This window comes from Saccopteryx leptura, chromosome 2, assembly GCF_036850995.1.
Source record: "Saccopteryx leptura isolate mSacLep1 chromosome 2, mSacLep1_pri_phased_curated, whole genome shotgun sequence".
Lineage (NCBI taxonomy): Eukaryota > Metazoa > Chordata > Mammalia > Chiroptera > Emballonuridae > Saccopteryx > Saccopteryx leptura.
In genome coordinates, this window is record NC_089504.1 from 225,699,577 (window position 1) to 225,760,083 (window position 60,507).

Below are 60,507 nucleotides of genomic sequence, written 5' to 3' on the forward strand. Positions count from 1 at the left end.
AGCAAGACAAAGGCCATCTATGAACAAAGAAGCCAGCCCTCACCAGACACCGAGTTTACCAGCACCTTGATCTTGAACTTCCAACCTCCATAACTGTGGGAAATAAATTCCTATTGTTTATAATCCCCCAGTCTGTAGGATTTTTGTTATAGCAGCTCAAATGAACTAAGACAACCTAAATGAAACATACAAACCTGCAACTCCCCTCCCCCCCCACACACAAACCAGCCTGGGCAGCTGGACTGGTGGCTGAGGCGCACACCCAACATCCTCTGCATTCCCTGTTGGGACCTGGGGGACTGACGTCCTTTCACCCGTGTCCGTCATTGCACAGGTTCCTGTTGGGGCAGCTAGTACTTCCTGATTGCCTCCCAGGAAGTCAATTCTGGCACTTTCCATCGTGTGACCTGGGCCCCCAAACTTAACCTGCCAGCTTTCACGGCCTCATCTACACACACCTGCTTGCAGGGTTGGTGTGGTGATGAAGTACGGTGAGGCAGGAGAGCATGTTGGGAGAGGGCACAGGGCATAGGTACAGTACCCTCATTTCTATGTCTCCCAGCCACCAGGCATGCCAGTGCTCCCATTGGGCATCTCAGCTTTCTCAACTCCTTTTTTTTTTGCTCCCTTCCCTTTCCCCCACCCCCCATTTTTTGCAATGATGTGAAGGTAACTCCACCTGATCCCTGTCCACAGAACTAGGTAATGTGGTAGATTGCATTTACCATGAGACGCACTGCAATCTTAACCTTGACACTAGGAATTGGCGACCTTTTTTTCTATAAAGGGCAAGACAGTAAATATTTTAGGCATAAAGAAGAATAACATGTGACATATGAAAACGAATTCAAACGTCCCTGTGTCTAAATACAGTTTGGTTGACATTCAGTCACATTCCTTCATTACGGATTAGCTATGTTTTTGCACTACAATGGCAGAGTTGAGTCGCCATGGCATGACGCAGAACATCTAACACTTTTATTATCTTGCCATTTAAGAAAAATGGTGCCGCTCCCCCCATTCTAATCAAATAATGTTAGTGATTAAAATCCAGAGGCAGTGACCACGTGGTGAACGCATGCTTGCTGTCCTGCGTTAAGGCAGTTCTTTTGTTGGACATACCGGGACTTCTGGTTGCTCACTTATAAAACGGGGGAGCCAACATTGTCTCACGAGGCAGTGAGGAGTAAATGACTTAATAAATGAGAAGCGGTGGGGACAGTGCCTGGTGTTGTCAGCGCTCAGTAAATGTAAACTGTGAGTATGTTGATGTAGTGACAGGAATTTGAGTAAGTACAGAATACAAAGACGTCTTCCCTCCTTACTTTATTTTGAAGAGTGCTGTAAACAGTGAAACAGTGAGACGTCCCTTTTGCAGCTTTCTGGCTTCACCAGCCTTGGGTGACGTGGCAGATTCTCCTTCACAGAAGGAACAAGTGAGACAGAACCCGGGAAGGGGGGACACGGGGGGACGCTCCCCTGCTCAGTTGTGTGGTCGCATCAGGTGCGTCCAGGGTTCAGCAGAAGGGGCCCGGGCTCCTCGGCAGAGACAGTGATGTATCCAAGCCGCTGTTCATCCATATCTCCTGGATGATCTGCTCCCTGCGCTCAATCCTCTCCGCCAGCTCTGCAGCCTCAACGGATGTGTAGGTGGGGTATGGAGTCCTACAGAACCCTGACGGCTCCCCTCGGAAATCTGAGTCAGAGGAGTCCCCCTCCTCCTCTGCATCCTCACTGTCCTCCTCGGCCTTGTCACTCCCAGGCACCAGACGCGCCCTCGCCAGCTGCAGCTCCCGCAAGTCTTTGGCACAGGACACTCGGATGACCAAGGCGCACAGTGTGAGGGCCAGACCGACGCAGACGCTGGACACGAACAGCAGGGCGGCTCTCTCAGGGTGGGCTGTGGAAGGGGGAAGAGGACAGGTCAGGAGCTGGGAGGAGCAGTTGGGGCTTCAACAGCATCCCAGAGACAAATGTCTCCCCAGGCAGGAAGCTAATGCCACGTAGAACGCCAGCTCTGGATAGCATCTTGGAGAACACCCTCACCTCTCTGACTACATACCCTCATTGGTTTAAAAAAAAAAAAAGGTTTAGAGCACACATAGTCAATACATGTATGTATGTATATAATGTATGTATATAAGAGGATACATAGCAGAGGGACTTGGAAGGTGGTCCCCCTGAGTTCAAACTCAGATCTGCCACTCATTAGCTATGTGACTTTCAGCAAGTTACATAACCTCTCTGTGACTCAGGTTCCTTGTCTGTAAAATGGGGCTAACAGCACCTTCCCACTACAGAGTTGTTACAATGAAATGAAGTAATTCCTGTGAAGCTATCAGAACATTCAGTGATATACAGTAATCTTTAATGAACAGTTAGCTATTAGTAGTAGTAAACTATGAAAAATTAATGTATATACAAAGTTTAAGTATCAACATAGTAGATGGAAGCAAAGCTGAATTCTTCTAGATTAAAAAGTAAATATAAATGAAAGCTCTGGTAGTTTTTCCTACATCCAAATGGTGGCACAATAATAACAGAAATAGAAACAGGTGTGTTCTAAATAAAACTTTATTTTCGAGGTTGGCTCATGGGCTGCAGTCCACCAAAGTGGAGGCCAGGAAAGCCCGCTGGCCTCTTCAGGTGGAACCGGGGCTGGATCCAGATCCTCAGCTGTGGGCCACCTGTGGTGTGCATCCAGAACCATCAATGCTCAGTGCAGCTGTGTGGACCCCGCGGTGGGCACAGCACCTCCCACTGTACTCCATGCGCGGATGGTGAGGACTGCCCTGCACCGCCTCCTCTTCCTCAGGGGTCCAGACTGGAGCTGGAGAACCAGGGGGTTGGTGAGTTTCCTGGTCACTCAAAGGATCCAGTCTCTGTGACCTGACAGGAAAGATCTAAGTGAGGCGCAGTATCTTCTTGGAACTCGAAACCGCTCCCTCGGCTTCCTTCACTTGTGGCTGGCGTCACTGCCTCAGATGTGATCTCCTTTTCTTGCCGTGGCCCTGACCAACCAGCACCACGGCCTCCTTCCCCTCTCTGCGACACAGGAGTCTTAGTCCAAAGTGGCTGTTGGCTGGGGCAGGGCAGCAAGTTGCATCTGCACTGCTGTGAATAACAACGTTTTTCCCAAAGTGCCAAGGTATTTTGAAGAGTTGGTCCAAGACAGTCCTACACCACTTGGGAGAGAAGGGAGGGAGCGTTCATCTCTGGGAGTGGTGGTAGAATGAGCCTCAGGAGGTGCTGGGGATGTTGTCGGACAACCACACACCAAATGATGCCGACGCCTGACGCGTGGGTGGGAGACCCTGACAGCACCCGTGTGCAAGTGGGGGCTTCCTCCTCCCCCAGCTCCTCCATCAAGCAAGGTAACTCCCACCTGAATCCTATGGTCATTACTACCCTGCTTGCCTTTTAATATAGCTTACTGCACCTCTGTGGGTTCCTCAAACCATGTGAAAAGAGTGTAACTTGCCGGTGGTGGTTGTTTTTACTGGACGTGACATTGCTATCTCCTCTTCCACTGGCTGGACTACAGTGTTGATTCACTCATCCCGCCCCCCGCTGGGGAGCATCTGGGTTGGTGCCAGGCTTCTGTTTTGTTTTGTGGGCACTGTAGCCGTGGACATTCTCATCAATGCCCCGGGTGTACATGAGCAAGCCTTTCCCTTGGGTATTGACCCAGGAGCATACTTGGATGAGTTCTGAGGTACGTGAATTTTAGGAAACACTGCCCAACTGGCTTCCAAAGCGGCTACCATGTGGGCACTGGAGGGAGTGTCTGTCCCTCCAGCTCCTGGCACAGAGAGGCTTTCAAGTTCCTTCCTAGTCACAAGGGTATAAAGTGGTACCTTACTATGGTCCTGGTCTGCGTTTCCCTGACCCCCAAATCCTGTACATCACTCCAGTGACTATGCTTCCCTCCTCTCTAAATGCCGGCTCATGTCGCATGCCCACAGTTGTTTCTGTTGGGGACGTGTGCTTTTCCTCTCATGTGTAAAGAACATAGAAGTTTCTATATTCTTTTTCTTCTTTAGGAGAGGGAGAGAGACAGACAGGAGGGGAGAGAGATGAGAAGCATCAACTCATAGTTGCGGCACCTTAGTTGTTCACGGATTGCTTTCTCATATGTGCCTTGACTGGGGGGCTACAGCAGATTGAGTGACCCCTTGCTCAAGCCAGCAACCTTTGGGCTTAAGCCGGCAACCAGGGGGTCATGTCTACGATCCCACGCACAAGCTGACGACTTCGGGGTTTTGAAACTGGCCTCAATGTCCCAGGCCAACGCTCTATCCATTGTGCCGCTGCCTGGTCAGGCTATATATTCTCAACAATAATCCTCTACGAGCCCACATAGTGTGAACACCCCCTGGTAAGTGGCTTTTACTCTCACTTGCACAGGTGTCTCTTGATCTAGTGACTTTGTCTGGAAAGCAGGGAAGACGTCACCACTCGTCCACGTCTCCCTGTCCTTAGCTGCCCTGCTGTCTCCTTTCTGGCCCCCCACTGTGGCCATCGCCATCTTTTTAAAAATGCATATCAGGTCACATCCCTGCCCTGCTCTGTAAATGGTCACTCCCCTCTCATAAGCTAAAACTCAAATCCTGGCTGCAGCCTATGAAGCCTGCTATGGCCAGGCCCCCTGCCACCCTCCCCAAGTTCAAGTCAAAGACTGGTCCCTCCACTCTCTGCTCTTTCTGTACACTGGCCTCTTCCCCGCCTCACAGGAGCCACACGCTTTCTACATGGCGTTCTTTCCACCTGCAATGTTTTCTCCCCTCTTCATCTAGCCTTCTGTGCCCCACCCCAGTCTGGGCCAGGTCCCCTTGTCATTGCTCTTATAGCATCTTGAATGTCACTAAACTGCCCACCCTTTCTTGCCCCATAGAATGCAGGCTCCATGAAAGCAGGACCAAACTCTCTTGTTCTTTGCCAGATCCCCCGTGCTCAGCAGGGATCCCACAATGCCTACTGACTGCACAGAGGAGCGGCCACAGAGCTCCAAGCACTCTGAGCGGGGCCCTGCGGGTGGGACTCTGTCATGTTCGTTGCCTTCCTTCCTTCTCTCCCTCTTCTCTTAGGAGATGAGTCTGGATTCCATTGCCGGAGAGCATCTCACTCTTAGTGCCTCTTGGCTCTGTTACGCCTCTGGCCAAGTGGTCACCATCTGGGCTGTGTCCATACCAAGTCTGCTGAGATACAGTGATCAAAGATGGAGAACGTGGGCAGCTCTTGGCAAGCCTGTTGGAGCAATGCTTCCTAGTCATCTGCAGCTATGAGCTCGAAGTTCCAGACTCATCAGATGTTGAGGGAACTAGGCGAGTGCACTGGCCCAGCTAATCCTGTGGTCCAAAGCCATCCCTTGGCTGGGACCGGGGAGCTCAGGCCAGGGCTCTCTCCACAGCCCCAACCTTAACACTAACGGCATGTTTTCTAGAAACAATTGGATTTTGGGCTTTTGTGACCAACCCTCTTTCTTATCCTATATTCAGGAAATATAAAGGCATTCGTCTCCTGTGGTCAGACCATCTTCACACTGTTATTGTTGGCACTGTTTTCCACTTGGCCTCATTCTCCACAGGCTCGAGTGAGTGACGTTCATCAGCCCCTGTGAATCTCACAATGGTGGCTATGGCCTTGGAGACCCCTTGACCCTTACATCCCTGGTCTGGAGCCAACACAAACTCCAGCTCAAGTTTATTTGTGTCCAAATAAGACACCAAGAGGACTGAGCGAGGGTTCCAGCTCCCAGGCCTGCAGCCATCAGTGAAAGCACAGCGTAGGCTGGGCCTTCGTCCGCCGGCACTCAGCAATGTGATAACAACATTCTGTCATGGAACCGAGATTAGGGACTGTGGGAACAAACCGGAGTCCACACCTATGCGACAAGGCAGCGCTGATTTCCAGTTGCCTTCCCCAACGGGGGATCGTGTAACTCCAACATTGGAATGTGTTATTATACTTCTGTTGTTTCAGCATGGGTTTCTCTGATATCCTGGAGTTCCTCTTGTATGAAACAATGGTGCCTTCAACTTCAGGGGGACCTCTGCTCTCTCCCCGTGGCCCCAGCTACCTCAAGAGTCCACAGCAGCTCTGCCTGAGGCTGGGCACACACACAGTCCCACGCCATGGGGCAGGGACAGGATTTTTTTTTTTTTTTTTTACAGAGACAGAGAGAGAGAGTCAGAGAGAGGGATAGACAGAGAGAGACAGACAGGAATGGAGAGATGAGAAGCATCAATCATTAGTTTTTCATTGCGCATTGCAACACCTTAGTTGTTCATTGATTGCTTTCTCATATGTGCCTTGACCGTGGGCCTTCAGCAGACCGAGTAACCCCTTGCTCGAGCCAGCAACCTTGGGTCCAAGCTGGTGAGCTTTTTTTTTGCTCAAGCCAGATGAGCCCACGCTCAAGCTGGCGACCTCGGGATCTCGAACCTGGGTCCTTGGCATCCCAGTCCAACGCTCTATTCACTGCGCCACCACCTGGTCAGGCGGAACAAGATTATTAAGGCCACAGAAGGCATGCTTGTGTGAGGTAAACACGCAAAGCAGATGTCAATAAAGCAACTATTATATGTGATGGGGTGTCACGTTTGAGCAAGACCCTCTTTGAGTCTTTTTAGGCACAATATGCCAGGGGACAGGGCAGAGTCAGCTTAGCAACTGCCTTCCAAACCCTCCCCCCCCCCCCCTCTCTCACACACACACACACACACACACACACACACACACACACGACTCATAGAGACAGACACACATACAGACACAGAGACACACACTTACATACATACACACACCACTTTACATTTCTGTAATTTCAAAATTTTTCCATGAGCTTCTTCAATCCTGTGATCTAAGTTCGAGAACAAGTTCAAGGAGCAGGTATAGACATGAGATGAGGATAAATTCAAACACTCCAAGGAGATGTCCTTCAGACCACCAAATGGCAGAGAGAGAAACCATTCCTCAGGGACCTCTGGACGTCCTCCTGTCTGTCCTACCAACCTCCGCATTTCAGCATCTCAAGATAAGCCCCCGATTCTGGTTTCTAGTCCGCTTGTCCCCCAGGGCACCAGAGCTGCCTGCAGCTCTGCGGAAATGCCCTCCTGGACTCCCTCAGTCTACCAACTCTTTGGCTGTTTTGCCAGAACCTCCTTGGCTCACTTGGCTCCTAGCTGCTCCTGCAGGTGGGCCTCCCCGCTTGGGAGTGCCAAGCACTGTCCTACACATTGGGATGTGACAATAACTGTGATTACAAGATCTGCCCTTGAAACATTTAACATTGAGTGGACAGATGGGCACTAAATAGCTCTCTCCTGTGATTTCCGGGAGGAATGAGCATGGAGAATCATAGAGGCAGACGGAGGGCAGCTGAGTAGGATAATGCGAGGTCACGAGGTTTCCTTGTGTCTGATTCTGAAGGGCACAGTTCTTGCTTGGGGAAGCCAGAGCACAGGCCTTGAACCTGCTGAGTCTGAATCCTAGCCCTGCCAATGTCCACACTGTGACCTCAGGCAAATGGCTCACCTCCTCTGACCCTCGGCTTTCTTATGTGCAGAATGGGGTGTCAGAGTCCCCTCTCGCAGGGTCAATGCTATGGACTGAATTGTGTCCCCCTCCAATTCATGTGTCAGAGCCTTAACCCCCAATGTGACTGTATTTGGAGACAGAACCTATAGGGTGGGAGTGGTGAATAAGGTTAAATGAGGTCACAAGGTGGGGCCCAGATCCAATAGAATTTGTGTCCTTCTAAGAAGAGACACCAGAGAGCTCTCTACCTCTATCTCTCTCCCTGTGAGGACACAGCAAGACAGTGGACATCTACAAGCCAGGAGGAGAACTCTCACCAGACACCAAATCTACCACTACCTTGATCTAGGACTTCCAGACTCCAAAGCAGTGAAAAATTAAATTTCTGTTGTTTAAGCTACCCAGTGTGTGGTTTCTTGTTACAGTGGCCTGAGTGGACCAAGGCAGATGTGGAGAAGGACCAACAAGGGGGTGTCATCATGACTTCTCTGCAATTGTCATTCTTTGTTTGAAGGATTTTCATGATGACTTTCCCTCCAAGGGGCTGTCCAGGGACTTTTGAAAATATGGAGCTATTTCTGACAAGAAAAATCCTGACATCTCTTAACTTTGACAATGATTGAGAACACCAAGAAATGGGGGGGGGGGAGTGTGGTTAGAAAAGAGATGTTTCTCAGAGGAAACCAAGGACCAGGCAGCAAACTCAGGAGGGATACTGACACAGGAGGATGGCGGGACCGCGGAGGACCACAGGACTGCTGCGTCTCTCTGTTAATACGGCTCCTTGTGCCTTTATTTTCTTCTGAGGAAGGCTCACCTGAAACAGCCCCCCATCTAATCCCTCTACCCCAGGCAGGCCTTGGGCAGTAATAGGGTAATGCATTATAGTCACATGCATTCTACAAAAGGCCTCAGAGGGCTTGGCTTCTGGAACAGAGTCAGGCAGGTATTGCCGAAACTTGCAGAGTCAACATTCCAAACCACGGTCTGTGCTCAGGTGGGCACTCAGGGGCCATGGAGTGCACTGTGCCCTCACCGGGTAGCAAGCCTGGCTGCTCATTAGCAAGAGCTGCCAGTCATCGATCTTCGAGGGGGAGATTATCGAGGGGAACCTTGGCAACCGCAAGAAGGAACACTGGTGACTCAGAAAGGGGCTCTGTCTTTACAGGGAATAACCTGTTGTGTTTACTAAGTGATCTTCTGGCTCAGTTTTCTTCCTAACCAAGGGTGGAATTCGCTAATCCTAGGCCCTTCCCAAGTTTCTGAGCTGGGAAAATGCATTCCTCCAGTTCCTACTTTTCAAAGCAGAAAATACCTCACGGGGCCAAACTCCTCCATCGGTGACTTTGTTTGGTGACTTTGTGCCTCCCTGTTTGGTTCTCCTGTGGGTAACCCGGTTGGAACTGCCCCCGAATTTGGGCCTCTGGGTGTCCAGGTCTTATAAGACTACAGTTGCCACGTATAAACTTGGTCATATTTCTTTAGCTATTGGAATGTTGTAATTACACAGCACCTTTGTCGGGAAGACTTTAAGTAACCCCATTAGCACCCTGAGAATCCTCGATCCATTGACCTACCTCTGATGTAAGCAAAGGCAGCCAGGGAGTTGCTGACAATGACCCCGTCTTTCTGCAGCACCCTCGATTCGCTAGGGTCAAAGCTGACACCTGTTTCATAAAACATGTGAGACCTATGATTAATCACAGCTGTCTACAGGACACTTTATCATCATAAATAAAAAGTCATAGAAATCCAACAAAGAATGAGCCAGGAAGAGCATTTAGGAAGCAGTCCCTGAGGAAGCAGTCCCTGAGTATAGTAAATGGTAAAAGGAATTTAGAAATCCTAAAACATGGTGGCTCCAACTCATCTAGGTGCCACTTACGTACTCCGCTGCAGAAGGGAGTACATTTTTTCCCCACCTGCCGGGCAACGACTCTCATGGTGTCTAACAACATCTTACATAGCCACAGAGATGCTGTCGGCTCTGCTGAGTGTAGACAAGACCAACCTCAAGTTATGGAGGGGCCTGTGTTGGGGGTACTTAGTTTTGAAACAGCAGTGGAATGCAGGGCTGCTCTGGCGTCAGGTACCTGGTTAAACATCAGTGGTGGTTTGGGAGCTCCTGGGAAGGTCAGACTGGTTCAAGGCCTCTGAGGAGGGACGGTGCAGAGCTCTGAGAGACCCTCTGCAGCCGGGGAACCAGGATATTCATGGGATCAGAGGGAGCGGGGCTGTGGGACGGGGAGCCTGGCGGAAAGCTGTAGAACATGGAGAAGTGTGACCTCTGAGCTCTGAGGCTGGGGCCGTTTCTATTTCCTGCTTCTTTCCTGTGCTTTCCACATCAGGCATCCTTTTTATATTTAGGGGGGAAAGACCTCGTATTTGTTATGAAAACAACACAGACAACACTTCACCACCCAAAGCTCAGTATCTCAGATCAGTGGTTTACAACCGGTATGCCGTGAGAATTTGTAAAACCTGACTACTTAGTCAGGGGACACTGACTTCTTTTCCCTCAGACTAAGGAAAAAAATGAGAACGGCTTATATACCAATAGCTTTCTGGTGTGAATAAATCAAAATTATACATATATAATATATATATATATATTTGTGTGTGTGTGTGTGTGTGTGTGAGTGTGTGTGTGTGTGTGTGTCAGATCGGCCAACAATATATTTTTGGGGGTGACACAGAATTGTAGCAATTAGTGTAAGTGCTAAGAGATGAGAAAGGTTGGTCGCTTAGACAGATGCTCGACAGCTTCTCTCAGGAGCTCTCAGGGTCAGAACTCATTCTATTTTTTATTTTTATTTTTATTTATTTATTTTCAGAAACAGAGAGAGAGTCAGAGAGAGGGACAGATAGGGACAGACAGGCAGGAACGGAGAGAGATGGGAAGCATCAATCATCAGTTTTTTGTTGCGACACCTTAGTTGTTCAGTGATTGCTTTCTCATATGTGCCTTGACCGTGGGCCTTCAGCAGACTGAGTAACCCCTTGCTCGAGCCAGCGACCTTGAGTCCAAGCTGGTGAGCTTTGCTCATACCAGATGAGCCTGCGCTCAAACTGGCGACCTCGGGGTCTCGAACCTGGGTCTTCTGCATCCCAGTCCGACGCTCTATCCACTGTGCCACCGCCTGGTCAGGCCAGAACTCATTCTAGATTTGATAAGATGACCCAAATGTTCACCCACTGTATACAGAAGAACAGGGAAGACCTCAGGGAGAAGGTGGTACCAGGAGCCTAACCAATAATATTCCCAAGGAACCTGTTGCAGAATCCAAGTTGGTTTCTGTGCGGATGTCTTTTTTGATTTGACTTTTCTTTCAGGAAATAAGACGGGAATGGATGGAGGGTGGACGTATTCTATGTATAAGTTTAAAAACAAAATGAAATGTTGGCCACCAGTTACAGCCATTCACCACAGCAACTCTGATACCCTCACATTCGAACAGAGTGCCCCTGACGACAAACCCCCACCTCAAGAAAGGTGCTGGCAGTGAGCCAGAAATATTACCATAGTCGCCATCTTTCTGCTTCACCGAAGGCTTCAGGTTAGTGACGGCTGGATCAATTGCTGTGAGTATGTTCTTGGGAACTAAAAACCAAAAAGCAGTATTTTAGACTTTGTACACTTGATAGTTTTTCAATGCAACAAAGAGAAGGCTAAGAAATCCACTGGTAAATCAGGACGTTTATCCCTCCACTTGTCAGACTCAGTCACAAACACCCTCACTCCCAGCGGCACCTGCAGATGCTCACCCCTCCAGAATACTCTGGCTGGCTGTGTGACAAGGTCCTTTTGGAGACATGTGTTTCTATGGAAATGAGGGTCCCACAGCAAGACCTGCTAAACATTCATTACTTGTCCCTGATGGACCCTGCCCCCACCCACAGGGTGGTGGGGTTTCCCTTGGGTTTGCACAGCAAAGCTGCTGGGTAGAAGAGCTTAGCCTGGTAGGATGCTTGGTCAGAAGCAGGTGTTGGGACAAATACCTACTGGAGTTGATCAGTTCCAACCCTCTTATGTAAGACCATCTTGACATGCATAGGGGTCAGCTGGTCCCTTCTCCGATGGTCATTCTGAGCCAGAATGGGCACCATGCTGCCCAGAGCTCCTGGACAGGGGGTGGGGAATAAAGACCCAGAGGGCTGACACAATTGTGAGTCTATCCCCACATGTACACTTGGCTGCTATGATTTTGGGAATATGTTGATGTAGTTACTTCACTATGACAGCTTTTTTTAATTAAAAGAATTTTTTTTTTAAGGAGGGACAGGTAGGGAGAGAGATGAGAAGCATCAACTCATAGTTGTGACACCTTAGTTGTCCATTGATTGCTTTTTCATATGTGTCTTGACTGGGGGGCTCCAACCAAGCCAGCCAGTGACCCCTTGCTCAAGCCAGCGACCTTGGGCTCTTCAAGCTAGTGACATGGGATCATGTTTATGATTCCACACTCAAGCCAGCAGCCCTGTGCTCAAGCTGGATGAACCTGCTGCACTCATGCCAGCAACCTCAGGGTTTCAAACCTGGGTATTCAGCATCCCAAGTGGCACTCTATCCACTGCACCACTGCCCGGTCAGGGTCTATTATGGCTCTGATACTGCCAAGAGCAGCACTGTTAGCTCAGGACATAAAGGATGGGGATGCAATGGGATCCTAGTGTGTCATGAAAAGGGATGAAATGCTGACACACACCACCATACGCCAGGTAGAGACACTGGTCACAAAGAACCACATGTGGTATGACTCCGTTTATATGAAATGTCCGAAAGATGCAAACCCATAAAGACAGAAGGACATAAGCTGGTGGCTGCCTGGGGTTGGGGACAGGGCTGGATTGGGAGGTGACTGCTAAAGGACACAGGATTTCTTGTTGGAATGAGGAGAATGTCCTCAATTATGGTGACCATTGCACAATTCTGTGACCATAGTAAAACCATCCACTTCTCTGCTTAATAAATGAATTGCACAATCAGTGGATTATATCTCAATAAAACTGTTACCAAAATGTCTAGGGACATCCAGTAGGGAGAGGGGTTTCCATGAGCACAGGAGTAGGGCTCTTCGTGGTAGGCTCTTTGCTTCTATGCTCGCTAAAATAAATAAATAAATAAATAAATAAATAACATAGTTCTCGTGTCAGGATTACAACTGGAAAGCCACCTGACCCTCAGAAAAACAATATTAACTGCTGATTTCCTTTTAAGTCATTTTATAAAAGCTGGAATCTCATGAGCCAGGCGTTTCATTTTATTATTGAAGGACACCAGGAAAACGTCACGTAATAATTCACTGTTTTAGGGTGAGTGTCGGGTCTGTTGACTCAGCGCCGTGGGAATGTTGGCAGCACACAGAGGCCTAACAGCAGGGATGGAGGGACAGCTACACTCCTGTGAACTCGCATGACATCCCCATAAATCCTAGAGCCTCCCAAGAACCCAGATGAAAACTGCTCCCTCGGTGACATCCCTTTCACCCCCGTTTGTTTGTTTCTTCCCTACCCTTCCCATCTGCTGCCCATCTGATAGCTCAGAGAGCTCTGAAAACAAACGTGGACCCAAGAAAATCCTTCTGCTTATCTAATGTGAATGTTACCAGCAACAATGAAGGGTAGAAAAAGGGGCTCTTGACTCTCTGGTGTAACAAAGATTGGTTTCAGGAGTAGTCGTTGGGCCGGTTGCAAGCAAACAGCCTTTGTTGCCATGGTCACCATCTCTGGAGGAGGAGGCAGCCCTCCTTGGGGGTGTGTTCTTACCACATGCATAGGTGACAGTGAGGTACTTTTTCACTCCTGGCAGACAGGGGCTTCCGAAGTGGTGGTTGTTGACTAGGATTCTGCATCTCTGCCTCCCATAGCACCTCTGGGACAGGACTCGCAGAGCTGAGTACGACAAGCAGTCTGAAAGGCAGGGGACAGCGACCAGCCCATTATGTTGCGTCCCTACCGTATATGGCCACCACATCACCTGTTATTCCTAGGAACAAGGATACTGAGCTCGAGTCCGATCTCATGGAGACAGTTTTTCTGATGATTTTTTGTCTCATGAAAACACCCCGTGTGGGCTAAGGACTACGGAGGCCGAGCTGGTTTTGTGCTCATGAGCCAGAAGGCCCCACATCGGGTTCAATGCCCTGCTGTCGCCATCGTGACATTTGTATGTGGTTAGTACAAGAGGCCCTATATATCCATTTTGCACTGGGCTCCACCAATTACATAACTGGCTCACATATGGAACAGGCAAAGTTGTACAACATGGACATCTTCTAGGACAGGAGTCGGGAAACTTTTTGGCTGAAAGAGCCATGAACGCCACATTTTAAAATGTAATTCCGTGAAAGCCATACAATGATCCATGTATGTTAAGCATTATCCAATAAAAATTTGGTGTTGTCCCAGAGGACAGCTGTGATTGGCTCTAGCCACCTGCAACCATGAACATGAGTGGTAGGAAATGAATGACTTGTAATACATGAGAATGTTTTATATTTTTAACGTTATTATTATTTTTTTTATTAAAGATTTGTCTGCGAGCCAGATGCAGCCATCAAAAGAGCCACATCTGGCTTGCGAGCCATAGGTTCCCGGCCCCTGTGCTAGGACCCTTCCCACACTTTGAACTGTTTTACTTGTTTGTACTGAGAATCCACTTCCCTTACAGGAATGCCAGCTCCATGAGGATAGAGAAGATTTCTCCCTTGTTCAGTATCTAATTCCCACAGCCTGGCCCCCGGTAGAAATCCAATAACAACTGATGGATGGATGAATGAATAAAATAAACTACCGTACTTTCCCACGTATAAGACACGCCCATGTATAAGATGCAGCACCCTAATTTTGGGGCCCAAAATTTGAAAAAAAAAGTATTACGTAAAGTTATTTAACTCAAGTTTTATTCATCATAAAATTCATATAATTCATCATGACTGTCAAAACTCCCATCCATTAGCTTGTCCTCATCTGTGTCTGGTGACTATTCACTGTCTTCAACAATGAGTGCCAAATCAAGCGCAAAAGAAAAGCAGAAAATGCAAGTAAAAGAATCTACAATCACTGTATAAGAGACACCCAGTTTTTAGACCCCAAATTTTTCAGAAAAGGCTGTGTCTTACACATGGGGAAACACGGTAGTAAACACGAGGGCATGTTTCTTAGCACCTGGCACAATGTCTTAATGTTTAGTAAATATTAACTGAACACATACAGAAGAGGAAGCACTGTACTAGAGACTGTCAAAAAACAAGTCAGAGGAAGCCTGCCTCACATTCTCAGAATGTACCATGGCTCCACACATAAGACCCGAAGTCTCAGTGTGAAACAGGGGTTGTGTCAGCGGTGAGTGGTCCAGACAAGAGGTCTGGGGTCATCAGTGGAAGAGGCTGCTGTGGCCTGGAGTGGTCAAGACAGGATACGGAGGAGAAGGGCTTGGTCACCGGGGAAAGACCACAGAGTGGGTAGAGGCAGGCAAGAAAGAAGGTAGAGTACCAAGGCAATTGGGCCAGAAGCACTTAGAGGGAGGGAGTCAGGGGCTGACCATGACCTGGAATAGCAGGCGGAGGCAGGGAAGCCACAGAGGATGAGCTAGAAAAGTAAACAGAAGCTGGACGGAGACAGCCTCTGAATGCTCAGCTAAAGCAACAGGAAACCTAAAAAATGGCCTGATGCCAGTGCCCTCTGGGGATAGTGTCCAGGATGCACTGGGGGAGAAAAGGAACCAAAGGCAGCGAGACCAGTTTGGGAGCAATTGTAATAATTCTACTGGAAGAAGTGGAGGGCTGAGGAGCAGGGAGTGGAGGAGACAATTTCTGAAAACTCACAGAGTAATTACATATGTATCTATGTCATGTAGCTAAATGTATAAATGCATGGGAAATATATCTCAACGAATGGTGAGGGATATTATAAGAACACTCAATTTGAATATATGCCTGAAGTCTCTGGTTCATTTTGTCAAGTACAATTCCACAGTGCCTGATAATTGCGGTTCTGGGCAAACAGTAGGTACCTGGTGATGACGTATTCAATCAATGAATGAGTGGACTGAAATGGACACCAGGTGACGCAAGCAGCCCATCCCCCCGGCTAAGAATATGGACCCATCTCTTCTCTGAGGATGATTCTTGCTGGCCCTAATTTGGTCCTCACGAATGAAAAGAAAGTGAGCAGAGCACGTCAAGAAGCCGATAAAGCTGTACTGCAATGTTGTAAGTGTCCCCCGACAGCAAGTGCCCGAGCACCAGGTGAGGCTCTGTGAAGTGTGGTGAGGAATAGAAAGAGCAGTGGGCACCAGCAGGGTCCCGGCAGGCCACGCACACTCTCCAACTGGGCAATGTAAAGCAGGCTCCATAGAGACTGTTTACTCAGGTGTGAGAGGGATATGTAATCCCTCAAAGGATGAAGCAGGACACCAGGGCTAGGAAGAACAGAGGGATATGCCACACCCCCCAAGCCTAAAGGGGCAAGGGCAGTGGCTTCCAGAGCCAGGGGCTGGGGGGGGGGCTCTGCAGGGAGCTGGGTCCTGCAGTTGAGGGCTGTGACCTTTACAGTGTGTTGCATGGTGATATGTTAGCTGCTGTGTCTGCATCTCCCATTGGACCGAGAGTCCCTGGGGGGTGGGGGTAGGGACAAGGGTGTGTGCCCTTCTCTGCTGTTTGCCCAGAGCCTGGCACCCGTTCAGCTCACCAGACTGCTAATGGGATATATGATTTCTGTACAAGCTACCTGCATTGGGAAGAAGTAACTAGTAAGTCTAAATTATAAAATTATCTTTAAAAGTCTGATGCTTTCGGCCCTGGCCTGTTGGCTCAGTGGTAGAGCGTCGGCCTGGCATGTGGAAGTCCTAGTTTCGATTCCCAGCCAGGGCACATAGGAGAAGCGCCCATCTGCTTCTCCACCCCTCCCCCTCTCCTTCCTCTCTGTCTCTCTCTTCCCCTCCCACAGCCAAGGCTCCATTGGAGCAAAAGATGGCCCGGGTGCTGGGGATGGCTTCTTGGCTTCTGCCCCAGGCGCTAGAGTGGCTCTGGTTGCAATAGAGCAACACCCCGGATGGGCAGAGCATTGCCCCCTGGTGGGCGTGCCGGGTGGATCCAGGTTGGGCGCATGCGGGAGTCTGTCTGCCTCCCCGTTTCCAGCTTCAGAAAAATACAAAAAAAAAAAAAGTAAAAGTCTGATGCTTTAATACATAACTATTATTGTTCTATTTATTACAAAATAGAACAATACAAATTTCTAGTTGTAGTTGGAAATTTGAAAAGCACAGATAAGCCAAAACTAGGAAAATAAAAGTTCCTAGTAAATCCTACCAACAAGAAAAAAATTGCGAACCTTTAAAGAACATCCTTCTAAATCACTTTTCTAGGTGTAAACGTCCTTCCTCCTCAATGGGATTACATACATATTACTGTGTAAGCTACTCTTTTTCTGTTTATTCATATATTTGTGAAAATTTTAACATAACCGTCATTCTAAAGAGCTGCATAGCTTTTCATTGTATGAATGGACTGGCTCTGTTTACAACACCCTATTGGTAGATATTCAAATGATTTCTGTTCTTTTAATATTATAAACAATCCTATGGAGAACATCCTTCGGGCTAAATGTGTGCACTCAAGCATGATGGCCTCCACAAGAATTCTTGGTGGTTGACTGCTTTGTCAAAGGGCATGTCAACATATGAAGGCTTTTGATACTCAGTGCTAAATGTTACCCAGAAAAGATATCAATTCCCTGTTCTGGCCAGAATTGCATGAGAGTGCCTTACAAATATGCTACTTCCTTAGGACATATGCCTGGCCATATTCTTAAAGGCTAATATAGGAAGAAAGATAAAGGACTCCCATTGCTGCTAAGACCCCAGTCCTTTCTGCCCATTAGGTCTGTGAGCAGCATGATTTACGTGCTTTACAGAGCACACATCTGCACTCCTGTACGTGCTTTACAGAGCACACATCTGCACTCCTGTTACCCAGGGAGCCAAGGAAGTTATCCTGGGGAGAGTGAAAAGCCCCCCCAGTGTGTTTTCAGGAAGAGGCCCAAGGTAATTCAGGTCTGACTCAGGTTTGACTCAGGTCTGACCATATCCTGGCTAACACTGGGCTGGCTTTGAATCAGCTGTCAGGATATATACATTTTTAAAGCGGTTATTTCCCCTCCCCCACCCCATCCTGATTTTGTTTGCATCCTCTCTTCCTGGCCTACTGCCTTCCACCCCAATACATGTGATAACAAGATGTTCAACCATTTAATGTTTGTTCTTTTGGCTACTGTTCTCCATTGAAACCAAAGTTAATCACTCTTTATAACCTGTGTTTATTTAGATAATTGGGCTGGTTGCTCTTAAGTGGCTGCTTTGGCAGCGGGAACCCCTGGCATCTTGATCTTTGACTAAAAAGTCCAGGCCTGCCCGCACTGGCCTTGGGACACAACCTAAGCTCAGCCTTCGAGGCCCATTGGGTGGTTTCCTCCTTCTCTTATTAAGGAAATAGCAGAAAATGGAACTGCAGCAGGAAACGATGTGTCACAGTGGACACCCAGCCAGCAGACCTTTCTGCAGCCCTGCTGTCTGAAGTTCATGCTGGGTCTGCAGGAAGGTGCCCGCCCTCTGGGTTAAGAAGCCTTTTCACTGGTGTTCATTTGGGACCAACAGTGATCCATCACTCTACTGCTTTCCTGTCAGTTTCTCCTCCACTAGAGGAGACACAGGTTCTGATGGGTCTGCTTTGCTAGCTCTTGCAGAAATGTTTTTGAGTCAGTGCCCTCAAGGTAAGACATGGGGTCTGTCTTTGTCTGAACTTGCATAACAGCAGGATGTCACCTTTCAGAGACGGTCTCCAGCTGTCGCAGTCACCCATCTTGTGCATCCTCCCTGTTACTTCATAGCGGTGGTGGTGGTAGCCCTTGCATGTGTAAGCCAGGGCTGCAATAACAGGGACCACCGACTGGGGCTCAGACAACAGGAGTTTATTCTCTTCCAGTTCGGCTGAAGTCCAAGGTGTCTGCAGGGTTGGTTCCTTCCGAGGCCTTGCTCCTTGTCTTGCTGGTGGCTGACCTCTGCCAGTGTCTTCTCATGGTCCTCCTTCTGTGGTAATCTCTGTCCTAATTTTCTCATTTTATTAGGACACCAGTCATATTGGATTAACAACTATACAATATCAATTTAACTTAGCCACCTCTTTAAAGAGCCTCTCTTCAAGGACAGTCACTTGCTGAGGCACTAGGGGTTAGGATGTGAACATGAATGTTAGACCCAGTTCAGCCTATAACAGCCTTCAAGATGGCCATGGATGATGTTCACCACCTGAATTCTCACCCTTGTGGCGCCTCCTCCTACCGTGAGTCAGAGCCGGCCTGTGCGACCTACACAGTACGGCAGAGGGGACAGTGTGTAGCTTCCACCTGTTCTTTGGCATCACTTGCTTTGGGAAGAGCCAGCTGCCCGGTCATGAGCTCTGCAGAAGGAAAAGCTCACATGACCTTTCTGAGGACCGTGGTAAGACTGACCTCTTGGCCCTTAGGCAATTATCCTGCCAAGCTCATGCTTCTAAGATTAGGAATTGATAGCCTCATTCCCATCCTCAAAGCCATGGGGCTGGGCTGCAGTAATAATGGGAATTCAGAGCAGAGATCACCCAGGCTGGCAGCCTGTGGCCCGGATGTGGCCTGGAAACATGTTTTCTTTGGCTCACATGGTATTTTGAAAGTTGGAACATTTCACATGAAAATAAAACAAAAATGGATTTCCAGCATCTCATGAGGGGCGGGAAGCTGTGACGACACCAGGCCCACATTCTGGGCCAGCAACTATCCTCCGCAGGAGCCCAGCTGGGCGTCTCTCTCAGGAGGGGCTCTCATTCATCCATGTATCTGACATGCACGTGGGCACCTGCTCTGAGCCAGGCACTGATCTTGTTGCCAGGAAATCTGCAGAAAGGAAACCGATGCCATCTCTGCAGTGCTTACCTTCTCCTGGGGGAGATAAGCCATACACACAAAGGTGACTATTTCTATCTTATGAAGACAACTGAATGAGAGACAGACAGCTAGAGAGAGAAACTGTAGGCTTGAGGTACTGAGCTGGCAGGGTGTGAGGTCAGTTGGCAATGGGGGAAGGTCACGTGAGGAACCAGGCCCAGGAACTTTGGCTGGAACCGCCCACATCCATGAATGCCAAAAGAAACTTCCCAGGAGCCCTTTGAAAAAGAACGACTGTCAGCCAATGAAATTTTGCCACATCATATCAACCTAACCACCATACCAATGCTATAAATTACCCCCAAACAGGGGAGGCGGTGTGACTTCTGTGGCCCATTTTGCGGACTAGAGAACTTTGTCCGGGATACACTCTACTAAATAAAGCTTTTGCTGTTCCACACTTGGTGGCTATGCCCTTCCTTCTTTCTTCCTCAGTGGGTAAAATATTTTACATTTGGTGCCAAAACCTGGGAGGAGCTTGAAGTCCACAAGGGACCGCTCCTCTCCCCTTCCCTTCCAAGGAAGAACCAGGATTTCCAACCTCCCACCCACTTTGGCACATGGTGCGGTAAGTCCCCTACCTCCCGCCTCCCCTCAGTTCTTTCCATCGAGACTCCCTGTCCGTAATCACAGCTGCGTCAGGGACCTCTTATCTGTTCCAAGTGCGTGTGTGCCCGTGGAGACATCCTGGACACACTCACTCTACCTAACCATCTGGTGACCAGAGGTTGAGTTGCGGGACACCAATTCCCATCTCTGATCACTTCCAAGACTGAGGGCGGCCCTGGGGGCACAGGAATCTAAACTTGACTCAAAAAATACTCCTAGAGTGCCTTATCTGGAATCTCTCCCTCCCTAAAGAAGAAGAAACTGATCTTCTTCTCCATCATGGCCAGGCCACGATACCCACTGGATAATCGAACCAGGTGGCCTCCTGAAGGTACTTTCGATTTTAACACCCTCACCAATTTAACTACTGCCAAAGAACTGGGAACTGGTTGGAGATCCCTTACATTCAGGGCTTCTAGTATTTGCGCTCCTGTCCTAATCTCTGTGCCACCTGCTCCACAGCGCAGGCCCTTTTTGGCCAGAGAAACCTCACCTAAACCCTCCACTCCTGATCTTTCCTCCTTCACTGACCTCCAACTCTCTCCCCCTCCTGTCCAACTCCCTGGGGACACCCCTCTCTTGGGACCCCTCTCTGGTCTCTCTGCGGACCTCTTCCACTTGGGTCTCTTCCCTCCAGGAAGCCCCCTCCCCTGCTGGCCAGGAAGCCCCTCCCTATTCCACTGAGTTCTTAAGCCCCTCCCCCATCAGGCCCTCCTCTGCTGGCCATTGGCCCTCATGCCTGTTTGCAGGGCTCCTGACCCCATGGCCCAACCCTGATCATCTTGCAGGAAGGCCTGGCCTTGTCCTGCCTCTGGCTCCAGCATTTCCGGCTGGATCTGGGTGCTGGGCTCCCCATGAGCCCCCCCTCCTCTTATTCTCAACCCCCAACCCCCTATCCGAGACCTGATGAACATGGCATTTAAAGTTTTTAATGTTTGCGGCTAGTAGGAAAAGGCCGAGGCTGCTCGCCAGGCCCGCATGCAGCAGAAGGTGACACTCCAAACCCAGGCTATTGTGGTAGCCCTGAGGCCGGCAGAGCAACAGGGGCAAGGCATAGGAGGTGCCCGACCCAAGTCCGGGCCACAAAGAGGAATCCCACCAGGAGCTTGCTTTAAATGTGGCAAGGAGGGTCACTGGTCCCGGGAGTGCCCCTGCCTGAGGCCACCCACTGAGCCCTGCCCTAACTGCAAGCAGCCCGGTTACTGGCGGAGCGATTGCCCCCTTTTGGGCAACAGGCTCTTCCTTAGCGCCTCTACGTGGAGGACAAGCCATCCAAACGGGAGGCCAAGCCAGCCAGGTGGGCCCATTGCTCAAACTCCTAGGCCTCATGGACGACTGATGCGGCCCGGACTCGAAGACCCCCATCACCCTCGCCACGCCCAGGGTAATACTGCAGGTAGCGGGTAAGTCCATCTCATTTCTTGTGGACACGGGGAGCTGCCTTCTCTGTTTTGCCATCACACTCTGGACCTCTAGTTCCCTCACAGATCTCGGTTATGGGAGTGGATGGGACCCCTTCTTTTCCTCTTTGCACGCCACTCCTGACATGCAGTTTGGATGGAATCCCCTTTTCGTACTCCTTAGTTATGCCCTCTGGAAGGAAAGGGGGCTTCCTCACCACCAAGGGCTTCCCCATAATCAATGCTACCCTCATTTCTAAACTCTTGCAGGCATTACAGCTTCCCACTGAGGTGGCCGTGATACATTGTAGGGGCCATCAAACCTCTCAGGATCCAGTGGCCTTGGGAAATGCTTGGGCTGACATGACGGGCTCGAAACCTCACCCTGGGAGCCTCCCCCACTCCTCTCATATTTCTCTCCACCTCCTTGAAATCTTCCTACACTCCTGAGGAAGAACAGGCCCTCCTCAGAAAGGGTGGGGACATGTGCAACCAGGGATGGATATTTCTCGGAGATAGAATTGCCTTACCAAAAGCACAGGCTGAAACTCTCCTTTCTGATATCCACTGTTCCTTACATATAGGGCCAAAAGCTCACCATCATTCTTGCAACCACTGTTTTTCTTCCCAGGCCTCCCGCAGACTATTGAAAAGGTACACACAGCATGCACTGTCTGTTCGAAAGCCTCTACACAAGGGGGACTCCGCCCCCGCTTCCCCACTCATCAGCTGAGGGGACATGTGCCAGGCCAGGATTGGCAAATTGACTTCACTCATATGCTCCCTCACAAAAAACTGTTATCTCTTAGCTTTTGTTGATATCTTTTCAGGGTGGATAGAAGCCTTTCCCACCTCTCGAGAGAGACAGCAGACACCGCTGCCTCCAATCTCGTTAAAAACATCAATGTCTTCAACCGTCTGTAAGAGAAACTGCGCAAGGATCTCTCCTACAACCCGCTTAACTGCTGGTGGCAGCCACCCATCCTCACCTTGGCTGCCCCTATCCTAGTTCCTCTTCTAATTATCAGCAAATTACTCATATTTGCTCCTCTTTTTTAGATTCTTACAGGGCCGCATCCGCGAGGTTTCTCAAGTCACGGTCAACCAGATGCTCCTACACCCATATACGCGACTCCCCTCAGAGCCACCACCTTCTGCCCTCCCTTTCCCCCGACGCCTCTAACCAGCAGGAAGTAGCCAGATGAATAGCGGCGCCCCTATCTAACATAAAAGGTCAGAATGTGAGGTCAGTTGGCAATGGGGGAAGGTCACGTGAGGAACCAGGCCCAGGAACTTTGGCTGGAACTACCCACACCCGTGAACACCAAAAGAAACTTCCCAGGAGCCCTTTGAAAAAGAACGACTGTCTGTCAGCCAATGAAATTTCGCCACGTCATATCAACCTGACCACCCTACCAACGCTATAAATTACCCCCAAACAGGGGAGGTGGTGCAACTTCTGTGGCCCGTTTTGCAGACCAGAGAACCTCGTCCAAGATGCGCTCTACTAAATAAAGCTTTTGCTGTTCCACATTTGGTGGCTATGCCCTTTTTTCTTCCTCGGCAGGGAAAATACCTTACACAGGGAAACCTCTCTGAGACAATATCTGGGTTAATTCCCAAATGATGAGACAGAGTGATGAAGCTGGCCACGCAAAGACGTGGGCAGAGAACATTCCAGGTCAAAAGAAGAGATTGTGCCAAGGCGCTGGGGGACAGACAAGTGTGGACTACTCTAGAGGCAGTAAGGGGAGGAGAGAGAGAGGCCAGACTGTAGCTGGGAGACTGGATTTATTTTAATTACAGGAAGCAAAATGGAGAGCTTTAACCCTTTGAGTGGTGAGTTTGTTTCATGCTTGCTGACCCCTGGGAGTGAGGGTTTTTTTTTTTTTTTTTTTTTTAATGAAATTAGTTTCAGTTTTTTGTGGGGTTTTTTTTACAGAGACAGAGAGAGAGTCAGAGAGAGGGATAGATAGGGACAGACAGACAGGAACAGAGAGAGATGAGAAGCATCAATCATCAGTTTTTCACTGTGGCTCTTTAGTTGTTCATTGAGTGCTTTCTCATATGTGCCTTGATCGTGGGGCTACATCAGACTGAGTAACCCCTTGTTCAAGCCAGCGACCTTGGGTCCAAGCTGGTGAGCTTTGCTCAAACCAGATGAGCCCACGCTCAAGCTGGCAACCTCGGGGTCTTGAACCTGGGTCTTCCATGTCCCAATCCGACTCTCTATCTACTGCACCACCGCCTGGTCAGGCCAGTTCCAGTTTTATTAACTTAAAATCATGTTTGTTTGATTACCAATTTATGGAAACAAGAAGAACATACATTTGCCTTTTTTTAATGTTGCCTTACACATTTTTAAAATAAATCGATCATACTCTGGATGGTCAGGAGGCATGAGGATGTACATGAACGTTCGTACTACTCAAAGGGTGATGTGATCCTATTTAATTTAAATAAAATCTCATTGGCTGCAAGGGATCAAAGGACAAAGGGAGGGGAGGAAATAGGGGAGAGGGGAGATCAGAGACCAGTCAGGAGGTGCTGGGTGAGACGTCCCCAGTGGGCTAAAAGCAGCGTGGCTGGATTTGAGACCCTTGGTCAGGGCAGAGTCATTGGACTTGCAGAGGGCGTGGATGGGTAGCCGGTGGGAGACAGGGTGTCAAAAGAATGTGCTATTTAAGGTGGGTAATACTGAAATGTTTTTATACAGGAAGAATAAGCTGATGAGTTTGTGGGGCAAATCAAATACAATGTAAAAGCTTCATGCACAGTTACTGGGCCAAACAGTGAACAACTCCTTAGCATTCAGTTAGATCAAGGAGACATATCAGCATGGGCAGCCAATGGTGGTATTTCTGTACACATGCACATCTGCCCTTCAGCTTAACCTGACAGGTGAGACTGGAATGGATGCTTCCATGGGAGTTTAACTGGGGGGTGAGACGAACCGGGCACCCTCAGGATGAGCAGGGGAACTGGGCATCCTCAGCATGACCAGGTGAATTGGGCACCCTCAGAGCAAGCAGGGAAACTGGGCACCCTCAGGACTACAGATGAGCCAGATACCCTCAGAACGGCAGAGGAACTGGGCACCCTCAGGGTGACTACAAGAGTTGAGCACCCTTAGGACAACCAAGTTAGCTGGGTACCCTCAAGTCCCTTCCATATTCCCTTTGAACCTCTTCCAGTACACAACACAGGACCCAAGTGTTCTGGCCCTTTGGCAGTGGCTCATAAGTGCAGTGAGGAGTTTGATCCCTACCCTCATGTATACTCAAGAGTGAGGGATAGAAGCACTTGACTGTGAATGGTGGTGGTGGGATGTGTGGGGCAGGGAGGTGAAGAAGGATGTAAAACTGAACAGCAAAGCAAGGGCACAGTCTTCCACTTACAAAGCACAGACCTTTCGTGCATCCAAAGGGTTCTTCATGGAGTTAGAGGAGCTGGCTGACCCAAGGGTCCCTGAACTCTATGCAAACCTGCTCTTTAGCCAGGGTGTCTGATCGCATTTCTCTGGCTGAATTCCCTTTAAACTGAATCCCACCCAACTTCCCAGGGACGTAAGGCAGCTACTGCCGAAAGTAAACTGTTCCACCTGCAGGTGGACCTACTTGCTGACCGAATTCATCCACTCAAACGAAGAGGTAAAACAGGTGTTACCTGCTGCCACCTGCCAAAATGCAATCTGGCTGTTTGACTCAGCAAGCGTGAGAAATGGGGGCCTCATCCCAATACTAAGGAATGGAGGCCCTTTTTGCAGAAAGAGGTCAGACCACCAAGGGTGCTTTATCCAGCTGAAGAGACCAGATAACACGGGGAGTCCCTGCAGGGTGGTCAGGAGGGCCGTGAGCAGACGTGCCTCTAGGCACCCTGGGGACACAGTCAAACCTTGGAGCAGGGAGCCTCTTGCGATGCCCAGGTAATGTTCCCTGGACCTAACACAGTAGTAGGAACAAGGGTGGAGGGGATGGAGACGTTTTGAACACACATGTCACACAAGAGGGAGAAGGAAGTTTCAAGACTCACAGGCCACTTGGTGGGGGAACAGGGCAGAGGGTGGTGCCATTGGAGACAAGTGCCTCTCTGTCCCACCAAGCAGCAGAACCTGCTAAGACAGAGCCCTCTCCCCCAGATCTAACGCAGAGTGGCAGGGTGCCCGCTTTGGCCTCTGTGTGTAGTCTGCCTCCAAAAGACTCCGTCTTCTTTACAGAAGGCCTTCCTTCCCAGAACCCTGGCCGAGGGGCCTTGGTGGCTCATGTGCCTCCTGAAATGCTTTCCTGTTCTCTCTTGTGTCTCGCTGGGGGTCTGCCTGTGTGGCAAGGTCATCTTAGGTTCTTTTCTTCAGATCTAAGATATTACTTATGCACGAATTTCTTTTTGAAACTAATGTTTCATTTTACTTGTGATCCTCGAATTAATTGTTACAATGTATCACATTAAGAAGCTCACGTTAGATGTTGACAATAAAGCCGGAAGCCCTGAGCTGTTTCCCTGCAGGGCCCTTCTCCCTGGCTATCTACTGAGAAGCAGGCAAACATCAGGGTGTTTCACCACCACAGGTCAGGGGGTGTGACGCTTCATTTTATGTGTCAATAAAATCAGGCTCGTGCCCAGCCGTTTCGTCAAACACCAGTCTGGATGCTGTTGCAAAGGTATTTTTCAAGACATGACTAACCTTTAAATCAGCAGATTTTCAGTAAAGCAGAGACTACCGTCCGTCATGTGGGGGGCCTCAACCAATCAGTCGCAGGTCTCGAGAGCAAAGACTGAGATTTTTCTCTCGAGGCTACAAACAAAAATTCTGCCTGGGGTCTCCAGCCTCCTGTTCTGCGAAGTTCAGACTCGAAATTGAGCCTTGTCTCTTCCCTGAGTTTCCTGACTCCCAGCCTTCCCTGCAGCCACCACAACCAATCCCTTGAGATCAGACTCTCTTTCCTCATCTCCTGTTGGCTCTTTTTCTCTGCGGAGCCCTGACGAATAACACACGGAGTGGCTGTGACGGGATGAGCTTTCTTTCAGGCCTGTATCCTGGCCTCCATCTCTCAGCTCCAATTTGCAGACTTCTAAGAAAGACATGCTGGGCTCTTCCCCACACTGAACTCAACCCCGGGGCCCTCGCTGGCTCTGCCCACCGCCCAGACACCTTCCGTAAGTATCTGCAGGTTCCCCTCCTTCAAGCCTCTGCTCAGCATGCCCATCACTCCCTAAACCTGAGCCTCCCTGCAGCCCTCCATCACCCCCAGGTGCTGTTCTTCTGACCGCTTACTTGCATCTGAAATGTGACCAATTAGTCCATTAATTGTCTGTTTTCTCACTGCCTCCTCGTCCACAGCTAGGAGGTCAGCTCTGCTGGACTCTGTGTTGGTCACGGGATATGCCCCATGCCCAGCACAGGGCCTTGCAGCAGCAGGTGATCAATATCTACTCAGTGTGGGATGGCTGGACGATGGATAGACGCAGAAATGGGGGGCAGCATGAGGCCCCACGTGGAGGGTGGTTCCTCCCTGACTTGACTTTCCCTCTAACCCAGCGAGGGCCCCTTCTGGGGAGCCAGCCCTCGACGACGACAGCTGCATAAGGATCCCTACCGAAGGCGGGCAGCCGCTGTGCCTCTGCAGCGCACACGTCCCTGTCCTGGGTTCTCCGGCCGTAGGAGGCGAAGTAGATGTTGAGGAACTTGGACTCGTGGCAGTGAAGTTTCAGCTCCTGGTCCTCACACACGGTTTTGTTTTTCAATTCATCTGAAGTAGAAACAAAATTGACAGCACCATCAGCTTCCCTTGGAAGGGGTCGGCGAGCACTGTCCTAGGCCGCTGCGGGCCCACGTAGGTCCCCAACACACCTTCGAGCAAAGCTTTGCATCCCCCAGCGGCCCACAAACCACTCACAAAGTTGACTTAATGGTGACCGGCAATTTTAAAACATAACGAATGCCCCAGAAAGTATCAAAGCGTGTCACATGAGGTAAGGCTAAACATTGTTTTAATAACGAATTTCTTTCTCAGTTGTGAATATTTTATTGAGCCCAAACGTAGGCTGGGTTGCAATCAAACCAATATGAGAGCTCCCTCCCCCACCAGAAGCCTTACAGAAGGTGTGAGCGGTGAACACTGGGGCAACGGTGGCTGTGGGACCTCCGTGTCCTGGAATTGATGAAGCTAAAGCCCAGACTGAAAATATGAATGCAAATAATTTCCAAAACATCAATTCCACCTTTCTGTAACCTGTCAAGTTCCCTGCCTTTCTCCCCCTAAACAGAGAAGGAGCAAAGAGGCCAAACTTCTGGGTGGCTGCCTGGAGGAAGATGTTTCAGGGTCCCCAGGTCACCCTCGGCTCTAGTGCTGGTAATCCTTGGCCTTGCTCTTTAATACGCAACAATGGGTCCCTTGAGCAATGTGAGGAGCAGAAAGCAGGTTGCAGGGGCTCACAAGTCCCCTCCTCGCTGGTGATGGGACACCGAGGAACCAGGAGAGGTGACTCAGCACACATTGAGAAGGCCCTTCACCCGCTCACTGGAATCTTAACATAACAGGTTACACCCAGAGCCAAGAAAAAAGTCTTGTTTTCTTTTTCTAAATAAAAAGAAGACCGAGTCTGACCCTGACACAGGAGGGTTGATCTGGGTGAGTGCTATCTGCCCAGGGAGGAGTTAGTTCCTTGGTGCTTCTTACAAGCAAACGCCAGATCCCACCAACACCGAAATACTGCCCGACTTCAAAGGCCCGGATGGAAAGATGGCTTTGATGCAGAACTCAGGGCTCGGGGAGGCAGACTGACAGAGCTCACCCGCCTGCCCCAGTAGGAGAATACCCAAAAATGTCAAGAATGCCTTCCAGGGGCAGAGCTCGCCAGAAAGGAGGGCAGGAGAAGGCAGGGCGAAAATCAAGCCTTATCTCAGCAAACTGGAAACTTCTAAACAGCAATGGTTTCTCTCTCACTCTTTCTCCCTTCCTTTTTTCTTCCTCTCTCTTTCACAATGTTTTAAATTATAAGAGTTTTCTTTTCTCGACATATGTCATGCCACGCATCGGTTAGCCTCCAATCTCTGAAGGGTTAGAGCCCATTCGTGAATGGCAGCCTGATGCCAGCCAGACGCACCCAGGGTAACATGACACCCACGAGCAAAGCCACAAAGATTCACCCCCAGATTGTGGGCAAGTCATCTCCTGGAAAGGAGGGGCCCGTGGGTGTCCTGTTATGGTCTCGGGGCTACTGTCCTGTCATGTTGGGTCACTAAGGGACATTTCTGGGTTCTAAAAGCAATCGGACTCCTGACAGGATTCCTGTTTTTCTTAGAGAACTAGAGCTTGTTTCAGCGCTTAGAGAACTAGAGGGCTCTGTGGCCTCAGGCTAGAAGAGGTGAAGGCAGCCTTCCAGAAGTGGGGCGCCAACCGCCACCAGCGTGGGTATAGATGGGTGAGTGACAGGAGCTAGGGAGAAGGCAGAAACCACCACCCTGTTGAAAGGACAATGGCAACAAACCCTCCACGCAGATTCCACCAATGAGAAGGCAGGGAGCGTGGTGCACCCTTCTTTAGTAACGCACGGCAGCAGTGACCTGCCATGAGGGGAATGTTATTATTGGCAGCTGCCAGCGCACTGTGACAGGAACATGCAGGCAAACATTCAGTCACTTGTAGAGTGCTTTAAAGTTCTCCACAGTCTGACAGTGCACCCTGCTGTTGCCTGCACCCAGGGCAGACCACACCCCACTCTCCCAATCATCAGTATATCACTGCCTGTCAGTCATTCACATTTTAGCAAGAATTACTTTACTCAGATGGTTGAAATAATGGCCATCAATGCCTGAACTCAGCTCCATGACAGGTCCTGTGCTAAGCATGTCACACATGCTTAGTATTTTTAGTCTGGACAACAGTCCTATTGCAGATGGTGCACAATCTTCATTTCACACTTGAGTTACGGGGCGTGAGGACGTGTCCCTCCACTGTCCAAGGTCACACAGCAGCCACACAGCAGACAGGAAAGTGAACCCGGAGCCACCTAGAGCTGAAGCCTCACTGAGACCAAAACTCTCTAAAGGGGTGAGATGTAGGGAGGAGGTGAAGCAAGGAGCACGCTCAGGGAAGAGAAGTTCTAGTGAGAACTGCTGGTAGAATAGTTCTCCAAAACACAGGCATGCACACAAACCCTGATTGCCAGCATCTGCCCGTTTCCTAGGTGGGACTCCTTCCAGCACAGGGCAGAGCTGGGAGAGGCACAACAGTGGCTCTCCAGCCAGTTCCTCTTAGGGACAGACCCTGTGATGGGAGCACCTGCTGCACACAGAAGTGGGGAGCAACCAGGTCACAGAAATCTGGAACCGTGGACTTGGGCAGCAGCCATGCCCCTGGGCCTCTGGGAAAAACAGGCCACTCTTCAGGTGGGCTTCAGAGTAGGACTTTCTAACAAGGAACACTGGTCCCACTTGGGCCCCCTGATACCTTCAGCATCAGGATGACTGAGTTTTACACAGTAGGAAGAGTTTCTAAAATTCAGGCACTTGTAAGAATGCACAGTGATGTGCACGTGTGTGAGTACACACGCACTCACATGCACGCAAATCCACTGAAACACCTGGAAAGGACAGGTTCCGCACACTCCTGTCCACAAGTGTTTCAATGTTGGACCAGTGCCGACTGGCAGAGAGCTTTCATTGGGGGTGTGAGTGACACAGGGGCCCGCACCCTAGCCGCACTGTCCCCGCAGCAGTCTACTTACTAGGCTGGCACTTAAAGGAGACCAGGAGGTATTTACTGCTTCCTGGACAAAGGTCAGGTCCAAACACACGGCTGTTGACCAGGAGGTGGCAGGCCCGCTGGTTCTGGCACTCGTCCAGCACCTTCTAGAAGAAGGGGAGAAAAGGGACAGGCTTGTGAACCACACAAAGCGGCCACAGGACTCCACACCGGGGCTGCGCTGCGCTCTGACAGGGAAGGCGCCCAGGCTCGCACAGCAGACCTCCCACCACCACGTGCCCAAAAGGACAGCACACGCTCCCGGTGGCTAGGTCAGCCCTGGCTCCCGTCCTCCCCAGGAGAAGAAGCCTGATGTGCTCACCCGTCAGAACAACAGCCACCCTTCACTTTGACGGGAACCCCTACTCACAGTTTAGGCCAAAGTGCTGCAGCGCAGAGGCTGCAGGGGGTGGGAGGGAGACCAGTGTGTGCACTGGGGGGACTCAGAGGTCCCCTTCTGGGAGCGGCCCCTGCCTTAGGGCTGCATGAGCTCTGTAGGGACCAGAACCCCCAGTCACAACTCCTCATCCTGCAGACACAGGACAGAGTGCTCCGCATATGGGGATGCCTCAGAGACCCAAACCCAAATCCAGGCCAACAGGTGAAAATGAAAAGTGGGTTCCTGTGCTTGCCACCCCGAGGGCACAGGCCACCCCGAGGGCACAGGCCGCCCCAAGGGCACAGGCCGCCCCGAGGGCACAGGCCACCCCAGGACACAGGCCGCCCCGAGGGCACAGGCCACCCCGAGGGCACAGGCCGCCCCGAGGGCACAGGCCGCCCCGAGGGCATGGCCCCACTTCTCCCGAGGAGCAGGCTCCTGGTGCAACACACAGGCTCTGCCGAGTGAATGCGGCACTAGGCTTCCCCTCCAGCACTCCTCCTGACTGCCCAGGTGGGTGACACGCTGCTCTGCGGCACGCACGAAGCCCCGGCATTGGGATCCAGGAAGGCCCAGCGGCTCGCTGCTGGTCTCCCACTTCCCAGACCCCAAGCCCTGCCCATGACAACAGGACACCAGGGACAGTTCCAAAGGATCCACTTGTTCCTGTTGGGCTATCATGTTCTCATAGTGGCTCCATGAAGGACACTGGCCTGGCAGGCCTCACCTGCCACCTCAGGGCCCCAGCTTGTATGGATGAAACCAGAAAAAATGCCCAGAGAGACTGCGAGGACCCACAGGTGACAGTGTACACCAGGGGTCCCCAAACTTTTTACACAGGGGGCCAGTTCACTGTCCCTCAGACTGTTGGAGGGCCGGACTATAAAAAAAACTATGAACAAATTCCTATGCACACTGCACATATCTTAAAGTAAAAAAACAAAACGGGAACAAATACAATATTTAAAATAAAGAACAAGTAAACTTAAATCAACAAACTGACAAATATTTCAATGGGAACTATGCTCCTCTCACTGACCACCAATGAAAGAGGTACCCTTCCAGAAGTGCGGCGGGGGCCGGATAAATGGCCTAAGGGGGCCGCATGTGGCCCGCGGGCCGTAGTTTGGGGACCCCTGGTGTACACTGTTACGGTCAAGGGCCACTGTGAGATGACTTGGCTCTCTGAGGGCTCTTATATCACAACCAGAGCAAGACTGAAGGCAGGGCCATTTCCAAACTGCATGACAGCTGAGAAAAGCAGAAGGGACTTCCTGTTGACATTTAGTCCCGACCTGGGTCAGCTCAGGTGCTACGGTGTGCACATCAACCTGTTCCCTCCCAGTGTGAGGCAACCTCCCTCTGAGGAAGCACCTCACTTCGGCTCCCAAATGTGGTTAAAGACATAAAGTCAGGGGTCTCTGGTTTCTGGATGAGGGACCACGGCGGTGTTTCTGGCAGATGCACCCCACTAACATCAGAACTGTGTTTGCAAATGCCCACTTGGCCTGGTTATGGGGCATTGTCCTCCTCATGCTGGAGGGGGAGGGTGATGGCCATGCTTTGGAGCTCAGGTGCCAGGAGTTCCTACTTTGACAAAGTGGGCATGCTGCCTGCCAAGCTGGCATAGGCTACCAGGAGGGCATCAGACAGGGTGACTGGGACAACTGGGCAGGGCAGCTGGGTGAGGAATGGGGCAGGCCAAGAGGAAACGGCTCCTGGGGAGGCACCAAGGGGGAAGAGGGGTAGGTGGAGCCCACAGGACAGAGACTGCTCCCCTCCAGAAGCAACACGGAAACTATGCCCAGGGCACTCGCGCAAACACACTGTTTGGCTATTCAGCCAGCGCCCTTGCCTACCCTGCCCAGATACCATGATGCTTGGAATGAGAGCAAAAAATGGTTTGTGACATGGAAATGTCCTCAAGTTGTCGTGTTATTTTTGTGTCTTCTCTTGGGGCCCTGGGAAGAGCTACCCAGGTGAAAACCCATTCCATGTCTCCTTGGTCCTGCTGGGAAAAGCAGCTTCACCCATACCCCTGTGACTGACACCTAACATGCCAGCTGCTCCAACCACCCTGACCTCAGCCACTCACATGGCACTCTGGACGCACGAACAACAGCCAAGGCCAAGTGCCTCCGCCACATGGGCCAACTAGTTATCCATGTTGAGGGGCCAGTGGAGCAGAACGTGCTTGGGGAGCTGAAAGCTATAAAGAGTCTTAGTTGTGACCTCCTCCTACAACAAATCTTTCCCTAATGCCAACCACAAAAAGAATGACTCAGCCTACCTCACACCACTGCTCCCAAAATCCCAGCACTGTCCATGGAAGAACAAATGCACAGAGAGTACTCAAAGTAGCTCCAAACAAGAATAACATGATTATTTACAACTGGAGACATTCATTGGTATCTCCCCTCCTTGAGTGCATTCGGTAAGACAGAGGTTGTGAACTCAGACGTCTGCCTCGCAGAGACCCTTGGGGTGTCCACTAAAGAACCACAGCCTTCCCTGTCCCCTGGGGCACTGATGGGAGCTGTGGGCCCAGAGGCTGCAGCCTAGCATTACTGTCCTTCGCTCCCCTGCAGGGAGGAGTCTGTCCGTGGACACAGTCATATCCCAAGTCTGCCGAGGGAGCTCTCCGGTAAGTAAGAATTCTCTTTAGATGTTTTTGGTATAGCATCCTTTTGAGAAGCAAATAATAGCTCCCCTATAGCACTGGTGATCTGTATAAACTGGGATTCCCAGAGATCAGGTTGAGTGAACTAAATAATCACAAGGATGTACACAAAAGCGACACAGAGACAGAAAGACAGAGAAAGAGAACCATTTCATCATCTTCAAACATCTATGGAACACAATACCTGGAAGGTGGTGGGTGCCACACAGGTAAAGCTGTCCTCCCTCTGGGCGGTAGGCTGCTGGGTGCTACATGTTTGGTAGTCCTGCCCATAAACCGCTGACTGGACACTGATGGTGGAATGCCGTGGACACTGGAGGTTCAAATGCTCCCCGTCGCAGGCATAGGCAGTGTGGTTTTGCAGGAGTTTGGTTAAGTAACCTAGAAAATATTTAGCCAGGTCACCAGAGCCCAGGAACTCACCGCACCTTCCCAAGTCAGGAGCAGGAGGACCTCAGTGTCCCTGCGAAGGGAATGTGGCTGAGGACAGGACATCAAGCCATGCCTGGAGCTGGGCTGAGAGAGAAAATGTCACTTTTCCTGTCTGGAACAGACACCTTGGTCTGTGATGGCCTGTTGGAAGGCTCAGGGGAGAGGGAGGGCTCTCACCCTTCAGGAAGAACTAAGGCATTGGTCAGAAGCCAAGACATCCTGAAGCATTTCTACAAAGCAGGAAAAAGTTCCCGTGGGTGTCCCCAGGGCACGAAGGTGCCTGCTCCACTCGCGGAGCCGGGCCCTTCTGCAAAGGGGGGCACCTTTGTATTTTAGGAGAACACCTGTGGGCCTGCCTGAGCCCTGAAGATAAAAGCAAGGCCCCCACCCCTGCTTGGGGTAAGGGACTATTCTGAACAGAGGGGACAAGAAAGATGGGGGGCACTGGTATGGGTCAAAAAGTGTCCCCCCAAATTCATGTTCACTGGGCACCTCAGAATGCAACCTTATTTGGAAATAGAGTCACTGCAGGCGTAATTAGTTAAGATGTAGTACTACAGGAGCCGGGTGGGCCTCTCATGCAGGATGACCGATGTCCTTCTGAGAAGAGACATGGGGAAGATGGCACGTAGAGGAGGATGATGCAGCTGTAAGCCAGGGATCATCGGGGGCTGGAAGAAGCCAGGGAGGGTCCTCCCCTGGAGCCTCCAGGAGCAGCATGGCCCTGCCGACACCTCAACCACAAACCTGAAGCCTCTGCTTCCGGGAGAGAATGAATGTTGCTGTCTTCACCGCCCAACTTTGTGGTCACCTGTCACAGCAGTCTCGGGATCTGACACAGGCTCCGACCCTGGCGCCCAGCCGTGTCCCCAGCAGGCTGGCCAGGCGTGCTGGGCCAGGCTCCGAGGAGCTCCGTGGACAGATGGCCTGGACGGCATGGGCAGCCATGCTGTTTCTCAGAGAGGAGGAAGGAAGGTTTGTCCTGAATGTGGATTCCGTTCCTCCTTGTCACACCTCAGAAGGTCAAGTGCAAGGCCGCTGGGAGGGGAGCCAGGGACTTTTCTGCGAGGTGTGTGGGAGCTGATTTGGCAGCCCGGGCCTCTTGGGGGGAGGACGGGGAGGAAGGCGGTTCGGAACTGCCCAGTTCCCACACGGGTGGGCGTGCTCGAGTTGCTCTGGGTTAGGTTTCTGAATCCTCTCAGAACCAGAATTCTTGGCAAAGGCACCCAATACAGCTACCTTGATTTCCCTGGAAGTCACAGAGAAAGGGACCGAGGCGGCCTGGTACAGAGGAGGCCCACTTCTGATTCCAGAGTGTGGTGACGACACAGCCGGGGCTCGCTCACGGGCACCTGGAGCCCGGGCCGTGGCTCTCACACTGCAACCCTGGCCACACACACAGAGACCTCCACCAAACGGCCATGCAAGCAGCTGCCCCGCGTCCGGCTCGCCCAGAGAAGCAGCAGGGCTGCATGTGTCAGAACTGATGTCCAAGGAGAAATTTTCAAATACCTGTGACTGGGTTAAAGTTGGGAGAGGCCAATGCATGTCTGTCTGTGTGTACATAGAAATACACATGCCCATGAGCCCTCAGTCATATGTAAATTACATGTATGATTGTGGGTGGAGGTCAGACCCACTGGAAGGTGGCTGTTGGCAACAGAGAGCCTGAGCCACGGACAGTGAGCTCCAAGCTAGACGGAGGGCAGGACAGGAGACAGGGAACAGAGGTCTGCTGAGACCAGCAGGGTCACAGTGGTGCAATCACACCAGCAGCTGCTGAGGCAGGAGCTGGTGCCCCAAATGATTTCAAGGAACAGACATTGCAAATGGTGGGACCATCCAAGAGGTGGTGCAGGAGAGAGTCTGAGAGGTGTGGGGGGGGGGCTCACTGGGAATGAGCAAGCCTGGAGCAGAGAGGCGTGATAACCTCAGGATTAGGCGTCTCCCAGGATGAAGGTCAGAGCCTGATGCCCAAGCAGACTTTGAACAAGGGGCACACGACCACTGACTGGCTCCCTGTCCAATGCTGTCTGGCTTCCCCATTGGACACATGTGCATTTTCCAGTGTGTGGGTAGAACAACCACATTACTGCGTGTCTGTGCCCATTTCAGCTGCCATAACACAACGCCGCAGACCTGGGTAGCTTTTAAACAACAGAAGTTCACTTCTCACAGTGCTGGAGGCTGGACGTCCAAGAGCAAGGTACCAGCAAGGTCAAGTACTGGTCAGGTCCCCCTGGTTCAGAGCTGGCACCTTCCTGCTGCTCATGGGAGAAGGGGCTAGGAAACCCTGTGGGGTCTCTGACAAGACCTTAGGTCTGAGCTCTGGTACATCTTGAGGAACTTGATCTTACCTAGAGCCATCCCTGGCACAGAGATACCAAGTTATAATCCCAGGCGGCCCTATCTGCTCCCGGCACCATTGGCTTATAAAATGGTCAGCTCAGGAACAAGCACCATGCTGTCATTACCCTTGTGGCCCAGAAATGTCACTGCTGAGTTTGGAGAGAGAGGGAATTCCTTCCCTCCCTCCATCCCTCTCTTCCTCCCTTCCTCCTTCTTCCCCTTCCTCTCATTCTTTTCTTCTTCTCAATAATTAAGGTTTAAAAGGTTACTAATATTTAGCAGAGGCCGAACAGGCTGAAATGCCCCCTCTTCCTTTCTAAGGCCATGACCCTCCATGAAAGTCCCCGTTTCCCGAGGGCTGATGCTGCCTGAGCCACTTGAGCACAGGATACAAGTGCCTCTGTCAGCGGCCCCGTAGCCCACATCCGTGTCCCCGAATCACCAGGGGCCCATTTCACAACCTTCCGTCTGGGAAGAGAATGGAATTCAATTCTATTGTCCTTGCCTCCCCCCACCACTTTAAAAATAAATAAAATGGTGTGCCTCCCCTCCAGTTCATGCTTCAGATAAGAGACTACACCCTTTTTATTCACAAATACTCAAAGGTGTTGCTACATGTTTGAAGTTCTTTTCCAGAAAAGGGTGTTTATTCTTTTGTGTCAGTGTGTAGAGAGTTGGCAAGGTCCGGGGAGGGGGCAGCCCACGCGCTTAGAGCAGTGAGTCAGGGCTGCTGGGGTTTGGGACAGGCCCCATGGCAGACAAAGGGCTCCTGACTGGGCACCGCACACAAGAGGATTGAGATCAAAAAGTGAACTTAGACCTTAACTTATACCCTTTCTCTAGTCCCAGGTTTGGCAGGAAAATTTAAACCTGAAGGTTGATAATAAAGAGAGCAACAGCCTTCAGCCTGTTTCTTAGATATTTGGGAGGAATCACAGAGGTGGGGATGCCCAAGGGTAGTTAGTCCTTCTCTTACTCAAGTAATTAGCTCAGATCCTGGTCCCAAAACCAACCAGCAGAAGGCAGAAGTGACACGAGGGTCTCAATGGGGCAGAGACAGGATAGGATACCCTCTTTCTGAGCCTACAGTAGGAACACATTTTTCAGTCCCCCTTGCAATTTAGTAACCAGTGGGTAATCTGGCCAGTGAATGGAAAAAGGGCAGAAGTGACATTTGCCGCTTGCAAGTCTGACCATTGAGAGCCCGTGTGACGTTCCACTCCCTCTCTCTCCCTGTCTGCTGCCACATGTGGAAGGTACAAGGGACAAGGAAAGACCCTGAGGATGCAAAAGATGACAGAGGCACAAGATGGAAGAAACCTGGGCCCCTGAATGACGGCATGGAGCACAGCCTCCTCCATTTTCTAATGATGCCAGACCGCATCATGAGCAGGAAATAACCCTTTATTCTGTAATTCCACTGAGATTGGGGAGTTGCCGGTTTCCGCTGCTGGCCAAGCCTGACGACTACAGCACTCGGTCAGCAGGTACCTGTGCTAAACAGAAAGCTGTCATGGCTTTGAGATGTACCAACAACTTCCTCCAAACACAAGTGACTAGTTTGTGACAGTGTTGGCATCATTGCACGTGACCTCTGGTCCTCCTAGGAGGAATAATTTCTTTAAGATGTTGCTACTGAAAAGCTATAATTGAAGTGAGCTAAATTACTAAGGAGACAGCAGGGACTAGGGTCTCATCCACTGGTCTACTGGTCACTGCTCTTCGCTGCTGACTGAAACAGCATTGGCTGGTAGGCCCTGGCAGAATGCTCACAGACAGGCAAGTTCCCACCCACTGGTGCGTGTGGGAGTGGGAATGGCACTGTGGGCAGACAGTGTGGCCCGGCAGAGCGTGCTGGCCCAGGATAAAAAGTGCCAGACCACAGGGGTGGTGGCGGCCGCAGGCTACAATGGAAGGAAACCAGGCTCTGGAAACCCTCGGGGCAGCTGCCTGTGTGAGCACACTGAGTGCAACCTCTTCAGATCTCAGTGCCCTCGTCTGTGAGATGGGCATCCCAGGCCTGCTCTACAGGGCTGCTGGGCAGGCAATAAGACACAGCAGGTAGGACGATGACGGGGTACGTCAATGTCACTCCCCGAGGAGAGCAGAAGGCATGGGAAGGAAAGTGATTGGGAGTCCCAAGTTCAGAGGGAGGATGCCCGAAAGAGGGCAAAAGCAAGGAGCATTGCTCCCAGGTTAGCCTTGGTTTGGCCTTCGGACAAAGACTTCTGGACAAATAGCAGGTAATGTCTGCTTTTACCTCCTATAAAATTTCCCCAAAGAAGGCTCATCTTCATGATGGTGATAATGTCATTCGCCACTTGTCCCCAGGTCTGAGTGTGCTGTGGATGCATATTTTACATAAATGCCCAAGATATCCCCTGAAGAGACCAGCCAGGGCCAATCTGGGTATGTCTGCTGGCTTCTAATGCTCCACGTTCCAGCCGATGCATTCCTGAAACCCAGGAATTCCGGCTAATTTTTCTCAAGGAGCTCAGCTATTCCTTCTGACAGTAAGACTGCTTGGTTTTCTTCAAACCAAAGAAATACTATTTCCAAATGTTACAAAAGCAACAAAATGTGCACAGCTTGCCAATTATGTCAAGAGCAGGTAACGGAGCCCTAAAGAGCAGGTGATTAAAATGCTCTCGTATTTTGGATCAACAATGAAGAAAATGCCCCTGGACATCGGCTGCTGACGTTTGGCAAGTGTTGACAACCCGGCTGTCTCTGTGACTTCTCTACCTTCAGAAATGAACTTTCCCCCTTTTTGGGGGAGTATGGCGTGGCACCTCACTGTCATGCACAAGCCCGCAGAGGAGACTCTACCTCCTCTCCCCACACCCGACTTTGAATTCTTGTGTCCCACGCTTGTTTCTGATCGTTACCCACTTACCTCATATCTGATTACTTCCCTCCCGTCATCTCCCTGCACTCCTACCCTCCTCATTAGCCCCACATGTTTTCCTACAGAGTCATATATAGTTTCAGTGGGTTTTCCTGTGTGGACACCCATGTGCCTATTTATGGGTATGGGTTTCTAGTCCTTGTGCCTGCTTAAACATTCGTCTGCACATGTCAATCCATGAGATATATATATAATATATATATATATATTATATATATATATGAGTTCCCAACAAACTCAAGCAAAAAGCCGCAGTCCTTCTGTGATGGGGGCCCCTTCTTCCTACCTGACCTCATCTCCTGCCATTCTTCCCCTCGGCTCTGGCCACAGCAATTTTCTCCTTGTTTCTCAAAAAAAGGATGCCAAGAGTACCCCCACCTCAGGACCTCAGCTCTGGTTGTCCTATTACCCTGCAACCTTCTTCCAGGTATCTGCCTTCTCCCTCCCACCCACCCTTTTGTTCAGACGTAACCCACGAGACAGGCCTGGCTGCTCTGCCAAACTGTGCACTCTGTCCCCCTTCTGCTATGTGTCACCACATAAGACATGGTGTCAGTTTCACCCTTTTGGTCTTATTTATTGCTTCTTCCCACCTCCTAGAAAGAGTCTGACATACAACAGGAGGAAAATGATTAGTTTTTAAATGAATGAGCGAGGGGGACCCGCAGATCAAGTGCTGCACAGATGCAAATGCGTGGACAGGAGATCCTGATGGACCGTCCCAGCCACCCACACCATGCAGCACTTACAGAGCTCTCTAGGTAACAAGACTGTCTGTTTTTAAGACCTCCTGTTTGCCTGATGCCTCAACATCCCACCACTAGGCTGGGAGCAGTGACTAGGAGCACCAGGGTGATGCAGCCGGGTCCCTGCCATGAGTTCCCTTCTTCTTGGACTCCCCTGACTGTAACCTGGTGACAGTCAAAGGCATCACGCCTTTTGCTTGTGCACTCCACTTGACCCCCAATAAAGACATTGCCCAGGGGTCTTCTCTCTCAGCTCCCCATCTGCTTGGCTGATCCTGGATGCTCCCCCAGATGTCTCTCTCCTCTGGGATCTGTGAGTGTAATAAATCCTTTAATTGTGTATGCCTCTCCAAGTGTAATCTCTATGGCCATATTGGAGTGATGCTTAAAGACCCCACAAAGAGGACTTACTCCATTTACAACACATATGTGTATAAAAGTACATATATTGTATATGCACACAGAGAGAAAGAGACAGACAGGTATCAATAATGGATTAAAAATTACTCTAAAAAAATTTTAAACACACCGTGTTGGACTTGAATTATAATTGTATGCTCACACTATTTTATTTTGAATGCATCTGATAGGTGCTCCTTCGTGCCTTTTCAACCAAAGGTTTGAAATCCTATAAAAGTGAACCAACACCTCGTTCAGTAACCAGGTACCGAGCCCAGAAATTTATTTGGTGAAGCCCACCTGGATTAGATTCATTTGAAAGTAACTGGATCGAGTACTGTTTGCCCTGAGCATCTAAATGGGTCACTTTTTCTTTTCTTTGGGACACAGAACCACCCCCAAACCTCAGAGCCACCGGGTGATTAGGCAGGAGCACAGTGCATTTGATAACTTAATGCAACTTTTTACCAGCACTTAAAACTCAGATATGAAATCTACACTTGATCTTTTCTGCTCGGAATTGGCCAAACTGGTGGTTCTGTCCACATGCACAACAAAAGGCTCTCAGAAACACTCAGGGAAGCTGACAACCAAAAAGCCTGGCACTCGGTGGTGGGGGTGGACAGGTACCTTTTAGCTTTAGCCTGCTTGGTCCACATCTGTCCACTTCTGAGATGTGTAGGCTGAACAAGGTACAGTTAATACATTCCAGGCAGGCAGAAAGACTTCGGGGTGTGCATTCTGCACTTTATTCAGTTAATTGGAAAATTACATAGTGATTCCACTGCTAGTAATAGAAAAACTATGTTTTATTTTGTTTTTTAACTTTAGGAATAATATTTGGAGACTAGGACTAGAAACCTCAAAGGTTTCTATCTGGAAGGTTATAATGACTGGATCTCAGGGCTGGCATGCTTTGTTCCCTTCACAGTTAACAAAACCAGAGGAAAGACACGTCTCAAACTCAGAACAGGTATAAACAGTGCCTCCTGAAGGTTGTGCTTAGGAAGGGCTGGGAGAGGCAATGCCCACAGCAGCCTCCTCCTTGCTGGCTCAGTGGGGGACTAGGACAGGCCATGGAGTGAAAGACTTCTCTGGTTTCGCCTTAAATTAGGGAAACGGACAGGCTTGCTTCCTTTGTACTTTACAGGAGCAGGGAAGGCTGGGAAAATGTAAGGAAATACGGGCGCCCACACAGCAATCAGGCTGGCCCAGCCCTCATCTTTACCGTCATCCTTAATTGAGTCCCTGGCACGCGCACCCCAGAGCCTGGTTAACCCTTCCAGTGGGCTCAGTGTCACCAAATGGTCCCAGGGGCCTGCACCTCTCCATTCTACTATGGGCTCTTGTTTCCTCTTCCACCTCCCTCCCTCCTGCTCACAGCTGCACCTCTGACTACCTGCACCTGACCGTTATTCTTCACCTGTTGCCTTACACTCACCTCCAGATTACACCTGTGTGACTGCACCCCTCACTATGCTAGCTCCTGGCTCCTGCTCACCCTCTGGGTGGTAAAGTCGAGGAGACTGTGATCCCGGTTCTCTGGTATGTAGAGCTGAGCCTCATTACTCACAGACTCCGTATTTGCAAATTTGCCTGCTCGCTAACATGTATCTGTGACTTCTGACATCAATGTACACGGGGCTTCCCTGGTTGTTTCTGGACACGCATGGAGCAGGAAACCTTTGAGTCATCCAGGGGTGCCCACTGGTCCCCATTGAGGTGGGCGAGGTGACGCTCTGCTCTCTCGTCTCAGCCCACACTGCTGGTGACCTTTCTACGGTAGATTTCACTTTTGTGCTTTGTGTTGGCAATTTCACTGTTTAAAGCAGGGGTCTCAAACTCAGTTCAGCATGTGGGCCGCAGAGCAAGATCACAGCCGTTCGGCGGGCGCACTAGGTCTACAAAAGGCAACTGTTACTCAACACTTTTCAGTGTCACAAAACGACCAGAAACTGTAGTTCGCATCACAACTGCTGTTAACTAAGCTAATATCTAGCTAGGATGCTAGAGAAATGAAAAATACAAGTAGGCCCCTAGGCTTACTTAATTTTATCCAAAATATTTTGAACTTCGTGGATTAGTCTGCGGGCCACACAAAATTGTTTGGCGGGCCGCATGCGGCCTGCGGGTCGCGAGTTTGAGACCCCTGGTTTAAAGTGTTCCCAAGCATGGCGCTGACATTCTGTCTGTTGCCCCTGAGCACAAGGACGGTGGAGGGTGGGCCTTCTGGAGAAAATGCTGGTGTTAGGTTAGCTTGTCAGGCTCCAGGGATAGTGCAGCTGGTCTTGTTCAAGGTTAATAGTCAACACTGTAGATTCAATAAGGTGTCTTTAAACAGAAACATACCATAAGGTTCCAGGTTCCCCATGAACAACAGTGGAGTATTTGGTAATTCCGTGGTGAAAAGTGGAATTTATGGAACCTAACGTCCTCCATTTCCACATGCAACAGAGCAGGACTGATGTATCTACAGCATGCTAGCTTTCCAAATGGTCACTCCACATATAATTCAATCATGCAGCAGTGCTTCCTGGGGCTGCCTTCAGGACAAGTCTCAATGAGGCAGAACTCTGTCTTTGACTCAAACATATATGTATAATTACTCATTCCTACTCTTTCAATAAAATTTTCAACTTTAAACAAAGCCTTGCCAGTTCTGCCAGGTGGCTCAGTGGAGAAAGCATTGACCCAGAGTGCCAGAGCTCGCAGTTCAACTCCCTGGTCAGGGCACATACGAGAATCAATCTGTGAGTACACAACTAAATGGGACAACTAAGTTGATGCTCCTCTCCCTCTCTCCTTTTTCTCTCTCAAATCAATGGAAAATTTTTTTTTTTAATGAAAAAAAGAAAGCCTTGCTGTCTCCTTGCTCATTGTTATCCTCACCACAACTCTGAGACACCAGGGGAAGATTTCATTGTCAGCCAATGGTGGCGGGGCCAGGGAAAATCCTCAGTCCAACTTCTGGTCGAGAGTCTCTTCCCCATGTTCAAGGGCTCATCACTAACCCTAGACTCTGGAGACAGGATGAGTTGCTCACCACTTGCTCTACACTGTATTATAATATTATGCTACCGGGGATCTTAACTGCTGTGGTAGAGGAAGCGTGGGGTGGATGGTGGGCAGAGAGGCCATGAAGGCTTCTAGGGGGCAGGTGATGCCAAAGGAAAGAGCAGGAGCCAACCAGATGAGAACGAGCCTCAGTCAGCAGGGGCTGGGGCCGTCAGCAGTGCCTGCCTAAAGAGTGATGCGAGTCAGACTTGCAATTCAGAGAACTCCTCCCAGGGCCTATGGCAGACTGATGGACAGACTGATGGGAGAGACCCATGAAAAAATGGGGGTGAAATAAAAGTCAACATTGCAGGTGGAGGACCTATGCCCCTGCACCAACCCCCACACCCAGACGGCCCCCCCACTTGGTCTAGTGCTCCACCGCCATTATCTTAACTTTTAATAATTTTATCTTTGAACCTATGTTTTGTATAGGAGCCTGGTAGGACAATGGGTCATGTGCGTGGGCAGAGGAGACCCCCACAAGGTGAGTTTTCATGTTCCCTGCCACCCCATTCTTATGTGGCGTTTCAGACTCCCTGAGCATGGGATGTGGTGGACCCGTCATGAGACCAGCAAAGCCCAAGGGAGCCTCAGGGAAGCATGTGACACCCCTGACTGAGCATCAGAGATACTGATGGCACCGTTGGGATCAGAATTTGCTTTGAATGAAGGCAGAGGCATCGCAAGAAATAGGAAGAGAAACGCCATCGTATCCTTTCGTCATGTTACTTACTGGTATTAGCCAGCCATGGCTGCAGAAAACGAGGACAGAGAAGGGGAGAAAGAGGCAGAGGGGCCCACAGCTTCTCTGCCTCTCAGCCCATCACTGCACATCAGTGAGCCAAACTGGGAAGAGTGGTAGGATGTGTGCCCCGTAACAGTGTATTGTTTCTTCTGTTACACTTGCATTTAAAACTGGCATAGTGCTCGCTTCGGCAGCACATATGCTAAAATTGGAACGATACAGAGAAGATTAGCATGGCCCCTGCGCAAGGATGACACGCAAATTTGTGAAGCGTTCCATATTTTTAAAAAAAAAAAGTAAAACTGGCATAGCCTAGCATGAGGAAGAACAGTGAAATCCATGTTAATCATTTACAATGTCCACTTTTTTCTTTACTTAGTACAACAATGAAGAGCAACTAAGAAACATATTCATCCAAGTAACTGGAAAAGAAAGAAGAAACCACATTCCTCTACAAAATGAAGGCAATAATAATGACACATCTCCGGCTTGTTGTGAAGATTAAGTGAGCTCATTTATGTGAAACACTCAGAACTCTGCTGGATTGATTTTCTATAGCCCCTGCAACAAGGCTCCAAAACCTGGGTGGCTTAGAACAACAGAAATGTGCTGTCTCACAGTCTGGAGGCCAGAAATCCATAATCAAGGTGTCAGCATGGCCATGCCTCCTCTGTGGGCTCCAGGGAGGGTCTATCCCAGGTCTCCCATAGGTTCTGGTGGCAGAACTCTAATCTCACACGTGTTTCTCCCTGTGTGTGTCCCTGTGTCCAAATCTCTCCTTTTCATAAGGACACTGGTCTTTGGATTAGGGGCCACTGTAACAATTGCATCTGAACTTGCTTACCTCCATAAAGACCCTATCTCCCAACAAGGTCACATGCACAGGTACCAGGGTTTGCACCCCAACCTATCCAGAGTCAGTGGTATATAGACATTCACCTTTGTGATTATTATCTCCATCAGTGGTTGTTTTGTTCAAAGGTGTGAGGAAGAGACCAATGAGAGGTAACCTCAGTTTGGGGGACTTGAGCTAGTTGTGGCCACAATCTCCACAACAATGTGGCATTTCTCCAGGAGCCCAGGTGAAGGCAAATATGTAAAGTCACGGGAGTGAACAAAAAAGAGAAAGTTTCTGACCTAAGGATGAGCCAAACAAAACTGTGGGCAGAAATCCTGATAACAGAGAGAGCGGAGATGCTTTTACTAATGTGGTGACTGGACTACTTAATACCACATATGTGGATTACATCACGTATCAATTGGACAGTCCTGTTCTAAAGTCTGCATATTGTCCTTTGTGACTTGTTTCCCTGGTGATAACTGTATTAAAATCCAATTGAGGAAGGACGGAGTAGGCAATGGATGGCGCCAGCCCCGAGCCCCAAACGCCTGTGATGAGAATCGCTCAGCCCTTTCCCCTGTGGCCCCGGGGCTCCTGTGATTCCAGCAAATCCATGCTCCCCGTGGCCCACAGAGGTGCAGGCACTGTAAGGAAGTGTCCATTCCTCACAGCTTGCTTGAATAATGATAATTCTACTACTTTACCTCCGCACTCTAGACACTGCAATTTCAATTGAATCCGTGAGGCTGAATCACAATCATTTGACATTCTCAAAGTAAAACTCTCAATTAACATATCAGACTATTCTATTAGGTGGCACATTTCACCTAATAACTTACCTTCCCACAGAGAGAGACTCTGGGAAAGGAGGACAAAGGGTGTCGAGCAGATACCCATCAGAGACCCTATGACAGTGACAAGCCGATCCCAGGAGGTTCCCCGAGGTTCCATGGAAGTCTGTAGTTTGGGTTTGGTTCGCGTGCCGCCCTCTGACTGCCTTCTAAGGATGAAAGGCCCCTTGGGTGTGTGTGTGTGTGCGTGTGTGCGTGTGTGTCTATTAGCCGTGCATATCAGAGCAGTTAATTAAGACATTCCCTTTGGTCAGGCCTTTCTTACAGTGACAACCAGGGGCTGTGGAGAGCAGAGGTGAGTTCATCTGTAGTCTGTTTCCAGTGACTAATCTTGCCTAAGGTCTGATTTTATCTCAGAGCCAGTCTGGTACAATCCATGTTGCGTATGGGGGTCTCCATGTTTAACTTTCCATTATGAAAAGAACTCTTATAGTCAGTGGCCACCCAGGTCTTTAAGGGAGTTCTTTGGAAAGCAGGAAGAAGGGAATCAAGGCTGTTCTGCTGAGGACCAACAGCACTGGATGTAGGACCGAAGTGATCGGTTTGGGTAAAAAGTCATTCACACAGCATGGGCAATGTTGTGAGAAATTTTCCTGGCCCAGAAACTTACAACCTATTCATTCACATTGCAGCTAAACTCAGGGATTGCATATGATGCTTTGGCTCTTTTTTAAAGATACAGTCTGTAATCTTTATTAACGAGAGGAGACAGAGACATAGCAGGGAAAATAATAAAATATATATGCAATGAGAAACATCGCTGTTCACTGTTTAATGTCCTGGGAAGGAATCCACCAGGAAAGACTATCTTTGTTAAAGAGTTTTTCCTGCTCACTTTTATAACATCTATATACAGAGCAAATGCTGATGAGGCATTTGGGAACATCAACCATGTCTCTAGGCCTCCAGTTTCAAAACTGTATTAACAACAACAACAAAAAAAGATCATGGAAAAGGCTGCTCTAAATATATATGTATATGGTGCCTGTACACAGAGAGATGGATAGTCAAATTATTATATATGCATATATATGTATTGTGTGTTTATACAGAAGCAAAATATATATGAACATATATATATATAGTCAAATATGATTTTACTTTTCAGACAGGAAGCAGTGTTAAAGACATACTGATCTTTGTTTAGGAACGTGAGGCCGTATTAAATAGGCCCAAAGGGAATATGCTTTGATTTCTTAATATGAACAGATTCTGAAAACCTACCCACATTCTATCAGACCAAAATGGGCAGGCGTGAGAACAGGAGCAAAGCCTCCCCCCGCCCACCCTAAGCACATACACACACTGGACAGCATTCTCATATCACCCACTTTAGAACTGAATCTGAAACAGACTTCTGACAGGCCTGACATTTTCTTCAGTGCCGAGAGCCACACAATAGACCTTTTTTTGGACACAGCTCCTAAAATGCTCAGAGATTCAGAGGGACTGAGTCATGAAACTGTACAAACACTGCACACCCATTCCTGCCCGCTCTTTGGGAAACAATGTGATATCTTCTCTGTGTCTGGCAGAGAAAGAAATATTTTAGTTAGAGTCGCAGTCTGGTTGAGAGTGGGGTGAAAGAGGATGGCAAGCTCTGCCTCTGAGCGGGGTGGCCGTTCTCATTTCAGAGGGGTTCGCGTGAGTCCCCTCCCAGTGGTGCTCAGCCCCATGCCCACGGGAGTGTGTAATGTTCAGTACAGAGGGGAGGACAGGGTCTCACAGAAATGGCACAACGCAGCTTCGTCCACACAATTAGCACTCTTTGGGTCATCTCTGAGCACGTCTCCATAGAGCATGTCACACGTGGTACAGAGGGGCACGCACATTTCACAGAAATAGTGTGCGTTTGTGTCCGTGCATGGACATGTGCATGCACGCACACACGGGGAGCTGTCCGCACTCGGGTATGCAGAGGCGGAGAGGGGGTGCAGGAGGGACAGAGGAGGAGGAAAGCAGGGTGAGGGTGTGGGTGGCACTGACTTGCCCTCTCTACCTTTTAAAATTCTAATAGATTGTGCGCCCACACACGATTGTTTTGGGGAGATTGTGAAATCACTGAGAGTTGTTGTGAATGCATCCTTGCACTGCGAGTGAGCAACCGGCTTCAAGACCGAATGCCTCTCCGGAGGGATATTCTATTGATAGTTTGACGTTACTGATAGTGAATATTTGAACTTGAAATAGGAGGGCATAGGGCCAAAGACACAGGCACATTCCACAGGGGGAAGGATGGGTGTTGAATAAAAAAACCCCAGATGAGACAGGGTGCAGGTGTACTAAGGCTGTGAGGTATGGAAGACTTGTCTGTGGCTGAAGAAGGCAAGATGCCCGAGGAAGAATGCCGTGGACATGTCTCCAGGTCTCCCAGACTCAGCTTTGGTTTTTTAAAAAAATTCCTGACCGTTTTTCAGATTCCAAACATGCAGAAAATAAAACAAGGCCAACTGGCAGGTGTAGCCCAGTGTTCCTCAAGCCCAGCAGAAGGCTGACCTGTGCGTCACAGGGTGGTTAGCAGCCTCCCCGGCCTCTACTCACTGGGGGGCCAATAGTTATGACACTCCTAGTGATGACCAAAAAATCTCCCTGGACTGAAAGTCTGTGATTCAGACTCAATGTTTAGACAAGCTAAATCTTCATTGGGTAAAGATAGCCACGTATTACAAGGACCATCTGGCATTTTTGGTGGAGATTAGGCAACGTTCACCTGCCTCAAACAGCCAGAGGGAAACACAGACGTCTCAGACAAAGGCTGACCTTTTGCCTCAAAACATGGGTTTATGGCTTTAGGGAACCATAAAATTATTTTAAAATAATCCTGGGGGAAAATATCTGGGGCAACTAGGTTAAAAAAAAAAAAAGAAAAGAAAAAGAAAAAGAAAGAGGTAAATCATCAGAAGAGAGGGAAGTTCACACTTAAACACCGGATTTGAAAAGGAAAACCAGACCATCAGATCTATTCTGCGATATTCTGCACCGTGTGCTGTGATTCACTCCACACAGTGGGTCCTGCAGCCCTGGGGCCTTCAGACCCCTCTTCATGTCGAGGTCATGGGTGGCCTCTTTGAACCGCCCACAAAGCGACCTTGTTAGCTTTGGAAGGCGTGTATAGTCCTTCGGGCCTCAGAATAGAGAAAGGTGTTTAAAAATGATTTACCCTTAACTTTACAGTCAAGTGAAGTTTTTGACACACAAGAAGAGGTGTGTCAGCCTGAACTTAGGTTCAGTGTGCGTTTTGTTTTGTTTGTTTTTTAACGGAAAAAGGACCATAGAACTGTGTGCATTCCTCAAAACAAAACCTTCAAAAGCTCTACAAATTGGCCTCCAGATAAGATCATGCTTTCTCATTTCCACCTGTCTCCCGTCAAACGGTCGAGAGGGAAAAGGGCTCGGTGGCCTGGGTCTCCCTTGTTCCAGACTCTACAGTACCATGACTTATGATTCCTAAGGCTGAGAACGTTGGAAGCTGCTTCACATGAAAGGAGTGGAATAAAATCTTCCAAGTCCAAAGGAAGAAGAACCGGGGAGCATCTTGCTCTTCTTAGACACTGCAACACTACTCTGAAAGCCGTCACAAGCGTGCATCTTACAGTCCCTTGCAGACAAAAAAAGGGTTATTTTACCCCGATTATGCCCCCACATTGCAGGGAGAAAGGGACTCATTTGTAGCCATCAAAGGAATGCTGACAGACTTGAAATGGGATTACATTCTATTATACTCATCCGAATTAAAGATTTGTTTTGGAGATCATTCTTAAGTTTCTCCCTCCCTCCCCCCCCCCCCCCACACACACAAACCAACCCCAAACAAGGTGATTTGTATTCATGGGACATCTGAGGCAGACGTGAAATCAGACAGTTTGCAAACATACATTTCAGATTCAGTGGCCTGAGTTTTGAATTTTAATGTTGCCTAGTTCTCTGTATGTGGGAAACTTGGCTCTCAGGTTGAAATGCATCTTAAGCACCCTTTCTTCCCTAACTTGTTGTGCAGGATAAATGTAAGTTCAGGGTCCCGAGTGACCAAGTAATAGAGGGGTCCAGAAATACAGGTATGGAAATATAAAATCTAGGCATGCGCAGAGTTGCCTGGTGGTTCTGTGGACACACTCCCAAACCCACAACTTCAAGCTCTGTGGTTTGGTTACCATTTGGAGGCTGTGACCTGCCAAACCTATTAGTCATCCCTCAAACTTTTATCGTCTATGTAGCCATTAATTCACGGAGAAGGAAATTTTCCCAGGACAGGGTTGACCCTGAATAGCCTTAAATCATACATAGCACAGCCTCTGGTACCCAAAAGATTTAACATTTCCTGTTCTTTCATACAGAATCCCCATTATGTAGTCACCTTGGAACGGGTGCCTGCCTGGGGAGGAGTCTTAGGTATCTCTGGCTGGAAGTCATCAGTCAGCAGAAGAGCTAAACTGAGTCAATACACTGTCTCTTGACCTGAGCGGCCAAAAGGACTAGCTATCTTGGAGACCTTTCACCCAAGGTGAGGAGATGGCACTCTCAGTAGGAAGACAGCAAGCATATGGATGAAATGCGTTAGAAGTTGTACCATTTCTTCGTTTTGTAGCTCAGTCTCTCCTAGACTCAGTGTCCTTCATGAAGTACATTCTTTAGTAGTTCTTTCAGTAAGGACTTATTAGTGGTAAACACATTTATTTCACACTCTCTCAGAGATAGTTTAGTTAGGTATATAGTTCTACATTGAGGGTTGTTCTTTTTCAGAACCTGGAAAATATTTCACTGGCTTCTGGCTCTCACTGTTGTTGCAAAAACTTTATAAATAACATTTTTTTCTCTCTTTGATTGTTTTAAGACTATCACTTTGTATTTTGTAATTTCAATATAGTAGATGTACTTTTATTTTTACTTCCCTTGCTTGGGATGCTTGAATCTAAATCTTTCATTAATTCTTGAAATTGATTCCAAGATATCATTGCCTTGAGTGTTGTCTCTCTCTCTAATCTCTCTTTCTAGAATGCTGAGGTATGCTGAACCTTCCTTCCATTCTCCATGTCTTATCAACTATTCTTCTTTTTTTTTTTCATGTTGTTGCCGCTTTTGTTGCATTCTGGATAATTTTTCCAGCTTCATTTTCCAGTTCACTGTTTTTCTTTTCAGCTAAATCCAACCTATCCATCAAGCTTTTTAATTTCAAAGAAATCAGTTTTCATTAATACAGTAGTATCAGCATAGTTAGTAGACATATTTGGTTCTTTTTCCAAACATACCAATTGTTTCTTTATTGCCTTTCTTCATTCCTTCTTCATGTTTTAGATTTCCTCATTTCTTTTTATGTTTTCAATTCCCTCCATTATTTGAGAATCATGTTGTTTCTATGGCTGACTGTTGCTCACATAACGTAGGTTTTGGATTATGTGTTTGTATCAGCAAGATTTCATCTCTGAGAATCTTGTGGGGTTTGTGTTGGTGATGTTTCTATGCAGTGAGTATTTGTGTGTTTGGTTTTGCCAAGTACCCTGGGGCACAACCAAACTGGGAGAACTCAGTGAGTTTCTCGGCTTGTATTTCCTGGTAACAGTAATGTGAATTCCAAACCCAGAGTGCTGAAAATGCAGACCTGTGGTTACATATTCTCAGGGGAGATTATTTATTTTTTCATCCAACCCTGAACCCAGGCTGAGACAAGTTTCCTTGTCATTCTTCTTTGCAAGAAGGCTGATTTGTTCCTCATCCACCTTTTGATGAACGTTGAGTCCTTCCAGTTCCTGGCTTTGAATGGAGATCTTTATTCCAATGCCTGCCTTTACACTGGTTTCATGCCTTGTCTCTTGCCCTCACATACCTGTTAAAAATCCTGGTTGTATAGATCATCAAGAAGCCCAATGTAACCATAGGGTCAATGACTGCCAACTTCTCCAATTCTCTGTTCCTTCTCATTTTTGTTCCCTGGATGGTCCTTATATATTAGTTACTCACTCATAAATGTAAAGGATGTCTGTCATAGTTTATTCAGCGGCTGTTGATGTCTTAATGGAGGAATAATTCCAGAACACCAGTTCCACCATATTTTCAGAATAGATTACAGATCCTATTCTGTAATCAGTTCTTTGGGGCTATGTGGAGCTACTTTCAGACAGGATGTGGAATGGACAATACCTGCAAGTACTGTGGGCAGGGGATGAATTTAGCAGATTAAGAAATAAACATCACAAAAAAGCTTTTGCACAGCAAAAGACACCATGAACAAAATAAAAAGGAAACCCACACTATGGGAGAACATATTCGCCAATACATCTGATAAGGGGTTAATAACCAAAACTCAACACCAGGAAGGTAAACAATCGAATTAAAAAATGGGCAAAGGAACTGAACAGACACTTCTCCAAAGAAGACATACAGATGGCACATGAAAAAATGTTCAACATCATTAATCATCAGAGAAATGCAAATTAAAACCACAATGAGATACCACCTCACACCTGTCAGAATGGTGCTCATTAACAAATCAACACACACAATAAGTGCTGGCAAGGATGTGGAGAAAAGGGAACCCTCCTGTACTGCTGGTGGGAATGCAGACTGGTGCAGCCACTGTGGAAAACAGTATGGAGATTCTTCAAAAAATTAAAAATGGAACTGCCTTTTGACCCAGCTATCCCACTTTTAGGAATATACCCTAAGAATATCAAATCACTGATTCAAAGAAGAAATGCACCCCATCTTTATTGCAGAATTGTTTACAATAGCCAAGATCTGGAAACAGCCCAAGTGTCTGTCAGTGGACGAGTGGATTAAAAAGCTGTGGTACATATACACAATGGAATACTATGCAGCCATGAAAAACAAGGAAATCTTACTTTTTGCAATGGCATGGATGGACCTGGACATTATTATACTAAGTGAAATAAGCCAGGCAGAGAAAGACAAATATCATATGATCTCATTTATATGTGGAATCTAATGAACAAAGTGAACTTAGGAATGGAATAGAGGCAGAGGCAGGGTCACAGGGAGCAGAGGGACAGCTGTGAGAAGAAAGGGGGATGAGGGAATGGAATCAGAGAAGGTGAAGGGATTGGTGAAATTATATATTCATAATCCAGATACAGATAATAGGACAGCAAAACCTAGCGGGAAGGGGGGAGGGAACTACGGGGAGAGGGGCAAAGGGGGTAATAGGAGACAAGGGGGTGGGGGTGAGGGAGTTATATTGAGTGGGACACTTGAATCCATGTTAACACAATAAATTAAAATTAATAAAAAATTTTAAAAATAAACTTTACAGAATTGGCATTGCCTTAAACTACCTGTAATTTATTCATTTCAGTATTTCAGAATATGCCTGGGTTCAAATCCCAAAAAGTTACTTAACCTTCCTTTGCCTCAGTTTCTTCAACTTATTATAAGAGTATCCCCTTCGCAGGGTTGTGAGGAGTAAATGAGTTAATAAACATGACGTTCTTAGAACAGTGTCTGATGTGGAAGTTTTTATATGTTTGATACACTGATAGAATTTTTAACTCACCAACTTCTCTTATGTATGCTAAGGGAAGCCAAGGAAAGAAGTCATTGTATATGCCAGCCCAGAGTTTTCACTGAGATGGTACAGGCACAGGGGCTAGTGAAGAGGTGGCAGAATTAGGGACCCCCAGGGCAGGAGACTCTCAGAGAGAACATACTAGTCACATGGTCAGCCACCCTTCCCACCTAAGGTTCTCCTTCAAGCACTAAAATCTTGGTGCGTTTAGGATTTATGTTATTAAGGAAAGCTATTTCCTCCCAGAAAGAGACAAACACATCAGCATCAGTACACTAGTGACCTTGTCACAAACTGTCCGAGCTCCCTTGACCCTACCTCCCTCCCAGGCCCATCGCTTAGCTTGAATGGTCAGAGCATCGATTTTTGAAACCAGATAGGTACTGGGCTCACGTCCTGCCTCTAAATTTCACCACCAGTTGTGGAACTGGGGTCAGTGCAAGTTAGGGGGTAGCATGGTTAACAAGGAACAGAAGTACTTTCAGGGTGCGTCACCCCAAAGTAGTATCATTTCAAGAATTTTAAAGGTGCTGACAGGATGGCCAAGTTCAGTGATTTCCAAAGTTTTTAAATCATGAACCCATCGATAAAAACACTTTAAGCCCTGGCCGGTTGGCTCAGTGGTAGAGCGTCGGCCTGGCGTGTAGAAGTCCCGGGTTCGATTCCCGGCCAGGGCACACAGGAGAAGCGCCCATTTACTTCTCCACCCCTCCCCCTCTCCTTCCTCTCTGTCTCTCTCTTCCCCTCCCGCAGCCGAGGCTCCATTGGAGCAAAGATGGCCCGGGCGCTGGGGATGACTCCTTGGCCTCTGCCCCAGGCGCTAGAGTGGCTCTAGTCGCAGCAGAGCGATGCCCCGGAGGGGCAGAGCATCGCCCCCTGGTGGGCAGAGCGTCACCCCCTGGTGGGTGTGCCCGGTGGATCCCGGTCCGGCGCATGCGGGAGTCTGTCTGACTGTCTCTCCTGGTTTCTAGCTTCAGAAAAAATAATAATAATAATAATAATAATAATAATAATAATAATAAAATAAAAAAAAACATTTTAAGATCAGCAGTTTCTAATATATGTACATTTATTTATAAACTATGTACTATTCTACTGTCAATTTGTATGTTAATTATAAGAAAAATGACTCTTCTTTTAAGATACAAAAGAAACAGAGGAAAGAACAGGCATTCTAACACTTCCCTCCTGTATCCATGGACAGCCTCGTGTGTGTAGCCACTTTGCGTGGAGTGCAATGAAAAATGCAAAGGCAGGCACCCGAAGGGGTCGTCCACTCAGTGGACACCTGAACCAGTGCTGGTTACCCCTCGGACTTTCTAGAAAAGTGAGGCAAACTCTCCCCAGACTCAGCCCCTCACAGGCCGGGGTCCCCAGCCTGGCCCCACCTGGCTCTGCCTCCCAGCTGGGTCATCTTGGGGAAGCCAGGTAGCCTCTCTGAAGCTGGGTGCTCAAAGTTGACTAAAAGTCACCTTCTAGGGTTGCTATGAGGAGGAAATCAGGTGACATGGTGCTCAGTCGATTTTTACCTCCTTTCCTTCCCTTCCCTGTTGCTAGCCTGCCCTTCCTAGTAAGGCACCTGGGAGAGCCAGCCATCACTGACAGGACCACTCGCCCGCCAGGACTCCTCTCTGCCACAGGACACTGCCCGAATGTGGTTACTTCCCATAGAAACAGACTGGCCAGTTCAGACACTTGGTCTCATCTCTCTTCCTCTGTGACAGTTGGACCACTCCTTCCCACGTTCTGTTTGTTTGCCTTTGGTTACGAGCAGGGAAAGTGAAGACAGTCCCTGAACAAAAGAATAAGGTGACCCAGGCACAATGAAATGCAGAGCTCTGTGTGCACGCACACATATGTGCCTGTGCCTGTGGGGGAGGGGGTCATGGCATGCATATTTGTGTGTGGGGCGCAGTAGCAGACAGCTGGGACAATGCAGCCCTGGTCTTCCTGGCAGTGAGTGTTAGGGGAGGGGTGAAGAAACTCCCGGTCATACCTGTGTGCCTCTGGACGAGCTATGCACAGGGGAGCGGTGGTCCTTAACTCTGGCTGTGTACTAGAATTGCCTGGTCTCTTTAAAAAGACCTAGGGTGCTGCTTGAGCACCCACACATTGATTTAGACTCCAGTGATTCTAACATGCAGCCAGGGTGGAGACCTGCTGTTCATCTAAGCAGAATGGGAAGGTTCACCTTCTCCTAAGTACACAATTCTGCTCACCTGCTTGCCCAGTTAGGACCTACTTCCCAACCCTTAACCCTTAAGATCTACTGCACTGCCATATTTCTACATTCTGAAATTCTGGGCCAGTGAAATAAGGAGCTGGGACTGGGTTTGTTTGCTGGACTGTGAGTGAGCTGGTAGCAAGCACCACTTCTGGCTGAAGCTACTGAGGGCAGGGAGGAGGGCACTCACTGAGACACCTCTCTGCCACCATGCAGTGGTTTCTCTTTGAGGGCTAGGGACATTTGGTACAGGGAAGGTTTAATGGCTGCCTGGCTTTCCTTGGTTCCTCTTCCTACATTCACAGCCTGGGCCCCAGGGTAAAGCCAAAGGTGTGAACACACAGTCACGACAGCTTTGTCCAAAGCCAGACATTTTTGAGGAATACAAGTGGGAACTAGAACAATTTCCCACCCGCTCCCCCCTGCCTCCCATAAGCCCATCAATCACTTAGGACTTCTGTGAGAAAAGAGAAAAGAAAGAAAAAGAACAGGGAGAGAAGACCCTGCCTGCCCTCAGCAGAGAGGCAACAGATAAAAAAAACACACACACACACACAATAAAAAACCCCTTGTAAACAAACAAAAAACATAGAGCATCCTTGCTTTCTATGGCTAGAACCAAACTGGAACCCCCTCCTCCTCTCAGCCCTCACCTTTGCCTTGTTCTCTGAGCAAAGATGATGCTGATATTACACTTCTGTTTGTTTGTTTTCTTTCTAATCAGTGATGAATTTGGACCTCGCAGGCCAGATCCCCAATTTGGGAATGCAGTCTAAAGAACAAAATTCCAGCCCTGGCCGGATAGCTTGGTTGGTTAGAGCTTCATCTTGAGGCACAGAGGTTGCCAGTTTGGTCCCTGGTCAAGGCACATACAGGAACAAATTGATGTTCCTGTTTCTGTCTCTCTCTCTCTCTCTCTAAAGTCAATAAATTAAAAAAGAAAAAGAACTCCATTTCAAAGAGGGAAATGGATGAATGCCAAGCACATTTGAGTATGGAATTAAGGACCAGAGGCACTAATTTCGCATGAACCGCCCTGGCCTTCCTGGGATATGTTTTTAATGCAGTGATGATAGATAGCCTTCCAGTGGCTGCTGGCAGCATCTCAGTGGCTTTGGGGATGAGGGAGAACGGGGTTTGGGGAGGCTGTTTCCCAGCAAGCTTGGAGGTGATTAGCACAAGTCACGAGCATGGAGTGGGAGGAGGAGGCCGAGATGCAGCCTCTGGCTTATTAACAGTGGGATCTGATGCTGGAATCCTCAGGGGACAAAAAAAAGAAAAAAGAAAAAAAAAATCAATGACCCAGGAAAACTGCACCAGCTGAAAGCCCCAGGAAAAGCTCCAGGAACAGTTGCAAAGACAAAATAGGCTTAAGTAACTTCCCCAGACTCCACACTGCTCACCTCCTGAGCAGCCCTACACTGTGTGGACAACGGCTGAGACCCCTGACGTCTCAGCACTTCCTTTCACATGAAGACACCACCCTTCCTCCATCCCCTTCTTTGCAGGGTGAAAGGAGTCCCAAGCTCCCTCCAGCCTCCCTCGGTTTCATTTTTTGATGCTTCCCTTGTTTAGAAAAACAAGTGTCTGCATTGTGAAATGCTGGGGCCACTGTTTCCTCATAGGCCTCTGCTTTCTACTAAATTGCTCCAAGTTCATAAAAAGGACCAGGACTGCCTGTCCTGGGGAAAGCAGGCATCAGGCTTAGAGGCCACTGGAGTGGGGCCGGGGTGGGGGTGGACTCACTTGACCTAGACCCACTGTTTTGACTACAATATTCAATGGAATACTCAGACTGTCATCTTTGGAGCTCAGGGGTTTTCCTCAATGCTATGTATCACATGGTTAGGAGGTCCCTAAGGGTCCATCAAGTTTAAAGTCAAATTAATCAACTTTGGAAGACTTCATTTTCTCCCCTAAGCCCTGTCTGATGTTTGGTGATGCCACACAATATAGAATTTAGACTTCAGGCCCTGGCCAGTGGCTCAGTGGTAGAGCATCAACCTGGCGTGTGGTAGTCCCGGATTCGATTCCTTGTCAGGGCACACAGGAGAAGCACCTATCTGCTTCTCCACCCCTCCCTCTTCTCTCTCTCTCTTCCCCTCCTGCAGCCATGCCTCAATTGATTTGAGCATGTTGGCCCTGGGTGCTAAGGATGGCTCCATGGAGCCTCCACCTCAGGTGCTAAAAATAGCTGAGCTGTGAGCATGGTCCTAGATGGGCAGAGCATCGGCCCCAGATGGGGGTCACCAGATGGATCCCAATCGGGATGCATATGGGAGCCTATCTCCCCTCCTCTCACTTAAATAAAGTTAAAAAAAAAATTAGACTTCAACTTTAGTGTGGTCTGTGGTTTGGGAGGATGTTAGTTTTTTCTTTCCTTCTCCACAAAAAGCCCCTGACACTTTCTCCCCAGTCCTCAGACTTCTGGAATGCGAGGCTGATGGATGAATCTGGCAATATTACTACCTACCGCTGGTCAGGGAGCGTTAAACCCTGGCCATCAGGTTCTCACCCAAAGCTGAAAGAAATTCCTTTTCTCATACATGTCATTTAGAAGGACATGTATGGAAGCATGCATTTCCCCTCAGGATACAAACTCCCTGTTTGATAGTTCAAGTTCACCTGTGTAACAGCTGCTACACATGGACAATTCCAAGCTTGAGGGGTAACCCACATACGGCCACAAGTGTATGTAACCCACGCAAACGATCTCATGGTTGCACTGCAGTTTACCTAAAGCAGTATTTGTTCAGTTACAATGATGTCACCTAAAGGGCTGTCAGCTTTCAATTCTGTCCTTACACTATTCAGAGCTTGAATGTGGCTGAATTCAGAACTGCTCTCCACAGCTTAAATCAGCAAATATAGAACTTTTCTAGCAGCCAAGAAGTTCTATTACAAAAAAAAAAAAAAAAAAGTCAATAGCACTTGAAAAGCATTTCGCTCACACATTTACCTCAACGGTCTGACCCAGTGGTGCTCAATTTTAAGCACCATGGTTTGCTTGCCAAACAGGCATATCTTGGCTTCCTTTGCTAGTTAGAAACACTGCCTTGATATTAAATATTCAGAGAAAACAACCTCTGACCTAAGGGCTCCGGGCTAACAATGACATTCTCTGTAAGTAAACTAGAAACCCAACTCAGCTTCTGGTTCGCGAGTGCTCTCTGCCATGAACTAGTCTGCTGCATAAAAGGACCAGGGACTGACTCCCCTTACTGTGGTTTCATTGCAAAAGATCCCACAAGCAGGGCCCTCCAGGGACATGAAAAGCCTGGGCCTGCCGAAGATGCTTGAGAGGGGGGATGGGATTGGGGGGTATGCTCAGAGCTGCTTCCTGAGCTGGGAAAGGGTGAAGGCTCACCAAAGGGAGACCACGTGGGTTACAACAGCGAGGACGCTGATTACTCTAGGCATGGATAGCCGTAACAGAAGAAGGCGGCTCCCGTAGCCCTCATCCACCCAGAAACTACTCTCACTGCCCGCTGCCACACCTACAACCCCAGAACCACCTGAGAGCCACTGCAGAAGCCACGGTCCCAATCCCCCAGAGGAAAAGCCTCCTCATTCACTGGAAGGAGGAAGTCGTTCTTCTCTTTTTTTTTTTTTTTTTTAAAGCAGACAGGGACTGGGGCAGAGGGGGTGGGGTCCTGGTACCTTTTGGAGGTAGTCTCTTCTGTGTCCTGTAAGCTTCTGCTCACCCCTCCACCCGACCTTCCGTCCCCTCGAGCTTCCCTCTGGTGCCTGGCGGCGCAGACTTCAGGTCAGGTGTCCCCTGGGCTAGTCTCCCTGCATGCGACTCCGACACTGGCTGGGGCGCACCCAGACTATGAGAATGGCAAACTAAGTGCACCCCTCGGACCACAACACGTGCATTTCACAGTTCAAGGAGCCTCTAGCCGAGAGGCATCCGTCAGAGTCGAGTCAATGATGCTGGGAAACAAGTCAACAGCACGGCGACAAACTCCAAATATGTTACCCACCCTTCCATCTAGTGGTGGAGGGTGGGGTGAGGCGGCTCCCCTGCCACCACCCCGCACGCAGCCACCTATGTGCTAAGGGCTCACGACAGGCAAGAAGAATGACTATGAGCACACCCTAACTGTAATCCAACCTTGCCGAGCCCCCTCGGGTGACTGTCCCCCGCCGAGGGCTCACCTGGGTGCGCCAGGGCGCCGGGGGCGCACAGCGAGGGAGGGCGCTTCTTACCGGAGAAGTCCGTGAGCGCTGCGATCTCTTTGGAGCAGACCAGGACAGTGCAGTAGAAGAGGCGCAGGAACTGCCCCGGAGGCTCTACCTGCCTGCGGAGGCCGGGATGCTGCGCCGGCTGGAGCGCCGGCGGCGGGCGCGCGGGTCCCGGCAGGAGCATGGTGCCCGGCGCGGCGGAGTGCGGGCCCGGGCCGCGCGGGGGGTTGCTAGGCGGAGGACAGCGTCACATGGCGGGGCGAGTTGGTGGCCAGTGGCTCCGCGGCCCCCCGCCACCTCCCCGGCTCGCGCCAGCACCGGCTCCCGGCCAAAGGGAGGGGGCGGAGAACTGGGGCGGGGCGAGGAGCCCCGGGAAGGATCCGCGTAGTTTCCCCGAGATGAAATCTCCACCGCCGCCGCCGCGCAGGAAGAAACGAGGGGGGTCGAAGGGAAAGTGTAGCCTTCGCGCGCCCCGCGGCTGCCGAGGCTAGTCCCTGGCACGCGGCCCGCCGCGGAGGGCGCCCCCAACAGCGCACCGAGGGCCGCGCAACTTGAGCGCCTTCCACGCCCGGGTCCCCGCCCCGTAGCCGGCCCGGCACCCCTGACTCGGCCCGCGCTGGCCTACTGCCAGCCTCGCCCAGGCCGCCGGAGGAGCGCGGCCGGTGCCCGTGACGCACTTTGGAGCCGGAGCCGCGCGGTGAGCCTGGGCGCCCGGGGCGGGGCCGAGGCCGGGCGGGGGCCGCCGGAAGGTGGGGTCCTAGAGGTGCTACACTGACGTTGCTGGGTCCCGCCGCGCTCCACGTGCAGAGTCACCGAGCACGCATTTGGCCCCATTTCACAGAGGGGGAGACTGAGACCCCACCGTTATTCCAGTTTACTCAGCCCGTTCGAGAATGAGCCAGGGGTTGGGGAGGGGAGTCT

General features: G+C 49.4%; 1 protein-coding gene and 1 non-coding gene across 5 annotated transcripts; one reads left to right on the forward strand and one right to left on the reverse strand.

Moving 5' to 3' along the window:
- Positions 1-1,233: 1,233 nt before the first annotated feature.
- Positions 1,234-60,213, reverse strand: EVA1C (eva-1 homolog C). Of its 4 annotated transcripts, none has more exons than XM_066370345.1 (8): positions 59,560-60,213; positions 33,515-33,711; positions 30,255-30,375; positions 27,122-27,274; positions 13,306-13,449; positions 11,060-11,140; positions 9,117-9,206; positions 1,234-1,900 (listed from the first exon to the last, which is right to left on the reverse strand). In XM_066370345.1, the coding sequence occupies exons 1-8, from the start codon at positions 59,768-59,770 to the stop codon at positions 1,518-1,520; spliced, it is 1,380 nt and encodes a 459-aa protein (XP_066226442.1). In that variant the 5' UTR covers positions 59,771-60,213; the 3' UTR covers positions 1,234-1,517. The 4 variants fall into 4 exon arrangements, with proteins under 4 accessions (XP_066226442.1, XP_066226444.1, XP_066226441.1 ...); XM_066370344.1 differs by having other exon boundaries at positions 1,237-1,900; positions 30,255-30,378; positions 59,560-60,207; XM_066370346.1 differs by having other exon boundaries at positions 1,239-1,900; positions 30,255-30,378; positions 59,611-60,202.
- On the forward strand, positions 44,145-44,251 carry LOC136396400 (U6 spliceosomal RNA). The gene has a single exon (XR_010749688.1). It is a non-coding gene; the product is annotated as a U6 spliceosomal RNA (small nuclear RNA).
- Positions 60,214-60,507: the final 294 nt, after the last annotated feature.

Excerpts from the sequence above, each read along its gene's own strand:
- EVA1C (XM_066370344.1), bottom strand. The coding sequence starts at position 59,770 with ATGCTCCTGCCGGGACCCGCGCGCCCGCCGCCGGCGCTCCAGCCGGCG. Across the intron at positions 30,379-33,514 it reads TGGCACCCACCACCTTCCAG|AAGGTGCTGGACGAGTGCCA; the intron begins GTATTGTGTTCC and ends CCCTTCTTCTAG. Across the intron at positions 1,901-9,116 it reads TGCCTTTGCTTACATCAGAG|CCCACCCTGAGAGAGCCGCC; the intron begins GTAGGTCAATGG and ends CCCCTTCCACAG.